Source organism: Vicia villosa, linkage group LG1 (genome assembly GCF_029867415.1).
Source record: "Vicia villosa cultivar HV-30 ecotype Madison, WI linkage group LG1, Vvil1.0, whole genome shotgun sequence".
Lineage (NCBI taxonomy): Eukaryota > Viridiplantae > Streptophyta > Magnoliopsida > Fabales > Fabaceae > Vicia > Vicia villosa.
Genome location: NC_081180.1, coordinates 250941170 through 251013258, shown reverse-complemented (window position 1 = coordinate 251013258; position 72089 = coordinate 250941170). Strand labels below are relative to the sequence as shown.

Genomic DNA, 72089 nt, shown 5'->3' with positions numbered 1-72089 from the left:
AGCAATGACTACTGATGCCACTTTGAGTGTAGCAGAAAGTTTGAATGGAGCCTTGGTAGAGATTTTGAATGGTAAGCTGGAGATCACTGAGACGTCTTCCATTCTTATCCCGTTGGCAAAGACTTTGCCCAACATGTCCATAGAAGGGAGCCTCTCAAACATAATGATACGGCGATCCATGTGTTTTTGAATTCCCATCTTTAAATTTTCACAACCATTGGGTTGGCGTGAGCAATAAAAGCAGTCGGGATCACAACCTGGAAAGTAACCAGCTTGGATGAACTTTCTTTTGACTTCGAGGAGTGGAACTGATACTTCGTTCACATCATAAATGTAAACTGTGTCTATGATAGCATTAACAGTTTTGTCATGCTTTGGCATAGGTGCTGTGATGACATTTGGAGTTTCTGGAGGATCGAACTCAATTTCTCCAGCATCTATCATGTCTTGGATTTTATTTTTCAGGGCCCAGCAGTGATCTGCGTCATGTCCTGGACAGTTTGAATGATAGGCACATGTTGCATCAGGGCGATAATTCAGAGAAGAAGTATTGACATTCTTCGGAGGACCCCTTAATGTGATCAGATCCGCTTTAAGCAAGTGCTGCAATGCCTGAGAGATTGGCATGTTGATTTTGGTGAAAGTTCTTCTTGGTGCATCTGGTCGATGCGTATATTTTGGCTGTTGATCTTTTTGAGGTGCAGATGCGGAGATCATAACTGCCCCTACAGATTGATGCTGATCACTTTTGTGACTTGTCTGAATTTGCGCTGTATTGACCTCATTTCTGATGGGCCTTTTTGTAGTACCAGAGGAGGATCCTACTTGAATTTTTCCATTTCGAATGCCACTTTCGACACGTTCTCCGGTCAGTATTAGGTCAGTGAAACCTGATGATGAACTTCCCAGCAAATGGCTATAGAATGGGCCAGTTAAAGTGCCCATGAACATGTCGACTAGTTCGCGATCAGATAAGGGTGGTTGAACCCTTCCAGCCATATCTCTCCACTTTTGTGCATACTCTTTGAAACTTTCTTTTGGTCCCATAGACATGCCTCGCAATTGAGTACGAGTGGGTGTAAGATCAGCATTGTATTGGTACTGTTTGTAAAAAGCAGCAGCTAATTCTTCCCAAGTATGAACCTTGGTATTTTCTAGCTGGTAGTACCATTCGAGTTGTGTACCTGACAGACTTTCTTGGAAAAAGTGAATCCACAATTTGTTATCTGTTGTATGAGGTTGTATCTTCCTCACATAAGATCTCAAATGTAGTTTTGGACAAGAAACTCCATCATACTTTGCAAAGGTTGGAACTTTGAATTTTGGAGGGATGACAACATCCGACACGAGTCCCAGATCATTGAAATCTAAGCCAGGTATTTTTTGTATTTCCATAGCTTTCATACGATCCTCCAACTGTTGGTATTTGTCATCATCCTGTTCGTCTCCAGAATGATCTTCTTCTTCATTTGAAGAGAGAGAGGGTTTAGCAGAACCCTGGTTGCTTTGATTATCTTCTTGTTCACCATCACCGACTATTTCAGGGATTGGTGGCTTTTTGATCTTTTTGACAGGGATCTTGATCTTCCTTCTCAGGTAACTCAAGCCTGCAGATTCTTTGGGCTTCTTCTTCTTCTTGAGTATCAGGGCTTTCAGCTCTTGTTGCCCCTTTGCCAGTTCCAGAATTGCCACTTGAACTTGGGCATTCTGTACTTCGAGATTCTTGATGCTTGCCTCAGATTCCATCTCTTCTGACTGAAATAAACAGCGAAGAGATGAGAAACCCGTCATGAGAACCTGTTATGAAATGTGTATGACTGGATGCCATGTATGCAATGTGTATGCAATGTATATGAATGCAATGTATGAAATGCAATGTATGAAATGCAATGTGTATGCAATGCATGTGAATGCATGTGTGCAATGTTTTCAAGGATCATAGAGTCTAGATTTGTTAAAGAAGCAACAAACGTTAGTTAATCAATTTATTCTTTTTTCTTTGCCTCATTTGGGCTTACAAGACAGAAAATAAAATAAATGATCTTTCAGGTCTCCCGTGGGCGCTTTTTCTTTGTCCCCAGGAATGCGTTGATTCTTTGTTCTTCTTGAAGCTGTCTGGTGAGCTCGAATAGCCTTCTCTCATAGTCCTGACAGTGTTCTTTGAAGGTGTCTCTTTCCTCTTTGAGTTGAACCCAGGATTTTTGCAACTCTTCCAAGTCAGTTGGCATATCCGGGTGTAGAATAACTTGAGGTTCGTAACCTTCGACTTCTGATTCGATAGTCACAGGTAGAACAGCGGGATAGGGCATCATGAGTTTTTGAGCATGAGTACGCACCCATCTGAGGTAAAGTTCCATAGGAATAGAATTCCATTGCCCCAGAGTTTTGCTTTCTATTCTATAGACACTGTCCCAAGCCTGTATGAATCTTCGTCGGTGTCTGTGAGAATCATTCTCGTAATCAAACACAATGCCACGGATAATCATGTCATGAGGACCGTTGCTTCTTGCATATCCGAATTGGCGTAGAGCTAGAGAGGGATTGTAAGTGATACCTCCTTTAATGCCAAGGAGTGGCACATTAGGGTATTCTCCACAATGATCAATGATAGTAATGTCTCTTTGAAAGAAGTTGTTCCATCGGATATCTGAATGAGATAAAGACATGATTCTGTAAGACCATTGTGCTCTTTGTTCATTTCTCAGTACTGATCGGGGAAGATGACATGTAAACCACCTAGCCAGCAGTGGTATACAGCACATGAGAGTTCCTCGCTTCTTCGTGGTACGAGTGTGTAGAGAGTGTAGGATGTCTCCCAGCAATGTTGGTACCGGGTTGCGAATTAGGAAAAGGTTGATGATGTGTACACTTATGAACTGGTCGGAATTAGGGAACAAAACCAACCCATAGATCAAAAGAGCCATAACTTCTTCAAAAGCTGGATAACTTTTGTTTTCTAGCAGTAGTCGAGCCTTTTCCAGTAAGAATTTGGCAAGCAAACCCTCAACTCCACTCTTTGTTTCCCAATTGGATTTGATTTCTGACTTTTGCAGATGTAAAGCAGCAGCAATGACTTCAGGTTTTGGTTTTCTTTCTAAACCAGTGAAAGGTAATTGATCTCGGATTGGTAATCCAATTAATTCAGAGAATTCTTCCAAAGTGGGTACCAACTGGTAATCAGGAAATGTGAAGCAATGATGTTCAGGGTCGAAGAACTGGAACAGGACCCGTATCATGTCTTCTTCAAACTTTGAGGTAACCAAATGGAGTAGGTGACCATGCTTTTCAGTGAATTGAGCATTCCTGGGGAATTCTGCTACCAAGACTTTGAGTTCAGATGGCACCGTTGAGATATTGATTCGGATGTAATCTCTGGTGGCGGGAGCCATTACCTGCAAAAACAAAAGTAAACTCTTTGATCCTTGAAATGTGTAGTGAAAAATGATGTGTTTATGATGCAAACATGTGGCACACAAAAACAAATCAAACAATAGCCTTAGGTTTAAAGGCTTGCATGAGGTTGATAGGTGATACCCTCCCCTCTGAAGTTGAGTTGGTTGAAAACCTGTCCTAGAATAGTATTCGGGTTCTATGATCCTTGGAGACAACATCTCAATACGGCGCTCGGACGGCCGATCAAGAATATTCCTCGAGGATAACTAGCTTCGATCAATTTCAAAGCTAGCCACTTAATAGGCCACAAGTCAAGTTCAACTAAAAGGTTCTAAGACAAATTAGTGTTAATGACACTTCGGAAGCCTAATATACTCCTTGATCGCTTTCAAGGGACATCAGTATAAACCAAAGTATCACACTAACGATGACTACCAGATCAACCGTATCGGTACATGCCGTACAGTTTCCTTGGTCTATTGTCATATACTTAAGGTATCTCGAGATTCGGGTTAGAATCTTTCACACAAGCAAAGTACCCAAGCAAACCTGTGAAAAGTAAAGCAATCAGATCAAACAATTGAAAACATCGAAATGATCTATACTCTAAAGGTAACCCCTTTTGAAAACATTTTGAATTTGTATTCCCCAGCAGAGTCGCCAGTTCTGTGGACCGTCCTTTCGGGCCATACCCCTCCGTGGGTGGGATACGTGAACTGACTCTTTTTTGTCGATCGGACGCTTTCGCGTCACTTTTGAAAAAGTTTACAGAGTCGCCACCGACCTTTTATTTTATCCAATGAAGGAAAGGTTTATAAAAGAAACAGAAAAAAGACCTTTGAGAGATTCTGGGTAAGGGGGTAGGTTATACAAAGGGAAGGTGTTAGCACCCTTTGTATCCATGGTTATCCATGGGCTCTTTAGTTTGCTTAGCTCATTTGCTTTACTTTTCAATTGATTCGGAATGCTTTACCTGTGTTTTTGAAATACCTTTGCAAATAGAATTTGTAATGATCCTTGTGCGGATATATACAAATGCTTGTTTATCTTTCGAAAGATGTTTTGAAAAGATCGTTAATTTTGTAATGATCCGTGTTTGGATGTATACAAAATATTGTCTTTTGGAAAATTCGTTTTAAAAAAAACAACAGTGTATGAGAATTTTGTTTGTTTTGATTTTGAGCAAGCAAACTAGGAGGTCTACCCTGAGTTAGGAGGTCTTTATCCTTGTTCCCTTTAAAAATCTATCCATTCGTCGGATATAAACAAAAGGTTCGATTTTGTACTCGAAACAGTAGAAATGTAACTTTGATTTTGAAAAGAGTGAAAAGGGGTTACCCTAGGAGGTGCAAATGTGATTGTGATTGAATTCAGATATTTATCTTTGAAGTTAGTGATCTGACGGTTCAGTTTTATCTTTGACATACACGCAGTTTATATGGGTGCTGGAAATTAAAATGCGGAAATGTAAAGTGCAGAAAGTAAATCTACGCTATTACATCGATTGTGCGGGAAATGTAAACTAGCCTATTTACATGAATTTGACATCCTATACATTTATCTAGGAATTTTAAATTGCAAGAAATAAAAGGCATATTTTTGTATTTTTGTGATTTATTTTAAATATAATTAATGCATTATTAATTAATTTAAAATAAAGAAAAGATGGAAATATGATTAAACCTAGCAAATAAGTTTAAAAATATGTACAAAATGTTTGTTAATTGATTTTAGAACAAAACTAATTTTTTTGGAATTTTTGAAATTTGTTTTTGGATATTTTAAGTTAATCAAAACATAATTATGCAAATAATTACACAAATAATTAAAACTTAAAGAGAAAATTATCCTAAATATGTACAAAATTAGTTTATGATATATAAACAATATTTAACACAAAGAACAATTTTTTTTATGATTTTTTGACTAATTAAAATAATTAATAAGCAAATATACAAATACATACTAATTAATTATGAAAAATATTGAAATTTTGAAGAAAAATAAAATATTTTTGTTTCATAAAATAATATATTATTTTAGAAGTTTAAAATATTTTTTGTGGAATTTTTGGAAGTTTTTAACTATTTTTAATTAATTTATCAAAGAAACTAAAATAAAAATAGAAAATAAAATTAAAAATATAAGGATACTGATCTGGTGTGGCAATTAATGAAGGAGCATGGTGAGCTTGCATGTGTGAGGCGTTGGATTGGCTTTGAGATTGATCCAAGGGCACAGATTTGTAGGTGCATGGTATGATGGTGTACACTGAATCCAAGGGGATTCAAAGTCTTTGCAGGGGCCCACGCTGGATTGACCAGCGAATAAGATTTGAGGGAAGGGCCACCTTGGCGCGCTGAAAAGTCAGACGAACCACGCTTGGACGCGTGGTCGTCTTCAACCTCCAGAAGTGAGGTTTTCAGCTTCAAATAGCGGGGGTTTTTAACCTCCCCTATTTGGACGTTAAAATTCCAGTTTTTTAACAACCTATGAACCTGCAAAAAATACGAGTTAGCAATAGAAACAAGTGACCCAGATCCACTAATTAGAGTGTCCTGAATCCAAATATGTCATTTGTTTTAAGGTTTGAAGCTCCTAGCTATGGATACGAAGAAGATGAAGCTTAAACACTCATGGACTCGTTTTAATGGTGGAGCCTGATCCTCACGTTGGAACACTCATGCTAAGGCTCAGATCACACATATAGGTCCCCATAAGGATGTTAGGGTGGTTAGTTTGCAGTGAAATTAGTTGCATATACAAAAACGAAAATAAAACTCATATGTACATGAAGAGCTTTAAGTGCTTTATACGACTCTCATATGTCTATATTTAGAGCTCAATCTTACTCTATGATGTTTGAGGAGATGATTAGAAGTGTTTATTGGTATTGATATTGATTGGAAATTTGAATTTGAAAATTACAAAGTATATGCAAATTTTGAGAATTTTTGTGATATTTCTTGCTATATCCTTGCCCTATTTCGTGTGTCCCCTTTTTGCTGAAGTATGATGCTTCTTTTATAGCCCAAAGTTGCTTGGAACTCAAGCTAAGAAGCTTTGTTGTCTTTGTTGAAAGTTTGATTTTTAAAATATTAAAAATCTTTGAATTGTTGACCAAGCTTGACTCCATTCAATGCTCTTGTCTTGCTCTTCAATTCTTGCAGAAAAAATGAAGATTCCTTGAAGTGAGTCATACTTGGAGGCCAAGCAACCATTATCCATGCATTTTCCTTTTAATTTTAATCTTAAAGTAAGATAAAATTATGCAAAAAATGGCCAATAAAGATGTGGGCTTTGTCTTGGTCGTGGGAGGCCCATAGTAACATGGCAAAGATGTTTGGACCATAAAAACTTGGCATCTTTTGGAAAAAAAACATTTTTGAGCAATGTTGATTTCATGCATTTTCCCAAAATTTAGCCAACTTCAACAAGGTGTAAATCCTTCAATTTTTGTCATATGAAGGAGATCTTGCACTTTTTGGAAACCTCAAAGAGTCCTCTAACCAATGTCTTTGGTCTCATATCAAAATGATTTTTGGTTCTCCTTGTGTGTCCATTTGAAAAAAGTGTCTTTTTGTTGACTTTGAAAATGACCTGTAATGTCTTTGGCCATATTTTTCAAATGGTGAATGCTATGACCATGGGATCAATTGCATTTGAAAGATAATTGAATTTCCTTCAAAATGAGCTTTGGTTGACATTTTTTGGATGAAGGATGAGAGAGTTATGATCAGTCAAAGTTGAGTTGACTTTTCAGGCAAAAACCCTAATTTTGAATCTTAGGGTTTTGTTGATTTTTGATCTTTCCTTGATGAATTGTGATCATCCAATGATCAAATGTTGAATCCTTTGACAAAATATGGACTTTGACAAAAAATTTCATTTTTGACTGTCAGTTGACTTTTTTGGTCAAACGGGTCGTCTGTTGACTGTTTGAGCTGCTGACGGTGCGTCTGAGTGAATTGAAGTTTGAAAATTTGAATGATGGTACTTTGAGATGTATGGATGTATTTGAAATCCATTTGAGCTCTCAAAACTTGTTGCTCCTGTTAAAACAAGAAAAACCCTGATTAGGGACTGTCTGTATAGGAGGCAGTTAAGCGTACCTGATTTTTGTGCAGTGTTGAGTTTCTGCTAATCATGTGATATTCAGAAGACTTCTAACACAAAAATCTTGGAAATTTGACTTGTGAATGATTGATTTGATTGATTGTACAAATCACTGTGAATTGTACTGTCTGCAGCTTGTCTGTCAACCGACTGTTCGTGTACAGTACAGTGTGAGTTTCCTGCTTTTGCGCCTGCAAAAAGATTTAACCCTGCATGAACTGTGTTAGTACTATTTATCTGTAAAATAAATAAATAGTATTTGTGAAGTAAAGAACAGTATTTGGCGTTTGCGTAAGAATAAATTCCACTGTAAGCCAAGTTACTGTGTAAGAAAAATTCTGAAAACCAAGTTCTTCATATGTCAGGATATTTTGAAAAAATCCATGTTTATATGAGACTCTTAATTTTCATATTGAAACTTTCCTGAAAAAAGAAGTGGGCAAATTTTGGGGTATAACAGCAGACATCATAGATTCAAACATAGAGATCAAACATCATACAATTGACCCAATCCCTAAACCTATCATATGACTCAATCGACCCGAATTCCACATCTATTCAGTATTATCAACCCCTAACCCGATAATAGATGATAATCAGATAAGTCCCCCCTTACCTTAGACAAATTTCTTGATTCTTGGTCTCTCCCTCTACCGTTTTCCTTCACGTTCCACGTTCCTCAGACTTCTGTTCTTTCACGTTCTTTCTTTCTTCCCAATTCCAATTATTTTGTGAAAATAATAATAATATTAGTAAAGGGCCTTCCTATATCACACCCCCTCTTTTACTATTTCTCACATGGCCCAAATGCCATAAACCATTATTTATTTATTATTTTCACAAAATCCTTAATAATTCTAATTATTAATTCAATATTCTTGATTAAATTAATATTAAAATTATACGGGTGTTACAATCTTTGTGTGCTATACTACATAAAATTCATGAAGTTTATTAAACTTGCAAATTTTGGTATTTTGGAAGATTTTTGTGTGCTATACTACATAAAAGTCACGAAGTTCGTGAAACTTACAAATTCTTGTATTTTGAAAGATTTTCGTGTGCTATACTACATAAAAGTCACGAAGTTTTTTAAACTTTTAAAATTTGGTCTTTTGGAAGAATTTCGTGTGATATAGTACATAAAAGTCACGAAGTTCGTTAAACTTGGAAATTTTAATATTTTGGAAGATTTCCGTGTACTATATACTACATAAAAGAAAAGGAAGGATCGGGGTCTTGATCGGTGAGGATCATTGACATTGACTTGGTTCTACTTGAATCAAGGGAAGGAAAGAATTGTATTCAATTTTACTGCATGTGTGTAGTTGGTGATTGGTAAACTCTTTCCTTGTTAAACATTTTGCAATCAAATAAAACTTTCCTAATTTCATTTAAAATTAGGGGCAGACGTACTTCTGCGAGGACGATAGAGGAACTGCCTAAACAAATATGGTGTTCTATATCGTCTTTAGTTTTATCTTTTCAATATTCGTTTTTGGTAAAAATTCATAGTTTAGCAAAAATTGAAGCTTGGTGAAAATCGCTCACCAAGTGTTTGATAAAATTCCATATTCAATTTTTGGTCAATTTTTGTGTGAAACAGTTTATTGTGAGTAAGTATCGTATAGTGTGTATACTAGAAAATTGATAATTTCGCTGAAACGAGTAATTCAAATTCACCATTTTCATCTGGTTCGTTAATTGGACATATCTGGTCCCCGATAACTTGATCGTTCAAGACGATAAGTTTGATTCCGGGGAATCATGTTTTCAAACGCTAAAATTTTCTTAAGTCTAAAAAAGGTGGTCTATTCACCCCCCCCCCTCTAGACCATCCCTATCGTCTAACAATATCGTCTCACAAATAAATTTATGGATGAGGGGGAGAAATACATATGTTTTGCACTCTTTTTCCCTTCACCATGGTTTTGTCCCACTGAGTTTTCCTAGTAAGGTTTTTAACGAGGCAATTCATATTCAAAGGATATTGTACTCTTTTTCCTTCGCTAGAATTTTTCCCACAGGATTTTTTAGTAAGGTTTTAACGATACATATCCTCAATGGACATCCAAGGGGGAGTGTTATGAATAAATATTATTGTGGATGTCCATATGTATTATAATCTTTCATCTTCATATTCCCTATTAAATGGTATAGTAAGATTATGATTGTTCACCTTCCTAATGTCCTATAAATAAGGTCCACTTTGCAATGTAAATAATACTTTTTGAAGAAAATAATAGAATATCACTTTCTCTCTTACTTTCTCTACTTCATCTCTATATTATTTTTGTTAATTTCATAACATATTTTACTATTTTGGTCAACTCACGAAATCAATACTCCTATTAATTTTTTAAATAGTTTTAATTTTTTATGTTTATTTTTCATTCAAAAAATGATGAACATTTTACCATTTTAAGCGAGATTGAACATTTTAGCATTTTCTAAAAAACGGAGAAGATAAATGAACAAACTTAAAGAAAAAAAAAAGAAGAAAAAGATAATCGGAGAAAATGAGTGAAGAAAGAGTACATCATAAAAAATATAATGAATAATTAACTTTTTTTATATTAAATCAAGGAAAAATGGGTGATGCACTGACAGTGTAAAAAAATTTTAGACTGTCAACCAATCACGACCATGTATCTTACCAAGTCATACTGTTATTTTTAAATTACTGAGATGACATGGCAGAATGATATATTTTCATTGGATGATAGTGTAAAACTTTTTTACACTGTCAGTGCATCACCATTAAACTCTTAAATCAAATCAATAAAAATATGTCACATGTTTAAGAAATAGTACACATTAGAATTTATAGTAAACATTTTCTTTTTTACGAATGATCCGGTGACACTTTATTTAAAATGTTTACTATATTTTAAAGTAAACTTGATATTTCCTTAATTATTGAACTAGATATATGGCAATATACTCACTTTTCATTGTTATCACATTACTTTTTTAAATATTTAATTATTTAATTATCTAACTATTATTCTAGAACTATTATTTTTAATTATAAGACTAAATTATATTTTGGTCCTCTATTTTGACAAACTCATAAAATGGTTTCCCTATGCATTTTTCTAAAGAGTTTTGTATATGTCACATAATTTTCAAGCGAAGAGAACATAGAGAAAATTTTATAGAGAACAAAGAAAACGAATGAACAAATTGAAAGAGAAAAATATGAAGATGTCAGAGAAGATGATTGGAAAAAAAACATTGTCGAAAATGTAATGAATAATTAATTTTTCGTATGTAAGATAATAAAAGTATCTTACATATCTAAAAAATAGCACACATCGGTATTTTTAGGACGAAAAATGAACATGAAGAACTAAAATATTTTAAAAAATAAATAATAAAGAGATTGATTTTGTGAGTTGACCAAAATTAAAATTTAGCCCAATTATAAATCACAGATTCTTATTAAAAATGTGTGCTTATCAAACATAATTCTAAAATCTATTATTTTTAATTATTTAATTATTTTTTATTATTTAATTTATTATTCTAGAATCTATTAATATAATTATAAATCACATATTCTATTTTTCCTTTTATATATATATATATATATATATATATATATATATATATATATATATATATATATATATATATATATATATATATATATATATATATATATATATATATATATCAGAGGGTTAATAATGTTTTTGATCTCTATAAATATTTAAAAAAATGTCATATTTTAGTCCTTATAAATTATTTTTGTATGACATTTTAGTCCTTCTACCGGAATTAAAACTACATGCATAAATAATTTTGTAGGGATTAGAATTTATATTTTCTATAAAGACTAAAAGTCAAATTTAGTAATTTTGTAGGGACTAAAAACATATTTAACCTTATATCAAATAATTTAAAAGTCAAATTATGTTTCAATTTTCAAAAGTCGAAGTGATTAGAAAATTTTAGTTTTATAAATATTGTGTAAGATTGTTCCAAAAATTTAAATCTTTTAATTCTTTGTTATCTATTTAATCAAGTTAAAATTAATATTAGTATTGCTAAAATTTTAATATTATTGTAAAATTAAACAATGTATCTTTTTATATATGAAAAATACATAAAACTACATATAACAATGTGTTTTATTTTATCATAAAATTTTATAATAAATCAGTTTTACAATAATATTTTAATATATAATTATAAAATATAAATATTTTTTAAAATTTATATTTAAAAAATTTAAAGATTTTTTAAAGATAGATAAAGTTATTTGACCAAAAATGTTTAAGAAAATTTGAAAAAAAACAATAAAATTGTTAACTTTTGGTTTTATATTGAACTTTTAAAATTTTCATTTAAAAAGAAATTATTAAAAGAGCTATCAAAGACAGATAAAGTTATTTGACCAAAATGGTTTTAGAAAACTTGAAAAAAATATGGATAAAATTGTTAGCTTTTAGTTTTATAATGAGTTTTAATATTTGTATAAAAAAACACTTGGTATTATTAATTAACCCTTATTGCCTTTTTGTCTTGTTGCTACTTCACTGTTTTTGAGAATAATAATAATAATAATAATAATAATAATAATAATAATAATAATAATAATAATAATAATAATAATGTATATGTTTGTTGGTAGGAGTGTAAGTGGATCAGAAAAAATTAATTAAATCGATAATTTAAATAAAGTTAAATTGAAATAAAATTGATTTGTTTTAGGTTTGGTTATAAAATTGAACCGAGCCAGTAAAAATCGATGTGGTTTGGTTTGGTTCTTGATTTTAGTTTTTAGGAACCACCAAACTAATGAATTAAACCAATAAAAATAATTACGCTAAAATATTTTATTCTACTTATCATTAAGTCAAAATTTTATAATGGTGCAACTATTCTCCATATTTATTTTCACTTTCTTCCTTTCACCAAAACACACATCTAGAACAAAACTATAAACATAAAAATTGAAAATCATAAGTCACAAAACTTGTTTTTACTAAACTATTTCTCTAGTTGTCTGCCTCAATTCAACTTGTCCTCGTTACCTTCTTTCTATCCTCGTTACCTTCATTGTGATATGTTATGGTCTCATTCTTCGTGTTATAGTTTTCTTCGTTAATTTTCAATTTTTTTACACTTTTTTATTTTTTCTTCTTCAACAAAATTATTTTTAATTTTGTTATAAAATAGTTTTGATGTGTATTTGAGGTATGAAATATGTTAATTGGTGCGTGTTTTGTTGTGTTCTATTTGTTAAGTTTTCAATTTTCTTTCCAACCTTCAGATGCCAAATGTCAACTTTCGTATTTAATAGTGAATTTATTCCATAATGCAATGAAAATCATTTCACTGTCACATATATTAATAGCAAATTGTAAGTTGTTTGTAAAAGTAGAGTATGAAATAAATGACAAGAAATATATTAGTTTAAAAAATAATAGCATAAAATACACCCAAAAAACACGATAGTGGAGAAGACATTGACGATTACTGTGTTTGAAAAACAACATTGAAAACCGATCAATCGAACCAAACCATTTGAACAAAACCGGTTAGTTTGGTTTAGTTCCAGTTTTAAAAAATATCTTAAAAATTGAATCAAACTTAACCAATATAGATATCATTGATTCAGACATTTTTTTGACCATAAATAAATTCAAACCTATCATATTACACCCCTACTTATTAGTTTCGTGTTTTAAAATGTTATAATATCTACAACATTAATTAAATATAAAAATATGACATTTATAATTTATAAAGCTCAACCTCCAAAATAAGGAGCCCCCTCTTTTTCAGGCTATGTACAATGGAATCATTAATATATTTTTACTTGTGTAGTGGAAGCACTTGATTGAAAGAATGTTGAGAAGTGGTTGATACACTTGGATTGGATGGAATAGAAAATTTTGGGCAGTGACTTGAGAAATTGTGAATTTGGGAGAATTAGAGAAGTAGCTTAGAAAGTAATTTGATATGTTTTACTATAAACGAGAAAACTGGGAGAACCAACATGTATTAAACTAAAAACTCATCTAGAGATATATTTTTGCATTTTCTTATCGAGATGCATCTCTATACTATTTTTTGTTAACATGAGACTATGGCTCACTTACGAATGAATATGGTGTGGATGGAGTGCGTTTGTAAATGCATACCCATATTCTAGGAACATTAATTTTTGTTTTTCACAAGGGTGCAATAAGCAATCTTCAATTGTATAGCATAGTGAAAAAATGAGTTATCATGTAAATTTTAATTGACGTTGAAAATACCTCAACAAGATTCCACTTTCACCATATACCAAATCTTGTTTTCCTTATCTTCATATGTTTACTGAAATCCAAGAACATTCTCCTCACCTGCTTGCTTACTAACAATTCATATGTTTACAGAAATGATTGCCATGCAACACAGTCTTAATAAATAAATAAATGTGTTAACATCGATAATCCAATCAGTAGTTAATAACAAAATATGAATGTAGGAGAAAAGGAGAAAAATGACTCGAGTAATGAGTTATACAGTGATAGTAGTATTCATAAGCAAGCAAGTCGATAGTTTTAAGGTAAGTGGTTTTAGCAAAGGTCTTAACTTGAAGTTGCTCAGAGTCGCCTAGCAAAGGCGCATCGATTTTATATTGACTTAACTATTAAACAAGACATTTGTTCAAAAATGCTTTATAGGTAAAACAAAGAATTGGATAAAATTTTCACTTTGCTCATTATTCGCAGAGTCAACCCATTGAGGAAAATGTTGACAGTGCATTTGCGTGATCTGATGAGAGGGCGCTTAGAAGTGGTCGCATTTGTTGGCCGTATAATGAAATTAGATGACAAAAAGCTCTGCCTACAAGAGCTTTGACTTCAGATGTTTCAATAGGTGATGTCACCACTTGAGCAAAAATATTAACTATGTCAGGGATAAGTAAAACGATCTGCATTGCATTTAAAAATGGAGAAGCATAGTTAGTTAGGACAATATTACTGCTTAAGGAACACCAAAACAAAGAAAGAATCTCAATTTCTAACAGGAAACAATTACCAGTGGATTTGATGAGAATATAAGGGCGGAGAGACAACTATAGACAGCCATGGACTCCTCGTGGTCTTCTTTCAAAGGAAGAACACTCAAGAAAACAGGAAGAACCTAGAACCGAGACATGCGTAGACAACATCCAATAAGAAAACATTTACCGAGTACAAACAACAAAATTAGAGGTGCAACATGCTATAAGTTGATAAATTCATATTTAATTGAGCGGAAAGTAATACAGATAAAGCAGGAAACCACCTGATTTAAAGGAACAGACTCAGGGTGCACCATAATCATCTTTGCCACAGCAGCGGCTGCATTATCCCTCACTGCATGATCAGGCTCAGACTCATCAAACAAGGGGCGAAGCCCACGTAATATGTTGTCGAAGTATCTAGTATTGGATTAAAGAAAATGCAAGGTATACAAGATTTAACCATAAAAACAGGATATGTCACTAAAATTGATTGACATAAATAATCATGTAAGCCAACCCTCATAAGCTAACCTAAAATAATAGAAAGATTAGTGTATATCAGTCAAAAGGGTAGCATGAACAGGATACTTCAAAGCTGAATCGCCACCATTTTTGCACAACTCCCCAACACAATATGCGGCGTTCCATCTATTTGCCACATCAGATGATGCTAATTCTGTAAGCACCGTAGGCATTACTCGCTGAGAAAATAATATCACATTTTACAAAACAAACAATTCTCAGAATGCTAAAATTTATAAAATTAAATTAAAAATCCAAAAAAGGCAACAGAATTACATCCACATAGTCTGCAATAGGAAAACCCATGTTCTCAGCAACTTCAGCAAGGACCCCAACAACCCTGTTCCTATCTCGAGGGGGACGGGAAGCTTTCTGCATTTCAAAGTGAGAACATTAGTTTATGATTTAATTCTACATTCTAAGTGTACAACTTTTTGGTTGCAAACTCACTGCAAATTTCATCAAATGATCAAATAGATTTACAAAAATGGGAGCAAATTGAGCACCCATGGCCTTTGCAAATGCAGGAATAAGATCAGAAACTGCATCCATAAGAATTTCATCATGTGACCTATCTTCGTCATCAATTTCACTGTCTAACTCTATCTGCTGACAAGAAGATTGCTCCTGGAGCAACAGTGAAATTGCATGTACAAGCTTGGGCAAGTCTGGTATAAAAAAATCTCACATTAGCCTTAGCTCAGCAAAATAACATTAGGCGATAGGTAACTCAATGCTTACATGGCTCAAGAGTTGCATAGCCATAATCTCTAATGATGTCAGTCACGTTAGTGCAAGCTTGAGCAACCACTTCCTTGTATTCATCCTCAACCATAGTCTTGATGAAAGTATTCATCACAGTATCTGTGGAATCAATAAGACAAAATATTTAAAATCAACAGCTTATGATGACAATAACACAATTTTAAAAAATTGCTTTTCCAGACCCCAATTAATGTTCTCACCAAGAATTTCTTTTGCTTTGGCAGACCTCTCCTGAAAAGTAAGGGTAGTGTCATTTTGATGTAAGAAAAATGCTTAGAACAAAAGAGCGAGCATTTAAATTCAGAGAAAACACATTTTGTCACATACTATGTGGTGGCCCTCTCATGATAATCATGAAAAGCAAAACAATGGCTGACTAACCAAAATGGATACTCACACTGATAGTGAGTTAGAAAGAAGTATGTTTATGAGAAACGTGTCAAACTTTTGGTCTAGACTTCTAGTAGAGCATTTAGCTGGTACAGTTGTCTAGATGCTTTAAGAAGCTTATTTAGTTCCTAGTTAGCAATTCTGGTATAGTTAGTTAGCATTAGTTAATTATTAGCACTTATCTACTAGAATCGACAATTTTAGATCAAGTTTACAGCCAGCAACTCTTAGATTCTGTCTAAACTTTTCTCTCACATTCTATCTTTCCTTTACTTTCCCCCGTGTGGCATTTGTAATATAACGGTAAAAGTTAAAACTCAACTTAAGTATATGGTAAACATAAAAAGTTAAATTTTGAAAAAGGAAATGGTGAAATGAGAAAAGAAGCAAGGGAGCATTGATTTACATTTTGGCTTTGGAATATTGCATGGGCTGCAGTTAAAGTATCTGCAGTTAAAATCAAATATACATCAGTATTCAATGATTATAATATATACATAGTCAATAAATAAAACTGAGATATTTGAGAGCACATATAACATAGGCATAAGTGCATATATGAATCCTTGTGAGTAAAAAAGGTAAAATATCATGAAAAACTGTCAGCTTACTTCCACTGATTATTTCTTTATGGTTTGAGTGCTAGGTTTAATGTATCGGCATGGGATTATTGGGTCTGAGTTATTAAGAACAATTTTAAACACATTTTTATGCTGAAACAACCAGAAACAATTACTTAAGAAAAGTATAAGACTCCTGTCATGCATTAACAGCACGAAACAAACTGCAGAAAACAAGAGTAGTCAAAACAAATAAACACAGTTAAAATAAAAGGAAAGTAATTTCCACCTACGTTTTAAACCAGTGATTGCCTGAAGTCTAACATCATCATGAAAATGACAGGAGTGTTTAACCAAGATTCTTAGTGTCTCCTCCAAATAGCTTATCATGATTTAAGAAATCAAATATTAACTTTTAGTGTTTATTTCTGTCATAAAGGAACAACTATAGAAAAGAAAGTAAAAAGTAATCCAGCCAAAGGATACGGAGCATAAGAGATGGCTGTATGCTGTGCAAATAAACCAAGGGCCTGGGATGCAGCTACCTTTTCATCCAATACTCCAGTTTGAATACTTATATTACGAACCCTTAGCTCGTCACGGGCTTCATCATCAGATGAAACTCCTTCAAATCCATTGGCAACTTCATCGTTGCAATCATCAGTGTCAATAGCAGAGTCATCATTAAGATTGCAGGAAGTAAATGCAAGAGGCACAACAAGAGGGAGATACTGTTTACCAATACAAAATTTCACCAGTAAGAGTGAGCATGATATAGGAATTACATTAAGTTAATATAAATGCAAGAGGCACAACATGAGAAAGATCCTGTTTACAAATACAAATTTTCACTAGTAAGAGCAAGCATGATATAGGAATTACATTAAGTCAATATAAACAGACCTGTGCGAAACTGTCACCCAAAATCTCAGCAATATTGCTGAAGAATCCGTGAGTGTACTCCCGAAGCTCACTATACTCCAAACCAAACCCCTAAAAATAACAAAAGAAATCATATTATTCCAGTAAGAAGGTAAAATGCAAAATCAGCAACAGTGTTAAGTTTAAAGGTAATTACAGAAATTGCAGCTTCTATATAAGGAGGTAATATTGGTTCCATTCTCGTTTTCCCTAGAGACATTGCAACCATTCCAACTAGTTTTGTTGCTCTTGCACGTGAACGGAGATCCTCATCATTAGTTAGCACAATGAAGTTTTTCATCAACTCTAATACCCTTTCAGCATAAGGAAAGAAAGCTTGCTTTGCAGCAGAAGCAATAGAAACAATAGCAGACTGCAAGGGTGTCAAGGAGGAAAGTAAAGATTTAAATATCATAATAAGTACTTAAAAGATGTTTCATCGTAATTATAGCAATCTTTGCAGCAAACAGAATCCTCCCCATACCATGCATGTTTCTTTTAAAATGCGAGAACTGTTTTGGAGAGATGCTAAAAGCCTTGCCATTAACGAATCTAGAAAGGGAAGGATTTCATGACCAATGTTCTCACAAAAAGCAGCCAAAGCATAGTATGACTTTTCCTGCATAAATTAAATGCAATGCTCTTAAGTGCAAACATTTTGTTTGGTAGTAGCAGATCATCTATTATTCTATTATATTGATAAACCATTCCCATCTCCAAATGTATACCTTCACTTCAACAGATGCATCATCAAGAGCGTTTAAAATGCAGGGAAGGACACTCTCATAATGGGACACGATTTCAGGCTGTAAGTACTCAGCAAATTGACCCAAAGCAAAAGAAGCTGCTACTCTGACCATTTGTTCGGGATCCCTGAGAGCTGCCAGGACAATATGGAGAACAGGCTCCAGATTATGTTTCAAGAGTTCCAAACAACCTTCAGAAATGACACCCAATGCAGTAACGGCTGCTTCTCGAAACTTTGGGTTTGCATTTTGATAGGTTACAGAAGCAAATTCAAGAACAGGTGGGAAAACATGCACTGGGATGTTCAAAGCCATTGTATCAATAACTTTTGCAGCAGCTCGATCAGGTGCAAGATCATCATCTTCATCTTCATGAGTTGATTCAGCAAGCAAAGGGCATAAAACATGTAAGATAGGGATGATCAGCTTATGCTTTTCCAAAATATTGGACTTGTACTTTGCCAACCAAGAAATAATCTGAATTGCCTGTTAAATAAAGCCAGTAACATAGTTAGTGAGCAAAACAATTTTGAAAGCAAGAGTATAAAAACTAAAAAGTCATGGAGATATGCTCTATGAATCAGACCAACCTGATGGCGTGTGTTAGACTCCAAAGTTTGAGTTGAGCAAACCTCAAGCGAGAACTGTACTATGGATTTGACTGAATCTCCAAGAAGAGGTGCAGGAGATTTAAGCAACCCATCGAAAATTTCAAAAGCAAATATGGCAACATCTTCTTCTCCAGAGGCAAGTGACTGTCTTGATACATGTAAGATGCTTGGAATAAACTCACGAAACCTAATCTGTATATGATAAAATTGAAGTAAGCAAAACTTGAAGTAAACACAACAATATAAGAAACAATACACTGAACTGAAAAGTTGATTACAAGCCTCTATCTGATTTCATTGTAGCTTGAATGCAATGGATAATAAAGCATCACTGTTGAGTTACTAATACCACCTATGATGTCTAACATCATGAGAAAAAATTATTGCTGGGTGAGAAGTTATTTCAGATAACACATGCTGTGTTTTATTTTAAAAATTACTACAGCTCATGCTGGTGCAAAATATTGAACAGTGAGCACAACAATTTTTCATTGAGAGACCCTATAAGTTAAGTTAAATTCCTAAAATGCTGATTGTCTAAGAAACAATTCATAACATTGTCATTAACACCAACAAAGTAAATTAAATACCTAAAAATGCTGATTGTCTAAGAAGCCATTCATAATAAATAAAACTCCTAATATCCTTCCTGTGTCAACATACTTCTTGGGGTCCTTACGACAATTCCTTGACTAGCATAAGCTCAACAAAAAAAACTTTTACAAGTCCTATGATATATCAAAGAGTATTTGATACTTCAAATTTAATGCATATTTTCCTGGAAGAGTTGACATTGTTAAGCATTGTTTGTTCTTCTTATTCTCCTTCATTTTACCTTTTTTCTAATGGTTCTTGTTAGTTAGAATATACAGATATGTACTTATATTCTAACAGTTCTATAACGCGAGTTGATTGCAATAAAGAGATTTAATTCAATTCTATCAATGTGTCACTTTTAGGATGTATCATTATGATAGATTCGGATAAAACAAGGACAGTTGTTTTTTCTGTTAGCTAGCCGATTAGTAGATCAGTTAGAGGTGGTTGATTAGTATTAATTTCTGAATTTAAAACAAAAATCCTTCAACAAATACTGGCTGGCAATGAAATGCACATAGCTTACTAACAAGAAGAAAAAAAATACAAAAATTTAACAGAAACAATAAACATTTCAATCACATGAACAACACAGACATACATACCACTTCATCCCCATCATGAGTGACTTCCATAAAAGATCGCACTGCCCTGGCAAAATTTAGCGCAGTTTTTCATAAGCAAAAACAGAAAACTCTAATAAATCATTTCTTTCAAGTTCGCACGCATATACACTTACTTGAGAGCAGCAACTCGAACCCGGTTGCTAGTCTCATCCTGCAAACACTTAAGTAAAAGAGCTTGCAGATCCGCCAAATGCGGCCGAAAAGCATTCCCAACCGTTTCAGTTAACGAGCTAAACAGAATCAATGCCACCTAACAACATTCCAAAATCAACAAAACTAGATCAAATTCTATTACAGATTTCACATAGCAACATCAAATAATGAAATATTCAAGTAAAATCAAACATACATAGTTGTTCTAATCTCACTACAATACATCTACATGTACACTTACCTCACGTTGATTCTCTTGAGGACTCTGACTACTATGAATGAGAAACGGAAATAACTCCGGCCACTCGCCGGACGGAACGGCGTACTTCGCAACAATGCTAACAACATTCGCACTCGCTTTCTTAACCAGAGGACTGTAATTAACAAGATTAATTGATTAATTAAGTGATTAATTGATTGATTAGGTAATTAATTGATTGATTAGGTAATTAATTGATTGATTAAGTGATTAATTGATGATTTAGAACCTGTGTTCGAGGGTAATGCTTTGGATGAGTGAATCTTTGACGAGTTGTTTATCGTGAGGAGAGAGTTTGGACCAATGACCGGTGAGTTTTTTACGGAGGAGAACGGCGGCGAGTTGGCGGACGTTAGGGGTTTTGGCGGTGCGTAAGTGGAGAATGAGAGCGGGAACGACTTGAGGATCTTTGGCGAGGCGTTTGATTTGGTCTTCGGCTTGACGGCGAGCGTCGTTGTCCGGCGTCAGAAACTGAATCAGCAAAAGCTCCAGAGACTGCGCCATCGCTGAGTATATCGCCTCTGTGTGAGGGTTTTGCTTTGAAGCGGAGTAGAGAGGAATACAAGGTAAAATGAATGACTTTCGAAATTTCGGCTATTTATACCATCTCACACACTTTTGGTGTGAAATTCCGAAAAAGCTTTCCGTTTTTAGAACGAGTCATTCTATTTTATTTAATTTCATAATTGAATATAAATTCTATGAGAAAAGGGGTGATGCACTGACAGTGTAAAATATTTTTACACTGTCAACCAATCACCACCCATGTATCCAATTAAATCATTTTTTTATTTAAAAAAAACTTAATGACATGGCACATTTATGATTTTCTATTGGATGACAGTGTAAAACTATTTTACTGCACTACCTTTTAACTCAAATTCTATTTTCTTTTTAAAATTAATATTTCCAGATATGTATTTATGTAAAATGTCTTGTTGTGTTTTTTTATTTAATATTAAGTGTATATGAATAGGAAGTTATAATATTCGTGCATCAACAATACAACAAATAGGTAAATATCAATAATATTTCTATGGAAAAAAATAATTGAAAATAGAAAAACGATTAAAGTAAAAAATTTGAATATACAATTAAAAATCAAATTAAGTCTAAAAAGTTTAGATTTTTTCAAAAATATGAAAACAAAAAATAAATGAAATAAAATAGAAAATCAAAGAATTTAGAGTTTTGATCCGGTGAAATTTCTATTCAGAGTTATTTTTTTAGAAAACCGAGTTTTTTACGCTAGGTCGCGTAAAGGCCAAATACACATGAATGCAAAGGGCAGAACACGAAGATACAGTTCCTATGATTCTAATATTGGATAAAATCGACACAAAGTCACCATCAACGACATCAGTTTCAATGAAAAACGTGTAGTAAATGGGATCAGAGGTATTTTCCAAAATACATCTCCGAATTCACCATAAAATTTCTGAGATGCATCTTCATACCAATTTTTGGCAAAAATGAGGTAGTTGCTTGATTTATGAAGGATGAGATGATTTAAGGTGCGTTTGAAAATGTATCTCTAAAAAATTTTGAGAGTAATTTCGGATTTGCAGAGGTGTGAACCACGCCATAAGAGTGAAAAAAGAAATTGCCAAAATTTGTGATACAAGACCAAAGAAGTTGGTTCCACACAAAAAAAAAAAAAAAAGAACAAAAACAGAGGTGAAGAGCCAAAAATTTCTACAACTTTATTTGGAAGTTTGGAGGGAAGGGGGATTAAAAAAATAACTTTTTAAAATAATATAGAACATTTTTTAATATTTTTTGAAAAATAAAATTTGTTTAGAATGATAAAATATATTTAGTTTTTGAAATTGTTTTTGTAATTCTATAACATTAGAGTTATAATTGAATAATTTGTCTAAACGCACCAAAACTATCATTCTACAAATTTTAAGTTCCCAAATTTACAGGATTTTTGGTGATACAAAAAAAAACAAAACCCTCCAAAACTCATCCAACAAAAATCTTTCTATTCTTCTCACCTAATCCTTACTTTTTAAAATTCTCTTATTTCTTCTTCACCAAACTCCCAAACATAGCCTAAGAAAAGAAGAATATCTTGACTATAAGAAAATTTTAAAAATGGAAAAGGAAGACCTATTTTTCCATATACCCTATAGAATACAAAGAAAATTAAATGATATGAAATAGAATGGAATATCCATCAATTATTCTCAAATTCAAACAATAGAATTTTACATTTATTATTCAATGAATCTATAAATTAATTATGTTTTATAAATAGGACCCTATAAATTAAGCAGAAATATACTGCAAGAAAGCAAAAAGGTCATGAATCATTTATGTCTTTTGAATAGTTGATTTAGTTGTTTCTAAATATAGGATTTACGAATATCATTGTTTCAATTTTTCCGCCTTATGGTATGCATGTTAGGTTAATTTAATTATTTGTTTTTTAATATGTTTAAAAGACTTAGTCTTTACTGGTGTTGTCAGTGTTGTTAGTTTGTTTAGTGGGTAGCTAATTTTTAGGAATTTTAAGTCTGTGGCTTTGTTGAATTGTTCTGCTGTACTGCCTATTTATAAGGCTATCTATTTTCAATAAAATCTATCTCTCCAATTCAGTTAACAATATCTGTCAGTGGTATCAAGAGCGTGGTTACGTGAGAGGGAGTGCACTGTGAGAGAAACACTGGGAGGGAGAGAACCAAGAAATTGCAGAGTTGTTTTTTCTTTTAGCACACATGGCTTCCGACAATAGCTTTGTGCAAGCTGTTATTCCCCGCTTTGATGGTCACTATGACTATTGGAGCATGCTCATGGAAAAAATGTTGAGATCCAAGGAGTATTGGCAGGTTGTGGAATCTGGATTACCAGAGATAGGAGATGAAGCTGCATTGACTAATGCACAAAAAACATAAAGAGAAGATTTGAAGTTAAAGGATTTGAAGGCAAAGAATTACCTCTTTCAAGCCATCGATCGAGCAACCTTGGAGACGATTCTTTGAAAAGACTCCTCCAAGCAGATTTGGGACTCTATGAAAAGAAGGTATATAGGAAATGCAAGGGCAAAGCGTGTGCAACTGCAGGCACTTCAAACAGAATTCGAAACTTTGCGAATGAAAACAGGGGAACATGTCGCTGATTATTTATGTAGAACCATGGTAGTGGCTAATAAATTGAGAGTTCATGGAGAAAAATGGAGGACGTGAAGTTTGTTGAGAAGATTCTTCGGTCAATGACGCCCAAAATCAATTTTGTTGTCTGCTCCATTGAAGAATCAAAAAACATTGATGAACTGACACTTGATGAGTTGCAAAGTTCCTTGTCGGTTCATGAGCAGAAAATCATCCAGCAGGACACTGAGGAACAAGCTTTGAAGGCTTCAACCTTTAAAAGTTTCGATAGAGGAAAAGGGAAGTGGAAAGACAAGAATCCATATCACAAATCAGATGAGGATTATGCATCAGATACGCGAAAAGGTAACAACTACCGTCAATTCAGAGGCAACAAGATGAATATTGACAAGTCCAAAGTTGAATGTTTTCGATGTCACAAATATGGTCACTACAAGTCTGAGTGTAGAACTAAATTGCATCATGATCGTGGTCAGAAGTCTAACTATGCGGAAGGAAAGGAAGAAGGTATTTCTCTCTTGATGGCATGTCACATGTAACACCCTTCTAAACCCCGCGGAAAATTAACATTAAAATCAGAGTAAAACATGAAGAAGAGTATTACAACGCCAACAAAATAAACAATATTCATGTCATGCCATAAAGGAACGATAAACCAAAAATTATTCAGGTAGCATGTTAACACAGCGGAATATTCTTAACAACTGAATAATCAAACATCTGGAGTCGAAGACTCATAATTCAACCATAAACCATAAACAAAACAGAAGTCTATCAGCCAATTCTAAAATAACGTTCCCGGTGTTACACGACCAGAGCATGACACTGACCCAACTGACCCTAACGAACTACTTGACGAGCTAATCCTCACCAAGTACGCAAGCTACTCCTCAATCTGAAAAATAACAACAGTAAGGGTGAGTTTCATTCGCATTAACAAATGTTATAGGTATATAAACAATACGACTTTATCCATATATTATTCACCCAAATCAATTATGTTCAGATAATATAGCAACATTCATACCAAAATACACACAAATCATAACATTGGACAACTTCCATTCATGTTACAATTATACACAACAACCTAATGCAATGCAACTAAATGCATGTGGTACCAAACATGGGATAACCCATCTCACCGATCCACCACCATAAAGATTCGGCTACTTCTCTCACCAATTCCACACAATGGGAATTAGCTACCGCTGTCCCACCACCATAAGGATACAGCCCACAACATGATTATGAAATGCATGCATCACATACCGCATGCTAATCATCAACACCAAACAACTGAACAATCATAATCATCAACCAATGCAATAACAATATACACCACCACAACCAATTAAATCAAGTGTTTAAATTAAATTCGAGTCACAACTCAAACACTATTTTATTGCATATATCACTGAATTAGCCTCACTATGTTCGAACGACACATCAAACAGACTAACGGTTAAAAAGTGATACATCGTTAAACTTTAACAAAAATCCCAAACAGCACAGCACGCGGCGCCAACATCCACACGCGGCGCGAAGCGAGGAAAAAGTTACGCCTTCGCGGCGCCAACACAGGTACGCGGCGCGACCTGTGCGTATCAAAACATCTTGCCATTCAGTCCACCTGTTCGCGGCGCCACCCTGTGCACGCGGCGCGAACCGGTGATTTCAGAAATCCCAACCTGCAGAAAACAGCATTCTATGCCTCCCAAATACTCTCAAATCATACCAGCACGAATTTCAGCAGAATAAACCACACATACGACATAAAATGCACGTTTACACATACTTCTAATCATGTTTAACATCATTGTTCATCACCAATCATCATTCACAACCTAAATTGAATCAAAGTTCTATAAACCCCAAAACCCCAACCCGACATATAATCCAATTCGAAATCCTAACATACAAATTCCATCGAATCATTCATACAACCCATAATAGAGGTTAATGAGAAGAATCCCCCCTTACCTCGATGTCGAATTCTTGAATGCTCTTCCTCTTCGCACTTGCTCTTCTCCCAATTTCACGTTCAATCTCCTCTGCTCCCTTTTGGTTCTTTTTTCACAAAAATACTCCTCTTTTCTATTTTTATGAAAATATAACTTTATTTTAGAAAAAGGGCTTTGCAACTGATACACCCCCCAACTGCTACTTACAACACTGGCCCATTAGCCTTATTTCATCCCTATTCCCAAATAATTCCACTTAATCCTAATATTTAATAAAAAAATTAATTAAATTAAATAAAGAATTTTATGGGGTGTTACAACTCTCCCCCACTAGAAAAGTTTTCGTCCTCGAAAACATACCTTAGGCAAAGAGTTCTGGGTAGGAGTCCTTCATCTGGCTCTCCAATTCCCATGTAACATTTCCACCGGCTGGTCCTCCCCAAGCTACTCTGACCAACGCTATCTCCTTGCCACGCAATTGTTTCACCTTCCGATCTTCAATCCTCGTAGGCAAAGCTTCAACTGTCAGATTATCCTTTACCTGTACATCATCCACTTGGATAACATGTGACGGATCGGCAATGTATTTCCTCAACTGCGACACATGGAATACATCATGCAGATTCGCAAGTGTCGGTGGTAACGCAATGCGATACGCCACCTCTCCCACTCTTTCTGAAATCTGAAACGGACCAATAAAACGCGGAGTTAATTTCCTTGACTTTAGAGCTCGTCCGATACCAGTCATCGGTGTAACTCTCATAAACACGTGATCTCCTTCTTGAAACTCAAGAGTTCTCCGTCTCTTGTCATGATAACTCTTCTGACGACTCTGAGAAGCCTTCATCTTCTCCTGAATCATCTTAATCTTTTCTGTCGTTTCTTGAACAATCTCTGGTCCAATCACCGCACTTTCGCCAGATTCATACCAACATAAAGGCGTTCTACATCTCCGACCATACAAAGCTTCAAACGGAGCCATACCAATGCTCGAGTGAAAACTATTATTGTAGGTAAATTCGATCAAGGGTAGATAACTATCCCAAGTACCACCTCTTTCCAACACACAAGCACGCAATAAATCCTCTAGCGATTGGATAGTTCTTTCTGTCTGTCCGTCCGTTTGCGGATGATAAGCAGAACTCAATCTCAGCTTAGTACCCAAAGCCTTCTGCAACCCTTCCCAAAATTTGGATGTAAACCTTGGACCTCTATCTGACACGATACTCGAAGGAATACCATGTAAACTCACTATCTTCTCAATGTACAATTGAGCCAGCTTCTCCATTGAGTAATCCATTCTCATTGGTATAAAGTGAGCAGACTTAGTCAACCTATCCACTATGACCCAAATGGCTTCATAGTTCTTCACCGTTCTCGGCAATCCAGAAACAAAATCCATAGATATACTATCCCACTTCCATTCCGGAATAAATAACGGTTGCATAGCTCCATATGGTTTCTGATGCTCAACCTTCGACTTCTGACAAGTTAAACAAGCATAGACGAATTCAGCTATTTCTTTCTTCATTCCAGGCCACCAAAACAGCTTCTTCAAATCATGATACATCTTGGTCGCACCAGGATGTATACTCAATCCACTACGATGTCCTTCCTCGAGAATACTCTTCCTCAATTCAGAAACATTAGGAACACAAACACGATTACCAAACCTTATAATACCATTCTCGTCGATTCTGAATTCACCTCCCTTGCCTTGGTTAATTAGAGTCAATTTATCCACTAACTCTACATCAACTTTCTGACCCTCTCGAATCTCTTCCAGAATGCCACTAGTCAACTTCAGCATGCCCAACTTAACACTGACAAGAGTGTCTTCGCATACTAAACTCAAATCTCGGAATTGTTCAATTAAATCCAATTCTCTCGCCATAAGCATAGACATATGCAAGGACTTCCTACTCAAAGCATCGGCAACCACGTTTGCTTTACCCGGATGGTAATTCAGCCCAAAATCATAATCCTTGAGGAACTCTAACCATCTCCTTTGCCTCATATTCAGCTCTTTTTGATCAAATAGATACTTCAGGCTCTTGTGGTCACTAAACACTTCAAATCTTGAACCATATAGGTAATGCCTCCACAACTTCAACACAAATACCACTGCTGCCAACTCCAAGTCATGAGTCGGATAGTTTCTCTCATGCACCTTGAGTTGTCTCGACGCATAAGCGACTACCTGTTGATTCTGCATCAGTACACCTCCTAATCCTGACAACGAAGCATCACAATAAACAACAAAAGATTCCCCCGGATTCGGCAAAATCAAGATCGGTGCACTAGTCAATCTCCTTTTCAACTCTTGAAATCCTTCTTCACATTTCGAATCCCAGATGAATGCTTGACCCTTCCTAGTCAACTTAGTTAACGGTAACGCTAACTTCGAGAAACCTTCAATGAACTTTCTATAGTAACCCGCAAGACCAAGGAAACTACGGATTTCGGAAACTGACTTCGGAGCTTCCCATTGAGACACTGCTTCTACTTTCGTTGGGTCAACGGCAATACCATCTTTAGAAATTACATGCCCAAGAAAGCTCACTTCACTTAGCCAGAACTCACACTTTGACAGTTTCGCATAAAGTTTCTTTTCCTTCAGTAGTTCTAATACCACTCTCAGATGCTCTGCATGTTCTTCTTCACTCTTAGAATATATTAGAATATCATCGATAAATACCACCACAAACTGATCCAGGTAAGGGTGAAAGATCCTATTCATATATTCCATGAAAACTCCCGGTGCATTAGTTACTCCAAATGGCATCACTGTATATTCGTAATGACCATACCTTGTTCTAAATGCTGTTTTCTGAATATCGTCCGTCTTCACCCGAATCTGATGATATCCCGACCTCAAGTCAATTTTGCTAAACACACTCGCACCGACCAGTTGATCCATTAAATCATCAATCCTCGGTAATGGATACCGATTCTTGATAGTAACTTTATTCAGCTGTCTATAATCCACACACAGTCTCATAGAGCCTTCTTTCTTCTTTACCAACAACACCGGCGCACCCCACGGCGACACACTAGGACGAATGAATTCTTTTTCTAGTAACTCTTCCAGTTGACTCTTCAATTCTGCTAATTCAGATGCCGACATACGATACGGCGCCATCGACACCGGACTAGTCCCAGGGACTAACTCAATAGCAAATTCTACCTCCCTCTCTGGCGGTAACTCTCTTACATCTTCTGGAAAAACTTCTGGAAATTCACATACTACTGGTAAATCACTACTCACCGCTTTCTTCTTCACTTCCATGGATGCAACCAACATAAACACGGCGGCCCCGTCCTTCATGGCTTCATCCACTTGTCTAGCAGTCATTGCTAAATCCTCGACTCTGACATCTTCAGGAAAAATAACTGTCTTCGTGAAACAGTTGATATGAACCCGATTAAATTGCAACCAATTCATACCCAGGATGACATCAAGTTGTTCCAACGGAAGGCATACTAAGTCCATTCCGAACTCTCTACCAAAAATATCAATTGGACAGTTCAAACAGGCAAACGAAGTAGTCACTGAACCCGACGCAGGAGTGTCAATGATCATACTTCCACGAATATCAGATATTTCCAAGTTCAAACGTTTAGCACAATCCAATGAAATAAACGAGTGAGTTGCTCCAGTATCTATTATTGCAATTAAAGGAGTGCCATGGATAAAACACGTACCTTTAATCAATCGATCTTCCGGAGTAGTCTCTGAACCTGATAAAGCGAAAACTTTACCCCCAGTTTGATTCTTCTTTGGCTTAGGACACTGTGGACTGATATGGCCCTCTTCACCACAGTTATAACAAGTCACAGTCCTTCCCTTGCAGTCAACAGCAATGTGGCCTGCTTTACCACACCGGTAGCACTTCTTCTCCTCACTTTTGCACTCGTGAACACGATGTCCAGGCTCCCCACACTTAAAGCACTTAACAGGAGCACTAGAGTCTCCCCCACTAGGCTTCTTCCAACTTCCAGCTTTATAATTACCTCTACCATATGGTTTACCACGGTCCATAGGCTTCTTCCCTTTCTTGTCAACTAACTCACGGGAGTGAGATGACTTCAGCTTCAGGTTGTCCTCTTCGTAGATTCTACTACAATCTACCAGATCAGCAAACCGACGAATCCTTTGGTACCTGATTCCCTGCTTAATTTCATCACGGAGACCATTCTCGAACTTAACACACTTCGAAAATTCGCTCGCTTCATCATTGTTATAGTGAACATAGTATTTGGCCAGCTCAACAAATTTTGAAGCATACTCCGGTACCGTCATATTACCTTGTGTCAGCTCCAAAAACTCAACTTCTTTCCTGCCCCGAATATCCTCAGGAAAGTACCTCCTCAGGAATTCTCGCCTGAATACCGCCCAAGTGATCGCTACACCTGCAGATTCAAGTTCATCTCTACTAGCCATCCACCAATCATCAGCTTCTTCAGACAGCATGTGAGTCCCATACCTCACCTTCAGATTTTCAGCACAATCGATCACTCTGAAGATCCTTTCGATTTCCTTCAGCCACTTCTGAGCACCTTCGGGATCGTGCGTGCCTTTGAACAAAGGAGGATTGTTCCTCTGAAAGCTATTCAGCTGCCTGTCAGCACCAATACCAGCTCCATTGGCATTCCCTCCCAACACACCAGCAATCATGCCCAGAGCCTCAGCGATCGCGTCGTCATTTCTTCCCCCTCTTCCGGCCATTGTTCTGCTAAATATCAGACAATATTCATTAGAACAAGAAGTATCGACAGTGTCAATTTTACACTAATCGTATACGAAGGATTAACCGACACTAAGACTCTGCCTCAAACAACCGACTATGCTCTGATACCACTATTGTAACACCCTTCTAAACCCCGCGGAAAATTAACATTAAAATCAGAGTAAAACATGAAGAAGAGTATTACAACGCCAACAAAATAAACAATATTCATGTCATGCCATAAAGGAACGATAAACCAAAAATTATTCAGGTAGCATGTTAACACAGCGGAATATTCTTAACAACTGAATAATCAAACATCTGGAGTCGAAGACTCATAATTCAACCATAAACCATAAACAAAACAGAAGTCTATCAGCCAATTCTAAAATAACGTTCCCGGTGTTACACGACCAGAGCATGACACTGACCCAACTGACCCTAACGAACTACTTGACGAGCTAATCCTCACCAAGTACGCAAGCTACTCCTCAATCTGAAAAATAACAACAGTAAGGGTGAGTTTCATTCGCATTAACAAATGTTATAGGTATATAAACAATACGACTTTATCCATATATTATTCACCCAAATCAATTATGTTCAGATAATATAGCAACATTCATACCAAAATACACACAAATCATAACATTGGACAACTTCCATTCATGTTACAATTATACACAACAACCTAATGCAATGCAACTAAATGCATGTGGTACCAAACATGGGATAACCCATCTCACCGATCCACCACCATAAAGATTCGGCTACTTCTCTCACCAATTCCACACAATGGGAATTAGCTACCGCTGTCCCACCACCATAAGGATACAGCCCACAACATGATTATGAAATGCATGCATCACATACCGCATGCTAATCATCAACACCAAACAACTGAACAATCATAATCATCAACCAATGCAATAACAATATACACCACCACAACCAATTAAATCAAGTGTTTAAATTAAATTCGAGTCACAACTCAAACACTATTTTATTGCATATATCACTGAATTAGCCTCACTATGTTCGAACGACACATCAAACAGACTAACGGTTAAAAAGTGATACATCGTTAAACTTTAACAAAAATCCCAAACAGCACAGCACGCGGCGCCAACATCCACACGCGGCGCGAAGCGAGGAAAAAGTTACGCCTTCGCGGCGCCAACACAGGTACGCGGCGCGACCTGTGCGTATCAAAACATCTTGCCATTCAGTCCACCTGTTCGCGGCGCCACCCTGTGCACGCGGCGCGAACCGGTGATTTCAGAAATCCCAACCTGCAGAAAACAGCATTCTATGCCTCCCAAATACTCTCAAATCATACCAGCACGAATTTCAGCAGAATAAACCACACATACGACATAAAATGCACGTTTACACATACTTCTAATCATGTTTAACATCATTGTTCATCACCAATCATCATTCACAACCTAAATTGAATCAAAGTTCTATAAACCCCAAAACCCCAACCCGACATATAATCCAATTCGAAATCCTAACATACAAATTCCATCGAATCATTCATACAACCCATAATAGAGGTTAATGAGAAGAATCCCCCCTTACCTCGATGTCGAATTCTTGAATGCTCTTCCTCTTCGCACTTGCTCTTCTCCCAATTTCACGTTCAATCTCCTCTGCTCCCTTTTGGTTCTTTTTTCACAAAAATACTCCTCTTTTCTATTTTTATGAAAATATAACTTTATTTTAGAAAAAGGGCTTTGCAACTGATACACCCCCCAACTGCTACTTACAACACTGGCCCATTAGCCTTATTTCATCCCTATTCCCAAATAATTCCACTTAATCCTAATATTTAATAAAAAAATTAATTAAATTAAATAAAGAATTTTATGGGGTGTTACATCACAAGGAGAAGAAAATGCATGGAAGTATGTGGTACTTAGACACAGGCTGCAGCAACCACATGTGCGGGGATAAATCGTTGTTTTCAGACTTGGATGAATCATTCCGAAGCACTATAAAGTTTGGAGATAACTCTACAGTTTCAATCATTGGCAAAGGAAATGTCAAAATCTATACAAAAGACAACACAGAACATTGTATTGGTAACGTTTACTTTGCCCCTGATTTGAAAACTAATCTTCTTAGTGTTGGACAACTACAGGAGAAGGGATTTGAGATTAATATCAAAGATGGGGTGTGTTGTATCCAGAATAAAGAAAAGGGTTTGGTTGCTGAAATAAACATGACATCAAATTGCATGTTTCCACTACATTTCAAAAACACTTCCCAAATTAGTCTTTCAGCGGAATTGAAAGATGAGTCATGGCTATGGCATTTTCGCTATGGTCATTTGAGCTTTGGAGGATTGCAAACTCTCCAACAGAAGAATATGGTGAAAGGTATGCCACAGTTTCAAAGACCATCCCAGGTTTGTGAAGAATGTGTTGTTGGAAAGCAACATCGAGAAACTTTTCCAGCAGGAAAATCACGGAGAGCAAAACAAGTCTTGGAGTTGATTCATTCTGACATCTGCGGTCCAATCACTCCAACCTCAAATAGCGGTAAACGTTACTTCATAACGTTTATTGATGATTTTAATCAAAAACATGGGTTTATCTTTTGCACGAAAAATCTGAAGCTTTATCTGTCTTCAAACAATTCAAGGCGCTTGCTGAAAATGAAGCGGAGATGTCAATTAAAATCCTACGCAGCGATCGTGGTGGTGAATACAACTCACGAGAATTTGTAGATTTTTGTGAGACACATGGAATCCGGAAGCAGCTTACAACAGCTTATACACCACAACAAAATGGCGTCTCAGAAAGGAAGAATAGAACAATAATGAATATGGTTCGAACAATGTTGAAGATGAGCGGGATGCCAAAAAGTTTTTGGCCAGAGGCTGTAACCTGGAGCATTCACTTGCTGAACAGAAGTCCCACATTTGCTGTCAAGAATATGACACCCGAAGAAGCATGGAATGGACACAAGCCAAGTATTAAGCATTTCAAAAAAATTGGTTGTATCGCATATGCTCATGTCCCGGACCAGAAACGAATAAAGCTTGATGACAAGGGAGAAAAATGCACATTTCTTGGTGTAAGTAACCAATCAAAAGCCTATAAGTTGTACAATCCATCCACCAAGAAAATTATCATCAGTCGAGATGTGAATTTTGACGAAAGCAAGTTCTGGCCATGGAGTGATGACAACATTGAGCAGAAAGTCCAAGTTGATTTTGATGGAGAAGGAGGAAAAAGTGAGCAACCAAGTCAGATTACTTCCACTGATTCTCCAAATTCTGATGTGAGTGCAGATTGTGAAATTGAAGAAACTAAGAGGCGAGCTCAACGTAATAGAAGAAGGCTTGCATGGATATCCGACTTTGAGGTAACTGGCATCACCGAGGATTCACAAGTTCATTTTTCATTATTTGCAGATTTTGATCCTGTAGATTTTGAAGATGCCGTCAAAGAGCCTAAATGGCAAAAAGCTATGGATGTTGAAATTGAGTATATTGAAAGAAATAATACTTGGGAGTTGACAGAACTTCCAAGAGGACAAAAAACCATTGGTGTTAAGTGGGTTTTTAAAACAAAGCTAAAAGGAAGTGGCGAAGTCGATAAATACAAGGCATGATTGGTCGCAAAAGGTTACAAGCAAGAGTATGGTGTCGATTATAAAGAGGTTTTCGCTCCTGTTGCACGACATGATACAATCAGGTTGGTGATCTCTTTGGTCACTCAACATTCATGGCCTATTTACCAATTGGATGTAAAATCTGCGTTTCTCCACGGCAAGCTAGAAGAGCAGGTATTTATTGATGAACCTCCTGGATATGTAAAATTTGGAAGTGAGCACAAAGTTTACAAATTAAAAAAGGCACTATATGGACTAAAACAAGCTCCAAGAGCTTGGTATAGTCATATTGATGCTTATTTTTCAAAGGAAGGTTTTAAAAAATGTCCATATGAACATACTTTGTTTTCAAAGTTTGGAGATGGGGCAAAGATGATTATTGCCTGCTTATATGTGGATGATTTAATTTATACTGAAAATGATAGTGCCATGGTTGAAAATTTCAAGCAATCCATGATGTGTGAGTTTGAAATGTCTGATCTTGGAATGATGCACTACTTTTTGGGTATTGAAGCGCTTCAATACGATGCTGGAATATTTATATGTCAAAAGAAATATGTGCAGGATGTCTTGGACAGGTTCCAGATGGAGCATTGCAATGCTGTCAACACACCAATTGAGGTTGGTTTGAAATTGGCAAAAGATTCCGGAGGAAAAGAGGTGGACAACACTCTTTACAAAAGAATCGTGGGCAGTTTAATGTACTAGACAGCCACACGATCGGATATAATGTATGTTGTTTCTTTAATCAGTAGATATATGGAACGTCCAAGGGAGACACATCTTCTTGCTGCTAAAAGAATTCTCAGGTACCTTCAAGGTACTAAGAATTTTGGTTTGTTCTATAAGAAAGGAGAAAGGACAGATCTGTGTGGGTTTAGTGACAGTGATTATGCAAGAGATGTGGATGATCAAAAGAGTACTACGGGATATGTATTATGTTTGGTTCTGCTGTTGTTTCATGGTCTTCTAAGAAGCAACCAATCGTCACTTTGTCAACAACTGAAGCTGAATTTGTAGCTCAGACAGCATGTGCTTGCCAAGCCATATGGCTCAAGAGAGTTCTTGAAGAACTGCACTATAAGCAAGATGGGGCAGTAGTGATTTATTGTGATAATGATTCTACCATCAAACTCTCTAAAAATCCTGTTTTATATGGAAGAACCAAGCACATAGATGTGAGGTTTCATTTTCTAAGGGATTACACAAAGGAAGGTATAATCGATATCTTCTACCGCGGGAGTGAAGATCAGATTGCAGATATAATGACCAAGCCACTGAAACTGCCTACTTTTTTGAAGCTCAGGAGTGAGACTTAGGGTGTGTTTGGATTGGCGGTAGACAGAATTGATTCTAGTAGAATTGAGTTTGGTAGAATTGATTATAGCAGAATTGAGTTTAACATAATTGATTTATGTTTGGATACATTTTTGTAAAAGTGAGTTGAATAATAAATTACAGTGTAAAAATCATCCAGAATCAATTCTGGAGGCAGAAGCTACAAATTCTAGCTTCAAGTAGAATCAATTCTGGAGACATAATCAATTCTACTTTTGTTAAATCAAACATCTTAAAATCACCCAGAATTGATTCTACACCTCTAGAATTGCTTTTGACCTTTTCAAAAGCCAAACCAAACATACACTTAGTGAACTGAAGCAGAAGGGTTTCAGTTCAAGGGAGGGATTGTTGGGTTAATTTAATTATTTGTTTTTTAATATGTTTAAAAGACTTAGTCTTTACTGGTGTTGTTAGTGCTGTTAGTTTGTTTAGTGGATAGCTAATTTTTAGGAATTTTAAGTTCGTGGCTTTGTTGAATTGTTCAGCTGTCCTGCCTATTTATAAGGCTATCTATTTTCAATTAAATCTATCTCTCCAATTCAGTTATCTCCCCAATTCAGTTAACAATATCTGTCAATGCAAGCTGCGGCACAAGAAAATGTTTCAAACCTCAAATACTTTACAGTCAATTATGGTGAATCAAGTTTCGAAACAAGGCAATAGCATGCACAAAACCTGAGAATATATAACTTATAACTTTGTTAATTCGTTCACATTCTCAAACATAAACAAGACATCCTCACATTCTCAAGGACACGACTTTCACCCCTCTAAACCGGTGAAAGCAAAGACAACATCAAAATTTCATCATGCGGAGGAAAAGAAAATGAATATAACTTGAAAAAAAACAAAAAGAAATAAATAAAATAAAAAAGAAGAAAATTTACGACTAAAAAATAACAACCGAATAGACAATGTAAGGAACAGCAGCAACCTGCAAGAATAAAAGTAGTAACCATTATTATATCAGTGAATAAATATAGTAGCCATTATATATAAGTTTGTTTGATTGAAGACAAGTAAATTTGCCATTTGTTGAGACTAACATTAGAAATTGGTACACTACAACATTCAGGACTATAGGGACAGAGATATGTTTATGGTGTTTAGTAGAAAACCATTTATTGTCGAATAGTTTTAATATTTCTCAGAGGAAGCATACCTGATAAAGTCGGAGATAATCAACCTTGATAAACAGCTCCACTCAACTAATAAACAAGACATTTGTTCAAAAAATACTTTATGGGTAAAACAAAGAATTGGGTAGAATTTTCAATTTGCCCATTGTTGGGGTCAACTCATTGTGGAAAATGTTGACAGTGCATTAGCGTGATCTGGTGAGAGGGCGCTTAGAAGTGGTTGCATTTGTTGGCCGTATAATGAAATTAGATGACAAAAAGCTCTGCCTACAAGAGCTTTGACTTCAGATGTTTCAATGGGTGATGCCGCCACTTGAGCAAAAACATTAACTATTTCAGGGATAAGGGAAAGGATCTGCATTGCATTTAAAAATGGACAAGCATAGTTAGGTAGGACAATATTACTGCTAAGGAACACCAAAACAAAGAAAGAATCTCAATTTCTAACAGGAAACAATTACCAGTGGATTTGATGAGAATATAAGGGCGGAGACACAACTATAGACAGCCATGGACTCCTCTTGGTCTTCTTTCAAAGGAAGAACTCTCATGAAAACAGGAAGAACCTGTAAAATAGAACCGAGACGTGCGTAGACAACATCCAATAAGAAAACATTTACCAAGTACAAACAACAAAATTAGAGGTGCAACATGCTACAAGTTTATAAATTCATATTGAATTGAGGGAGAAGTGATACAAATAATGCAGGAAACTACCTGATTTAAAGGAACAGACTCAGGGTGCACCATAATCATCTTTGCCACAGCACCAGCTGCATTATCCCTCACTGCATGATCAGGCTCAGACTCACCAAACAAGGGGTGAAGCCCGCGTAATATGTTGTCAAAGTATCTAGTATTGGATTAAAGAAAATGCAAGGTATACGGAATTCGACCATAAAAACTGAATAAATCACTAATATTGATTTACATAAATAATCATATAAGCATATACCCCCATAAGCTAACCTAAAATAATAGAAAGATTAGAGTATATCAATCAAATGGGTAGGGTAGCATGAACAGGATACTTCAAAGCTGAATCGCCACCATTTTTGCACAACTCCCCAACACAAAATGCGGCGTTCCTTCTATTTGTCGCATCAGATGAAGATAATTCTTTAAGCACCGTAGGCATTACTCGCTGAGAAAATAATATCACATTTTACTAAACAAAAACAATTCTCAGAATGCTAACACTTATAAAATAAAATTTAAAAAAAAAAAAATTTAAAGAAATACAGAATTACATCCACATAGTCTGCAATAGGAAAACCCATGTTCTGAGCAACTTCAGCAAGGACTGCAACAACCATGGTCCTATCTTGAGGGGGGCGGAAAGCTTTCTGCATTTCAAAGTGAGAACATTAGTTTATGATTTAATTCTACATTCTAACTGTACAACTTTTTGGTTGCTAACTCACCGCAAATTTCATCAAATGATCAAATAGATTTACAAAAATGGGAGCAAATTGAGCACCCATGGCCTTCGCAAAGGCAGGAAGAAGATCAGAAACTGCGTCCATAAGAACTTCATCGTGTGAACTATCTTCGTCGTCAATTTCACTGTCTGACTCTATCTGCTGACAAGCAGATTGCTCCTGGAGCAACAGTGAAGTTGCATGTACAAGCTTGGGCAAGTCTGGTAACAGAAAATCTCACATTAGCATTAGCTCAGCAAAATAACATTAGCCGATAGGTAACTAGATGCTTACATGGCTCTAGAGTTGCATAACCGTAATCTCTAATGATGTCAGCCACGTTAGTGCAAGCTTGAGCAACCACTTCCTTGTCATCATCTTCAACCATAGTCTTGATGAAAGTATTCATCACAGTATCTGTAGAATCAATCAGACACAAGAGATAAATTAACAACTCGTGATGACAATAACACAATTTAAAAAATTGCTTTTCCAGACACCAATTGATGTTCTCACCAAGAATTTCTTTTGCTTTGGCAGCCCCTTCCTGAAAAGTAAGGGTAGTGTCATTTTGACGTTAGAAAAATGCTTAAAACAAAAGAACAAACATATAAATTCAGAGAAAACACATTTTGTCACATATTATGTGGTAGCCCTCACCACATGATAATCATGAAAAGCAAAACAATGGTTGACTAACCAAAATGGCAACTCTCACTGATAGTGTGTTAGAAAAAACTATGTTTATGAGAAACGTGTCAAACTTTTGGTCTAGACTTCTAGTAGAGCATTCAGCTGGTACAATTGTCTAGATGCTTTGAGAAGACTCTACACTACCTAGTTAGCTATTCTGGTATAGTTAGTTAGCATTAGTTAATTATTTGCATTTATCTATTAGATTCGACAATTTTAGATCAAGTTTACGGCAAGCAACTCTTAGATTCTGTCTAAACTTTTCTCTCACTTTCTATCTTTCCGTTACTTTCCCCCGCATGCGATATTTGTAATATAATGGTAAAAGTTAAAACCCTATTAAAGTATGGTAAACATAAAAAATAAAAAATAAAAAAAGGACCGTGAACAGAATGGTAATTAAACAAATGTTGAATTTTGAAAAAGGAAATGCTGAAATGAGAAAAAAAGGAAAGGAGCGTGGATTTACATTTTGGCTTTGGAATATTGCATGGGCCGCAGTTAAAGTATCTGCAGTTAAAACCAAATACACGTCAGTATTCTATGATTATAATATATACATAGTCAATAAATAAAACTGAGATATTTGAGAGCACATATAACATAGACATATGTGCATATATGAATCCTTGCAAGTAAAAAAGGTAAAATATCAAGAAGAACGGTCAGTTTACTTCCACTGATTATTTTTTTATGGTTCGAGTGCTAGGTTTTATGTATCGGCATGGGATTCTTGGGTCTGCATTATTAAGAACAATTTTAGACATGATAAAACACATTTTTTATGCTGAAACAACCAAAAACAATTACATAAGTACAAGAATCCTGTCATGCATTAACAACATGAAACAAACTGCAGAAAACAATAGTCAAAACATAATTAAAAAAAGATCGGATAGAAATTTCCACTTACGTTTTAAACCAGTGATTGCCTGAAGTCTAACATCTTCGTGAAAATAACTGGAGTGTTTAAGCAAGATTCTTAGTGTCTCCTCCAAATATCTTAGCATGATTTAAGAAATCAAATATAACTGTGTTGATTTCTGTCATAGAGGAACAACTAGAAAAGAAAGCAAAAAGTAATCCAGCCAAAGGATACGGAGCATATGAGATGGTTGTATACTGTGCAAATAAACCAAGGGCCTGGGTTGCAGCTGCCTTTTCATCCAATACTCCAGTTCTAATACTTATATTACGAACCCTTGGTTCGTCATGGGCTTCATCGTCAGATGAAACTCCTTCAAATCCATTGGCAACTTCATCATCGCAATCATCAATGTCAATAGCAGAGCCATCATCAAGATTGCAGGAGGAAAATGCAAGAGGCACGACATGAGGAAGATACTGTTTACAATTAAAAAATTTCACTAGTCAGAGTAAGCATGATATAGGAATTACATTAAGTCAATATAAATGTAAGAGGCACAACATGAGGAAGATTCTGTTTACAAATACAAATTTCACTAGTAAGAGTAAGCATGATATAAGAAATACATTAGTCAATATAAACAGACCTGTGCGAAACTGTCGCCCAAAATCTCAGCAATATTGCTGAAGAATCCATGAGTGTACTCCCGAAGCTCACTATACTCCAAACCAAACCCCTAAAAATAACAAGAAATCAAATTATTCCAGTAAGAAGGTCAAATGCAAAATCAGCAAGTGTTAAGTGTAAAGGTAATTACAGAAATTGCAGCTTCTATATAAGGAGGTAATATTGGTTCCATTCTCGTTTTCCCGATAGACATTGCAACCATTCCAACTAGTTCTGTTGCTCTTGCACGTGAACGGAGATCCTCATCATTAGTTAGCACCATGAAGTTTTTCATCAACTCTAAAACCCTTTCAGCATAAGGAAAGAAAGCTTGCTCTGCAGCAGAAGCAATAGAACCAATAGCAGACTGCAAGGGTGTCCAGGAGGAAAGTATAGATTTAAATATCATAATAAGTACTTAAAAGATGTTTCATCGTAATTATAGAAATCTTTACAGCAAACAGAATCCTCCCCATACCATGCATGTTTCTTTTAAAATGCGAGAACTGTTTTGGAGAGATGCTAAAAGCCTTGCCATTAACGAATCTAGAAAGGGAAGGATTTCATGACCCATGTTCTCACAAAAAGCAGCCAAAGCATAGTATGACTTTTCCTGCACAAATTAAATGCAATGCTCTTTAAGTGCAAACATTTGTTTTGGTAGTAGCAGATCATCTATTATTCAATTATATTGATAAACCATTCCCATCTTCAAATGTATACCTTCACTTCATCAGATGCATCATCAAGAGCATTTAAAATGCAGGGAAGGACACTCTCATAATGGGACACGATTTCAGGCTGTAAGTACTCGGCAAATTGACCCAAAGCAAAGGAAGCTGCTCCTCTGACCATTTGTTCAGGATCCCGCAGAGCTGTAAGGACAATATGTAGAATAGGCTCCAGATTTTGTTTCATGAGTTCCAAACAACCTTCAGAAATGACACCCAATGCAGTAACGGCTGCTTCTCGAAACTTTGGGTTTGCATTTTGATAGCTTACAGAAGCAAATTCAAGAACAGGTGGGAAAACATGCTTTGGGATGTTCAAAGCCATTGTATCAATAACTTCTGCAGCAGCTCGATCAGGTGCAAGATCATCATCTTCGTCTTCATTGGTTGATTCAGCAAGCAAAGGACATAAAACATGTAAGATAGGGATGATCAGCTTATGCTTTTTCAAAATATTGGACTTGTACTTTGCCAACCAAGAAATAATCTGAATTGCCTGTTAGATAAAGCCAGTAACATTAAGTTAGTGAGCAAAACAATTTTGAAAGCAAGAGTATAAAAAGCCATGGCCATATGCTTTATGATCCAAACCAACCTGATGGCGTGTGTTAGACTCCAAAGTTTGAGTTGAGCAAACCTCAAGCGAGAACTGTACTATGGATTTGACTGAATCTCCAAGAAGAGGTGCAGGAGATTCAATCAACTCATCAAAAATTTCAAAAGCAATTATGGCAACATCTTCTTCTCCAGCGGCAAGGCACTGTCTTGATACATGTAAGATGCTTGGAATAAATTCACGAAACCTAATCTGTATGTGATAAAATTTAAGTAAGCAAAACTTGAATTAAACACAACAATATAAGAAGCAATATGCTTAACTGAAAAGTTGATTACAAGCCTCTAACTGATTTCATTGTAGTTTGAATGCAATGGATAATAAAGCATCACTGTTGACTTACTAATACCACCTATGATATTTAACATCATGAAAAAAAATTATTGCTGGGTGAGAAGTTATTTCAGATAGCACATGCTGTGTTTTATTTAAAAAATTACTAAAGATCAAGCTGGTGCAAAATATTGAACAGTGAGCACAACAATTTGTCACTGAGACCCTGTAAGTTAAGTTAAATTCCTAAAAATGCTGATTGTCTAAGAAACGAATAACGATTCATAGGTAAGAAACCCGAGGTAGAGAGGGAAGTGAAAAGATTTTTATTACCAGTAACATGATTAGACGCACCAGAATCAAGAACCCAAGGTCCAAGAGAAGATGATTAAGAGAGGCAAGCGGATGAGTTACCAGTGTGTGCAACCGAAGCAGTAGAATCCGAGTTCTGATAATTTTGATACCACCTGAGAAAATCATTGTAGTTTGGCGTAAAGTTCTGAGGAGTAGCCATGAGTATCAGATCTGAAACAGTTGCACGGAGGCGAGTGCGGCGATGGAAAAATCGTCGAGATCGGCTGGATCGGAGGAGGCGTTTCTGCCGGTAGGGTTAGTTTGCCGGAAGGTCGCCAGAAACAATAGCGGCAACAGCGTATGGCGGCAGCAGTCCGATGGTGACCGGAGATATTCGAAAACGGATGCCGGAATGAGTCACAGCAGTGTATGGAAGGCAAACCGGAGTTATGACATGATTAGCCAAAAACTTCTCACCAGAAGACAGTGGGTCAACTGGGTAAAGCACGGTAAAGAGTTGTCTCTCAATAGACTCTAGATACCATGTTGAAATACGAGAGACTAAGAGACATTTGAATAAACCGTGTTTTATTTATAAAGCACTACGGAGACTTTATTATATATAGAGAGAGATTACAGCTAAGTGCATGATATAGTCGATGTGGGACTATTCTATATACAAATATTATTAACACTATATATTTACAAATATCAACACATAACATTGTCACTAACACCAACAAAGTAAATTAAATTCCTAAAAATGCTGATTGTCAAAGAAGCCGCTCATAATAAAGAAAACTCCTAATAAACATCATGTATCAACATACTTCTCGAGGTCCTATGACAATTCCTTGATTAGCAAGGAGTTTTTGATATTTCAAATTTAATACAAATTTTCCTGGAAGAGTTGAATTTGTTAAGCATTGTTCGCTCTTCTTATTCTCCTTCCTTTTACCTTTTTTCTAATGGTTCTTATTAGTTGTTAGAGTATACAGATATATTCTTATATTCTAAGAGTTCTATAAAGCGAGTTGATTGCAATAAATAAATTAATTCAATTCTACCAATGTGTCACTATGATAGCTTCAGATAAAACAAGGACTATTGTTCTTTCTGTTAGCTAGCCCATTAGTAGAACAGTTAGAGGTGGTTGGTTAGATATAAAAAAGGGGGAAACCGGACAAGGGAGAGTCATCCAGTACATTTGACAACTTTAAAGTGAAAGAAGAGATCTTTTGTGAAGGGAAAACCCTTGTTGGACATTCATTTGCATTTTTTATTGAGATTTCAATAACACAACTCTAACATTTTGGCTCTTCCTATCATTTTCTATCTCTTTTTTTTTTTAGTTCCTAATAGTTGCATATTGAAATTTCTGAATTGTGAACTTAAGATAGCTAAAATCAAAATCCTTCACCAAATACCAGCTGGCAATGAAATGCACATAGCTTACTACCAAGAAGAAAAAAATACGATACATTTAACAGAAACAAGAAATATTTCTATCGCATGAACAACACTGACACACTTACCACTTCATCCCCATCATGAGTGAATTCCATAAAAGATCCCACTGCCCTGGCAAAATTTAGCACAGTTTTCCATAAGCAAAAAGAAAAAACTCTAATAAATCATTTCTTTCAAGTTCGTACGCATATACACTTACTTGAGAGCAGCAACTCGAACCCGGTTGCTAGTCTCATCCTGCAAACACTTAAGTAATAAAGCTTGCAGATCCGCGAAATGCGGCCGAAAAGCATTCCCAATTGTTTCCGTTAACGAGCTAAACAGAATCAATGCCACCTAACAACATTCCAAAATCAACAAAACTAGGTCAAATTATATTCCAGATTTCACATAGCAACATCAAATAATGAAATATTCGAGTAAAATCAAACCTACATAGTTGTTCTAATCTAACTACAATACATCTACAATTAAGTGAATTTGAAGATTGTAACTTACTTCACGTTGATCCTCTTGAGGACTCTGACTACTATGAAAGAGAAACGGAAATAACTCCGGCCACTCACCGGACGGAACGGCGTACTTCGCAACAATGCTGACAACATTCGCGCTCGCTTTTCGAACAGGAGGACTGCAATTAACAAGATTAATTAATTAATTAATTAAGTGATTAATTGATTGATTAAGTGAAATTGTGTGAAATTAAGTGATTAAGAGATGTTGTAGTTGAGGAATGAAGCAATGAACCTGTGTTCTAGCGTGATGCTTTGAATGAGTGAATCTTTGACGAGTTGTTTATCGTGAGGAGAGAGTTTGGACCAATGACCGGTGATTTTTTTACGGAGGAGAACGGCGGCGAGTTGGCGGACGTTAGGGGTTTTGGCGGTGCGTAAGTGGAGAATGAGAGCGGGAACGACTTGAGGATCTTTAGCGAGGCGTTTGATTTGGTCTTCGGCTTGACGGCGAGCGTCGTTGTCCGGCATCAGAAACTGAATCAGCAGAAGCTCCAGAGACTGCGCCATCGTATGTCTCTGTGTGAGGGTTTTGCTTTGAATACACACTAGGAAGAGTTTGGTGGTAGAGTAAGGTTTTATACTCGGTTGATTATACTGTTGCCGCAAAACAGGGTTTTGGTTTTGGTAAAGTTTTGTATTAATATACTGTTATTACTACTCTCTCGTGCCGTTGGTGTATCTACTTTTAATATAACAAAGTACATGACATATGAAATTCTTTCAATATCCCTATAATCACCAATTTGAAGGTGATATTCGGGGACATAGCGGTAATTGTATCTCCTTTAATACTTTCATTAATGAATAAATTTTTTCATCATTTAATAACCTTTCAATTGTCCATTTTCTTTTACATCATTAATACTGTCGCGATAGCTTTGTATTGGAATTGTGGAAAACTTTCTTGAATACAGTAAAACCTCTTCCACGCTTTTTAACTTTGGTTTCTGAAAAACCCTGTAACTTTCTGTCAATGATTTCTATATATTATGGCTTTTGATTTCAACCTGCAAACCCTAAATTACAACCCATTACAGTCTCTTCAAATTCTTTCTCTCCATCTATAAATTTATTCTCTTCAACAAAGTTGTCTATCATTCTCTTCAACGGTTCCTTCCAATATTCCAAGCATTTGAAATATCACGAATTTGAACCACAACTCTTTCCAATTCCTTTCCTCCATCTTTAAATTCATTCTCTTAATCAAATATATCTAACTCTCTTTTATATCAAACAGAGGGTTTCTTTTCATCTTCCTTTACCTCATTATTTTTTCATCTCTAGCTTTTTTTTATCAATAATCTGCTTTTTTTTATTGATTTTTCATAATAATGAATTCTTGGTATTTTATTTTTTAGAAGTTGCTCAGTCTACATCAACTGCCGCCGTCTACAACCGTGTCGCACATCCCTTCCGCCGCTCAGATCCGCAGGTCCAACATTGTCGCCATTTAAAGTCGCCGATGAAGGTTTCTGTTCTTCCCCTTTTCATTTTTTTTATTACTGATTCAAGCTTTAAATTTCTGGGTTTGATTTCATAAAAAAATGGAGAATGTAACCGTGATGATTGGTTTTTGATTTTGCAGAAATTTATTTTTTCATTGCGTTATTTTGGGATGAGAAAGGAAGCTTTGGGAGTTTTTGAGGAAAAACAAATAAATTAGCGTAAGAGAAAGCAAATAAACACCATTTTTCCGATATTCTTTTTGGTTTAAAAAATTAGAAGCAAAAACTTTGTCTATGTTGTTGTGTAATGATAGAAGAAGTGTACTTTAACCATCTAAATGAATATAATCAGGCACACTATAATCTAAAATGGCACCAATGCTACTTTTTTTTTTCCATTAATTTAATTTTTTTATTGTATAATTACATTTTATTTAATTATAGTATGTTTTATTTTCTAATCTTTTTATAAAAGATCTTCATTATTTTCACTCATTTAACATGTCAATTTTTTATTATTGTTTTTTTACAGGTATTAATATACAGTAATATACAGGTGGAATGGAAGATGGAAGATTTTGAAAGAAGAGGAATTATTTGTTTTCACATAAATGAGAGCATGTTATTAGTTTATACTTTTTTTATTAAGATATTATTTCTGATTATTTTAAGTGATTTTTAATAGAGATTTCATAAAAACATAAATAAATAAAAGAATGGTATTTTGTGAAAATATGTAGTATTGCTTATTCTTATACTTTTTGTATTTATTTTTGTAATATAAATGTAATTTCATGTGATTAATATTGCGCGATTATGTAATTATCACAACATTAATTTTCTTAATTCAAATTGATTTAAATTTTGGAATATTTTTAATATTTTCTTTAACATGTTTTTTCCGAAACAAATAATAGATAGTATTTATCAAGTTCCAAAAAAAAATATTTCATTTGCAAATTTTACATTGGTAAGCGATTCCTTACCTCAGAATTCAAAATTAACTGTAATTATTGATATCAAGATTCTTTGCATTTTCTAATGTAAATGGATTATTATTATTATTAATAGTATTTAATTTTGGAGTTTTTAAAATTGATACATATATTTAAGGGATGATAGTAGTGCCGTGTCTTCCTAAGTAGCATAATTGGCATATTTTCACTACCTTTAAAGGTTGTAAATAGCATTAAATTTTTTTATAAACTATTAATTATTATGATTTTTTAGTAATCATTACCATTTTTGATTTTTTTTAAATATTAATAAAATACAAAAATAATAAACAAATAACTTATAAAATGAAAAACGATAATAATAAATTATTTAAAAAGAAATCTATGCTTTTTAAATAGGTGAATTTAGATGGTAACATTTATACTAAAAGTTGATATAATATTTGTTTCAACCAAAAACATGAGACAATTATGATGTATCGAAAACACAATTTATTAATGAAAAACTCAAATTTATTTTTATTTGATTTATTTTAGTATGCACTAAATACTTATAAGAAAATAGATGCATAATATATTTTTGCATATATAATTTCATAATTAAATAATTTAAAAATAGAATTTTTATTTATATTAATATAAGAATTTTTATTACTATTATTATTATTACATTTATTTCTATTATATATTTCAAGTGAATAATATATATTAATATTAATCAATATTGCACAATTATGTAATTATTGCAACAATAATATTCTTAATTCAAATTGAGTTGAATCTTGGAGTAAGTGTTCTCCTGGAGTAATTTGAATTAGTATTAATGTGAGTTTAATAATATATGTATGAAATATCACCCTATTTAAGCTATTTGATTTTAATTAATAATTTGATTTATTTCTACTTTATCGTTTCCAATACATATATATTATTTTATTTTAAATTAACATTTTTTATAAGATTTTTGAGTTCCAAAATAACTTATATTTTTCAAAATTGATTGTTACCCGTATGTTTTTCCTCTGTAGACATTGTTTAAAAAAGTTATGGTTTTTTTTAAGGAAAGAGTTGGACTTTATATAGTGGTGTTTGCTAAAGGTTTGATTATTTTTTTTGACAGAAAATAGTTTTTGAATCAGGAGGGGAGCATTGTGGTTTTTGTTTATATCACTCCAGATTGTTTTTCAATTAATCTGTTTGATATACACACAAGTAGAATGATTTAATTGTTTATTTATTTTTTTGGTGAGATATATGATTTTCACTACTATGTCATTCTATCTTTGTTTCTCTTTTTTATCTTATAATTTTTTGTATTGAAAATATTAGATTATTTAAGTTTTTTTGCATTTCTAATTTAATAAAGTCCTAATTTCCTGTTAATTCCCTCCCTTTCTCAGTTCCAGCAGTTCCAATTCATTCTAAATAATTATATTGATATGTTGCTTACAAAGTTGGTTAAAGATATTTTGTTGATTTGGTATTACATTGAGATCTATGCAGTAATGCTATGGTATGGCTAGCCTAGGAAAAACGTGTCAGCCGTTTCTTTTGCATGCACTATTATTACTATTCATATGAAACAACTATTGCTTACAATTTCCAACACACATGCGTTATCCTTTAATCTACATATAACACTTAAGCCAAAAGATCTTGGTAAGAATAATTTCATAATTTCATCTATAATGCTATAAGTTCATTGAAAACTGCATGTAGTTTTGACTTTCATAATTGGATATGCATTACCTATAATACTTAATAATTTTAATTTACTTTATTAATTTATTAATTAATAATACTTTAATAATTTTAATTAATAATTATTTTTTTATACAATTGATTAATTTCTTACTATTCAATTCAATTTTGTCTTGAGTAGTTTTCACTATTATTTATTTTCTTATTTTATTTTGAAGTTTATAATTTGTCTATGTGAAAACATGTAGAATTTGTTATTATCTAGAAGTTGTATTTAGTTGATTATAGATAATTATTCTTAATTTTAATTATTATATTTCCCATTAGTAGTTTTAAATAATTAAACTAAAATAATCAAAATAATAAAATACAATAACTATTGATAATTGAGAAGTTTGAAATATCACATTTAATGAGGGCAATTACAATTGATACACTCATTGTTGTTATTCACGTGAAAAAAATATTAGTAAAAAAATATTGAACTATTCCACTTCCAATGCGTTTTTGGCGGCTCACCCTCACGTTTCATGTGCATAAACCAATTCCAACGCCATTTTGCAATCATTCTCTTAGGGTGTGTTTGGTTCGAGGTAGAGCGAGGGGAGGGGAGGGAATATTTAAAATGAAATGTGTTTGGTTCAATTTTTAGGAGGGGAGGGGAGGGGAGGGGAGCAAAATCCCTCCAAATGACACTTTTTGCGTTCCCCCGAATCGGAGGGATTTGGAGGGGAGGGGATGGGATCTGAGTTTTAATATTAATTAAATTAATATATTTACTAAAATATCCTCAATTTTATTTTATTATTTAAAAATATTATTTTCTTTCATGTTCCTACTTTTCTTTTTGTGATTTTTTCTCTATTGGTCCATCAACTTATTATAATTATTCTTCACCTTCAAATTATTTTTTATTTTTTTATCTAATAAAATTATAACTACTATAATTTTTTTTATTATAATTTATTTTATGTATTCAAAAGTTGTTATCAACGCATAGTTTATTTTGTGTCAAGAGTTATAATACGAATCAAGTGTACTCAATTTTTTTAATATTATGCGATAAGTTATGACTTTTTAATCACTCAGTTATACAAATATTATTTTCAAAAAAATATTTATGAAATTTTTACAATTGAATATCATATCACTTATATAAAATTATAAGGATAAAATTGTAAATTATTATTAAAATCTCTGCCCTCCCCTCGTGAACCAAACATATTTTTAAACCGAATCCCTTCCCTCCCCTCCCCTCTTTTGAACCAAACATATTTATAATTACAAAAAATCCCTCGCCTCCCCTCCCCTTCCCTCCCCTCCATTAAAATCCCTCCCCTCCCCTCCCCCTCATCTGAACCAAACAAACCCTTACATTCACAACCCTTCAAATTATTATTATCTTTATTTTATTTTTTATTTATTATGGCTATATTGTGATAGGAAGACTAAATATATTTAAGTTAATATGTTTTCAACACAACTCTCTAAATTACAAAACAACCAAATTTTGAGACCATGGTATAATCAAATCGATCATCATCAATAATAATAATAACTAATGAATTATAAAATAATATTTGTAATTTGACATAATAACTTAATACTATATATATGCAAATTAAAATCTGAACTTTTAGTAATTGTAATTATAATTGTAATTATAATATTTATTTAAGAAAAGAAAATATATTTATTTTTAACTATCACATAACCTATGATACTCACAAAAAATGAGAGCATTTATAATAAATCTATTAATTGGTTGCTATAATAAATCAATTCATGCCCTTCAAAGAACCCAATAGAAGTAGGTATTAGTTGTAGGTGATAATAATTAATCGTCTTTTTTAATTAGTTGTGATTGAGTTTAGGTGATAATAATTCATTTTATAGGTAATTGTAGGTAATTATTAGTTGTATCAACAAGGCTAAATTCATTTTATAGAAAATTGTAAGAAAATATCATTGTGAATATGTAGTTTTAGGTGATAATAATTAATCAGTCTTTTTTAATATTTGCAATTGTTACTGTTTTTTAAGAAATTATTCATCTACTATTATAATAACTACTATTATAATATTATTTACCTATGTGATATGGGGCCAATAATAATATAGTTATTTTGTATTAAATAGAGTGAGATTCTTTTGTGTCATATCTTTTTATTCTATTTGTCAGTATAGTTTTTTTGTTTAATACTAATTATAAAATTATATTAGTCTACTTTTAATATGGGTAATGGTAAATATACTTATTATAATAAATATATTTATTGTAATAAATTCATTATACCCATAATAAATTTATGAGTAATGGTAAATGAGACCTAAATAAACAAAATTTATCTTTAAAAAAATGATAAAACAATCTATTTATGAAATAACCATCTTATTTTTAAAAAAAAATATTCTAAAATATATATGAAGAGAGAGTCCATTTTTTAAAAACTTACTCTTTATTATAAAATAACTATCTTATTTGTAAAAAAATTAAGAGAAATAATTATTTAATATAATATTAAATAATTTTTTTAATTATAATATTCATTTCAATTACATAAATTTTATTTTTTTCCCAAATTCAATTACAAATAAAAATATACTATGTCATTGTCAACTAATATGTTACAGGTAAAATATATAAAAAGCATATAATATAAAATTTCTTAAATTTTAAGATAGTATATTTATTTTCGAAGTAATCATTAAGAGGTAGTACCATAATTACCTATTATAAGTTTTACTAAAAAAACCTATTATACCTTTTACTAAAAAGCCTATTTTAATAATTTTATTTATGGCAAACCATTCATTAACGTATTGATAAAACCAAATTCATTATGAGCTGCCTCCACAACTTCTTGGGAAATACTACACACCTCTTTTTACCGTAAAATCTTCAAATTCCAAGATGCTTCAACGATTTTCAATCCAATTGGATTGTGTTATGTTACAATTTTTTTAATTTTCCTATTTACAATATTTCACTATTCTCTTTCATTGTGGTTCTATATATGCAATCATATTAATCACCTTCCCTTCATTTGTTATTCAAAAATTGCTATACTCTTGCTTATCAAGCATCCATTCAGATATCAACGGATTATTGTTTCGTTTGGCCTACATTTATTTATTCACTACAGTTTGTTAGCTTCGTCCAATATTAATCATTTAATTTTATTATTTTATCATAATCATTGTTGTTGTTTAATTTTTTTTATTTGAAGTTATATCAATGAAATGAATATTTTTAATATTTATTTATTAACAAAATAACTAATTTTTTTCAATAAAATATTAATCATCTTTTTTAATTAGAATATATTTATCTCTACCTTCCATACAGTACCTTAGTACCTTGAAGTACCTTAGTACCTTGAGATAATTGGAGACCTAGAAAATTATATAATCAAAATTATAGAATGAATAAATTTTTAACGACCAATATAATCATTTAATTTTATTATTTATTATAATCAATGTTGTTGTTTAATTTTTTTTATTTGAATGAATTATTTATTGATCAATAAATCAAATAATTAAATAATTACCAAATAATTATATATTTTAATGAATTATTTATTGATCAATAAATAAAATAATTAACTTATTGTCAGAATTGCTTCATTAATCTAAACTACTAATAATACTATATAATAATATTAAATATAGTTTTATCTATGAACATTATTTATTTTTTTATGTTATTTTTAAAAATATATATAATATATTAATTATAATTAAATATACTATTAAAGTATAATAAAAGATATTAAAAACTTCAATTATCAAAAAAATGTTAGCAATTTTTTATGATAAATTTAATATTTATACTAAAAAAAATTGCTATTAATATTTTTTATTTACAAAAAAAACATGATACAATTATGATGTATAAATACATAAATTTCTTATGAAAAACATACATTTTTCGATTGACCGAAACTACTTATAAAATTACATTTAACATCAGACAATTATGATTGATGAATACATAATTTCTTATATAAAAAAATTGTTATTCTTTTTGTATTTTATATACATTTTTAACCATCGCTATATTATATTAATTTACTATTTATAATAACATTGTATGAACCGTGTGAACGCACGGGTAAATGATTTCTTAATTATTTTCTTTATTTTTCTTTATTTTTCGACGGGACAAAGCTACGGGACAAAGCTACTTAATGTGTATATATTTTATTTACATTTTTAACCATCATTATATTATATTTATTTACAACTGTGATAGATAAATACTTAATTATTTCCTTTATTTTTTATATGTACATATTAACCTATAACTGATATTTTTGAAAAAATAAATCTATTAAATATATTGAAATTTTTATTTAAAATAAGTAAAAAGATTTCAAATGCTTATATTAAGATAGGGGTATGAGTGACAATAAACAAAATTTGGACAAAAAGTTTGGTACCTGTTACCAAATCAAATAAATATAATCACATATATTATATTTATTTATTATTTATAATATTGTGCAATATGTGCGAACGCACGGGTAGATGACTACTCACGATAGATTATAACTATATTGTATGATGTGTGCAAACGCACGGGTAGATGACTACTTAATTATTTTATTTATTTTTTCTACTAAAGTATATATTTCTAACTAGATTAAATTAATATTTATTTGACAATTATAATTTCAAATGTTTTTTATTTTTAATTTGTGTATCTTTTATATATATTTATTAACCATCATTATATATTTATTTATTGTTTAAATCGACTTTGCGTGACCCGTGCGAATGCACGGGTCCTTTACTAGTACACTACTAAACTAGTACAATACATGTGGCACAAAAATGGCATAAATCTTACTTATTTAAGTCTTTTGATTATTTTGTCTAGAGAAACATATATGGTTGGGGGAAAAATCAATTTCAGCAATTGTATCGGGGGATATTTTGGTATAGAAAAAAAATTGTTTAAATATATTAAGCCCTTGTCTTTATAGCGAGTTTTAATTTGAACTTTCTAGAAAAAAAATTTACTAAAGGCCTCTTATAAAACACAAATTTTAGATTTACCACACTCCAATACCACAGATGCTGACTGGGTATTATAGTAGTGGCCACGATGGCATTTTTTTTATGACTGGGACAAGTTATTAACAAGCTGAAACAAAAAATTTCAATTCATCTTCAGAATCTAACAATCTCCACAACCTCACCTCTTCATCTCCAGAATTCTTCAATCTCAATCACTATCAATTCATCACCAACCTCTTTCATAATTAAGCCCCAAATCCGCATAAACAATCTGAAACAGAAAATTTCACTCCATCTCTCTCTCCGAATTAGGCTTCAACATCATTGAGCTTCAACATGATTCAATCATCATTCTCAATCGCATCACCTCAACTTCAACCCCAGCATCACCGTAACAACAACTTCCTCACACCAGTTGTCATCCAAATCTCCATCTGCAAATAACAAAAACAACGCATCAAAAATACAGAAACGCAAAAGGAGAATATCAAATCGAAAACGGAGAAAACGAAAACAAGAACGAACAAGTGGAAATTACCGCTTCTTGAACACCTTCTCCGGTCTTCTTAACATCTCCGTCAAAACCGAAGTACCAGACGTTTTTCCCGTCGGTGAGCCATTCTTCCCCTTCACCATTTACGACTTATGCTTCGTGGTGGTTGAGCAAGAGATCAAAAGTGAAATTGTTATGAGATTAGGATCGTAGAACTCGTCAGAGAACCGAAAATGAGAGTTTAGAGAACCAGAGATGAGAGGGAACTAGTTTTGGTTTTTGTGTTTCGATTCTCAGTGGCCAGAGCGGTTATGGTGGAGGTCTGATCTGCAAATGAGATTGAGACGAGGAAAATTACGTCGGAGAAGAGAGAACATGAGCTCTCCGTTGCCGCCGAGTAGTTTGAAGAGGGAGAAAAATTTTAGAGGTGAATAGCCACTTTGTGAACCCTAATTGTTTCCCTCTTTTAATTTCTAAATTAGTATTAATTTGGTCTGTTAATAACCATGAAATCTGATTAATGGATTAAGATTATTGTTAATGAATGAGGATTATTTTCCAGAAAAGATGCCAAGAAGAAAAAACCATAGAATCGTATTTGAAGAAGATATATGCTTCTTATACAACATCGTGCCACATCATCAATTTGGTCAAAGCCCAGTCAGCAAATAGGATAAAAGAGTGTGGTAAATCTAGGATTTATGTTTTATAAGGGGCCTTTAGTAAAAAAAATAAAAAATAAACTTAAGGGGGCCCAAACCAAAACTCGCTATAATGACAAGGGGCTTAATATATTTAAACCCTACGAAAATTAATGGAATTCAAAATATTTACTCCAACCTGACCAAACCATCTCTCTCGTTTTTAAAGGTATCAAACTAGTTTTATTTAATCAGAATTGGAAATTTGTAATGTAATCTGGATTTGATGCTTTTATTAGAAATAAGACGTGAGATTTTGTTTCTCGTCCACATGATGCTAATATTATATGATCTATGTGAATTTTATGCATAAGAAAAATTCGGATGGCTCCTTTGAGAGTTATAAGGCTCGTCTTGTAGTTAATGGAAGGTCAAAGGTTGTAGGTGTGGATTGTGATGAAACTTTAAGCCTCGTGGTGAAACCAACTATTCGCACAATGTTCACCGTTGCTCTTTCAGAATCTTGGCTCATTCATCAACTGAATGTACATAATACATTTTTACATGACGATCTCCACGAGACTGTCTACATGCATCAGTAATTGGGTTTCCACGATCCTCGTCATTTAGATTATGTCTATCGTCTGAATAAGTCATTTCACGGTCTCATGCAAACACCCAGAGCATGATACCAACATTTTTGCTGCTTATGTCTCTGCCATTGATTTCCACCATAGCACATCAAACCAGTTACTGATGTAGCAAAGTTCTGATATGGCCCACATTCTTTTTATGTGGACGACTCTATCCATGCCCTTCGCAAATCAATTATTTCATTCTTAGCATATGAGTTTGCAATGAAGGATTTGAGTCCCTCGAGTTATTTTTTAGGTATTGTTGTTTCTCTTCATCCTAGTGGCATCTTTCTAAATCAAAGCACTTATGCCTCAAAGATCGTTGAACGTGCTGGCATGGAATCTTGAAAACCATTTGCCACTCTTGTTAACACCAATAAGAAATTTAGCACCTCATATGACATGCCTCATGATGATCCATCTCTGTATTAGAGTCTTGCAGGGGCTTTACAATATGTCACATTTACTCGACCTGACATATCATATGTAGTTTAATAAGTTTGTTTTCACATGCATGCACCTCAGATAGAACAAATGCTTGCTCTCAATCACATTTTACGCTATGGACGGGGTACAATATAATTTGGATTACATTTATCACCAACCCCTATCACACAACTTATCTCCTACACTTACTTTGATTGGAGTGGATGTCCAAACACCACACGCTCCACATCTGGCTACAATGTTTTTTTAACCGATAACCTCATCTCTTGGTATTTCAAAAGGCAACCCACTATCTCTCGTTCTAGTGCTGAACATGAATTTAGAGGTGTTGCTAATTTTGTATATGAGTCAAGTTGGATTCACAATCTTCTTATGGAGTTATATTTTCCTATTCCTCACGCCACTTTGGTGTATTGTGACAATATTAGTGTTGTTTATCTCTTTTGTAATCATGTGCAACATCAGCGTACCAAGCATATTGAGATGGACATTCATTTTGTTCGAGAAAAATTAGCTTGTGGTCAAACACGAGTTCTTCGTGTCCCATCCCGACATCAGATTGCTGACATTTTCACCAAAGAGCTTACTCACATTCTCCTTGATAATTTATGGACAAGTCTAAACATACATAAATCTTTTGCTTCGACTGCAGGGGTGTGATAGAATATAATATTTTGTAATAATTTATCATTATTACTTTCCGATAATTATGTTGTATCATAATTATATTGTTGACCATACGTTTCATATGACATGTCTTATGAGAATGTGAGAATGAATCTGAACCGTTAGATTTAAAAAAAATGGTTGAGATTATATGTCATAGTTTTTTTCTCTCTCCATAATTTATTTTAATTATGGAGGAGAGAAAAAAAATTGACAAAATCTCTACCATTTATTTTAAAATTCAATGGTTCAGATTCATTCTCATATAAAAATATCATTCTTATATGATACGTCGTATATATATATATATATATATATATATATATATATATATATATATATATATATATATGATGTAAATGAGAAAGACATGTATTACATTATCTTACATCAACCTCGTCCACATTGTGGCTTCTAGGGCCTAAATTTGGATGTTATGGGATCAAATATTGAGAGACGGTGAGATATATGGTATGGAACCTAATTTTGATAGAGCTTTGGAGGATCTTAGTGTTGTGATTTCATATTTTGACTTAAGCAGTTTTACTATAAAGGACATCGTCCCTCTTAAAGCACAACATGTTTTGACAAGTGTCGTTTTTAGTAAAAGTGTTCAAAACATGGTTGTAAAGTTTGAGATGACCAGAAGGCAAAAAAACATTTTTTGATTGTTTACAAGCAGCACTTGCTCAAGATTTTCTCCTTTCCATCCCTATTGATGGTCTGGGCCAACATATGTCTCGAATAGAGTATCGTACCATCCTTAAATATTGTCTTATGATTCTCTGTGATGAAGTTTTCTCTATTCGTCGCAAGGCATGCTGGGATACATTTGGGAACACATTATTCATTACAAGGAGTTTATGGGATTCAAATGCCGACATGCCTTGGTTAGAGATGTCCTATTTGTTATATTTAAGCATGTTGGGTATTTGTGAAGAAAAAGACGCTTGTTAATTTCTTGATTAACCAAGACTAGGGAAGATCGACTCTTAGGACAATATATGTTCTCAAAGTCGCTTCAAGTAAAGTGGCCAAGCATGAGAAAACATTTTGTGACAATCAATTTCTCTGACACTTGATTTTTTAGCTCTAGAAATAGTGGATCTTTTACAGATAGTGCAAATACTCACGCATAATAATGTTGTGTCTCCTAAAGCTATGAATGTAAGTTTTAAGATGATCAGTTTAATTGTCCAAATAAGGATAGTGACACAATTTGTTACTCGTTTGCATGTTATTTATGTACAATATTAATTATACATAATCTCAATGTTATTACATATATTATGAATAATGAAAATAATAGTTAATCTACTATCTAACAATAACAAATCAATTGCATTCATTTTCAAATTTTCCCTTTCTAATCAAATTTTGTACACTTGTAGTAGATGAAGAAGGCCCCTCAACTGGAACGGATAGAGAAGGCCCCTCGACTGGAACAGATGGAGAAGGCCCTACAGGAACAGATGGAGAAGGCCCTACAGGAACGGGTGTAGCAGGTACATCTCTTGGAACAATAGCTTCATCAGTCACCTGTGATACTACATGCATCTGTTCACGCCGCACAGATGCATGTTGTGTAGTCCTCCCATGTATAATGCGGCCTAGATGGTCGGCCATAATGTCTGGATTGTGATACAAATAAAACCGAGTTAGATACTCTGTAGTTATAAAAAGAAAAGAAAAAATATTTGCTCTTCCGTAGATGCATCTACAGAAGCACCTTACGTTTCAAAAACTAGGTTTCTTCCATAGGTGCATCTACGGAATGACCCAACGTTTCATTCTTCTGTAGATGAATCTACGTAAGATTCTGAAACTTCAAAAACGCAACAATGTCGTCTGGTCACTGATGCAGAGGATTAAAAACCCCATTTTAGTGGCTTGATCGTCTGTTTTACACATCAAACCGCACACACATTGTTTCTAAATTATATTTCTAAAACTATCCAATTATTTCTACACCTAAAAATTGAATTATAACTCTATTACAAAGACTCTAAAATAACTTGAAAAATAAAAAACTTATCGACTAAAATAGCTTGAAAAATAAAAAACTTACCGATTAAATTAAGTTTTGAAGTTGTTAGAATGTGTTGATAGTTGATGCTGACGTTATCGGCTGAACTCGAGAGAAAGAAAACAAATTTTGTGAAAGTTTGATTTTTGAGGTTTGGAGAGTTTGAGTGTTTGAAAATGAGAAAAGTGAAAAATGAGAGGCATAATCCAAATAATCCAAATATATTTACCCGTGGGAGGAATGCTATCTTACTAGTTAAGTAATGAAGTGGTTGAATTCAACTCTCAAATATACAAACCGCCACGGCACCTTACCGCACTATCCACGCCCATTCCATCTCCCCTCATAGTTCCCATCATCATTTTCACTCGTCTCTGATCTGATCTTCTTCACTTTCCTCTCCAACTTTATCAATCAAACAAAAATGAGAAAACGCACCGCTTACACCTTGGGTATAGCTCTCATTTGCTTCACAGTACTCATGATTGTAACCCCAACCATTCCCCAGTCCCAAGATTACCACAATTTCGCCGATCAACGCACCTTTTTCGGTAACCACTAACCCTAATTTCATTTCTATTGATTGAACTTAGCTTGATTAGGTTTACTGTGTATGATTTTAGATCAGTTTAGCTATAGAGTAGTAATATCTTTCATGATTTTCAGTTAATTGTTTTTTGATTTGATTTTTAGGTATTCCCAATGCACTTGATGTGATATCCAATTTTCCTTTTCTCATTATTGGTCTCATTGGACTTGTACTTTGTCATCATGGAAATTATTTTAAGCTCAGGTACACTCATTTTTCACTGTCTCTTTGTGTCTGAGTCGAACACATGCACCGGCACCTGTTATTATATTTAATTTATAATTTTTTTAAAATTATTACTGGTGTAACTGTGTCAGTGTCGGGGTTGTGTTTGGGGTGTATGTGCTTGATAGGTTATTATGTTGTTTTGATCTTGTTATTATGGATGATGTTGACGAATTTTCATGCCATAAAGTTTGCAAGGTGAACTTTGGGGCTGGACATGTTTCTATGTTGGTGTGGCTGCTGTTGCAGTTGGATCTTCGTATTATCATCTCAAGCCGGATGATGCTAGACTTGTGTGGGATAGGTTACCTGTGAGTTTTTTTTTCTTCTATAGTTGAAGTTATAGAAGCAATTTCACCTTGCTAAATTAATCGTCTGCCTTCTATTTCTGAATGAACTTTATTATATATGAATCAATAATCAAAACGCATTGTTTATGACGTTAAATTAATACCCTTTTCCCTTTTTTTGTTCTCTGTGAATTTTAATTCCTAATCTGTTTATTTTTCAGATGACCGTTGCTTTTACGTCGATCGTTGCGATTTTCATCATTGAGAGGATTGACGAGAGGAAAGGAATGATTTCAATTATACCTCTTGTTTTGGCTGGTGTAGTTAGCATTGCGTATTGGAGGCAAGCTCACTGTCTTTTATTTGTTTATTTTTGTTTTGTGCATAATATTTCATTGGTTTATCTTATATTGTTATTCGAAGTTCGGTTATTGATAAAAAGCCTATTTGTTTTTAATTTTTTAACCTCTCGATTGGCTCATTTCCTTCTTTTACAACAATAAGTGAAGACTTTTATTCTCTCTATATATAAGCATAAAACTCACTGAAATCTGCAAATTTATTTTCCATTTATAGTTTAGAGAATCAGAAGGCCAGAAGTTAGAATAGTCCTTTAACCTTTTTAATGATAGGAAAGTGTGAAAGAGTGTCCTTAGGGCACTTGTTAAGGAAACACATAAATATTATGTTGAAAATTGTTCTTTCCAATACGAAACTTCTACATTTTGCTTTCTTAACTAGTGCCTTTAGAACACTTGTTAGCATGACCCTTAATGTTATTATTCATTTATGTGGTATTCATCTAGGGTTAAATGTAAGTACTCGATCATTCAACTGAATTTTAACTCATGAAATAATTACCCTTTTCTTGTATTTACTCCAGATTCTTTGATGACCTCCGTCCGTATGCTTTGGTCCAATTTGTACCAATCATTGCAATTCCAGTCATGGCTATTTTGATGCCGCCAATGTACACTCACTCAACTTATTGGCTATGGGCTGCAGGTTTGTATTTGTATTACGGTATTATTTCATCTTGAAATTAACTAAAAACATCCATCAGTCTTATTCTTAGATTTTCTGTGAATTCTTTGCAGGATTTTATCTTCTAGCTAAGGTGTTAGAGGCTACTGATGACGTTGTCTACAAATGGACTAATCATATTGTCAGCGGTCATACACTCAAGCACTTGTTTGCAGCAATGGTTCCCGTATTCTTGACATTAATGCTTGCAAAGAGGAGCGAGGAACCAGAGAGGTATATCCCTGTCCCCAGCAGTAAACTGCATATGATTGATGGACATATTTATAACTGAGTATGAATAGTGTGCAACAATACTTCCAAATTATGGGAATATGTAAGTTAACTCAGAATGAGTTGGCTTCAGGCTTAGGCCCTATGTGATTTATAAAAAGTTGGGTTAGATATGTTTTTAGTCCTTGCATAAATTTTGTTTAACTTTAGTCCTTATTTTGTTTTTTACATGGACTAAATATAGAGACTAAAAACACTCATTATTTTTGTAAAGAATAATGAAAAAAGGGACTAAAATTTCATAAAATTTATCTAGAGAGTAAACTGAAAAATTTAAAATTTTATAGGGACTAAAAACTTATTAAACCCTAAAAACTCCAGCTTGGATATTAGCATTAATAAACTCAAGAACGAGAATGTAGTTGCTGAAAATTTTTCCTATTTCTCCGTCTATTTGGTTTATTATCACAAGATCATAGTTTGACTACTGTCTTATTGTCTTATGATCACTGTGGTCTATGCAGGCGAAGTTTGTATACAATATGGAAGATTTCCTGGACAAAGGCCAAAGACGGAGACTCAAATGTCGAGAGCTACGCTTACTCAAGGGTGCAAGTTGAAGAGCCACAACAATGACTGTCTACTTTCCCATCAAACACCGAAGAAATGCTTATACCAGATTATCACATAATATCTGTAACTCTTGATCATTGACCAAGTAAAACAAACCACAGTAAGCTAACTTTCATACAACATTAACTGTAATTAGCTTATAGTTTGTATATGTCCTAATCCATATCATATGTCAAAGATCATTTTAGATCTGAAAGTGTTGTCTAGTTCAATAATTATATTTGTCATCCTGCTTCATACACTTGAAATGTTTGTTGGCACGAGAAGTTGTCCCAACTATTTAATTGATATGTTAGACTGTGTTTACAGAACTTACGAGCTTTGCTAAGGTATAGATGTTGGGATATTCCTGATATCTTTTTGTGCTTATCACACTAACTCGAAGTTGATATGAGGTTAATATTAAAAGTAATCAAAATGATAGAAGAAGGGGCGAAGTTGTATAATAAAAAGATAGAATTGTTAGAGTATCATTATTTAAAATGAAAGCAAAACAGAGTTTTGAAAAAATCAACAAGTGGGGTTCTTACAAGCTAAGGATACACATTCTTAAAAGTGGTTGGATAGTGTAAATTACCTACTACTATTGTAAATATAGTCACTCAATTTGAAAAACATTTGAATTAGGGTAAAATATCTTCTTAGATAAAGCTAAAGAAACAGTTTTGGGTTTTACTCTTCTGAGTTCCAAGTAATATAACTTGTGTTTGAAAAAGTTGAGTTCTACGTCGAGAACGAGAGTAAAGCTGCCACTCCAGCTTTTAAACTAACACTGAAACATGCTTTGGGGTGAGATTGGCCATTAGCCCATTACGGCCTGGTTCCAAACACACCGCCAGTGAGTTGGATATGATTATCGTTGGTGAGTTCGTTTCATTGCCTGTAAATTTTAGTTTATACATTTATTAAAATCTTATTTATTCTGTTTTTTTGGAACTATGTCCACTGCTTCCAATCCAAGATTATTAGACATAGCTTTTGTATTGGAGTGCATTTCACTTGGAAAACATTTCCAAGCACTTGCTTAGAACTTCATAGTAATAGACAATATTTATAGAATTATTGTCATTCATACGACATAACTTAGTTATGCACACTTTGGATTATTATTAGATATTATTAAGATTTGTGTATTGAATTTGATTATTAATGAAATTTTATGTATGAAGTGTTTGACCTGAATTTACTTTTTAGTCCCTTCGATGGCCATTCGGGTGTTTATGAAATCTTTATGTGAATAAGCAATTATGAAGACTTGTATTTCTGTTGACACCGTAGCGGCTGGTAGTGGATTCTCTTTATGTGCAATTTTCACTTAAGAGAATATGTTGTGATCTATCACCATTCACCAATAAGTGAGAGAAAAGCATAAGAAGATTTACATGAAGTGAGCTCGAGTGTAAGAGATCGCCTTTTTGTGGGCATATGATTAACATTTTGAAGTTTTCAAGAAATAGGATTACAGTTTAGATTGTTGATTAGTCAGTCAGTTTGTTATTCTATTAAGCTCAACATAAATAGAGCTTTTGGTGTCAATTTAAAATGATATCATTTGACAAACTCTATAAATAATGCTTTGTCTGTCACATTTTACCTTATTTTATTGAAATGACTTCATCTTTTCATGATTGATCTATTAGCCACCACTGTTTTGCTTTCCACGCTCCTGTTTTTCCATGCGAAACAACAACCATCCAAAACCGAGGTTGCAACAGTTGCAGCTTCTGATATCCAGTGTCTGTGATGTTTCTATCGCACTTTTAACATTATTCATCTTGGACTCCCTGTCCTCCATGTAGTTTCTTGACAAACTGTTGATAAATTTAATTGCGTGCATTTCTCTTTGCCTGTGTGTTTCACAGCATCACTGCATAACTTTGCTTTGTCCCTCTCTAGTAGATGATTGGACTCACTGTGAATATTTGACATGGGTTGCACCAATGGGGTATGATGTGATTTTGGCTGATTGGTTGGGCGAAATGCATACGATTTTGAGACAAAAACAAATTAAAGAAATTGTGATTTTTTATGTTAGTAAAATGTGTATAATATGAATTACAATATAGGAAAAGCCATCGGGTAATCCCAATGTAATCCAAATTCAAGGTAAATCATGTTAAGATTCCCTAATCCTGAGTTTATGGGGTTCTAATGCTATTAGGAGAATAAAAGTCGGTTATATCATTAGCTTGTTAGTTTTTTCTAATATGATTTGATTATCTTTTGTGCGCAATAAAAACTACCGAGACTAATTTTTCGAACTAGATAGAACCATAACTAACTATAAAACACTTGTTTCACTCTTCTTCCTTCTCCTTATCCCCAAACTTCTTTGATTTCCAACAAAAGCACTAGTAGTATTGGACAAGCAAGTAGAAATTTGGTGAATGAATTCCCCCTAGGTTCTTGGCTCTCCGTTATACCGAGAAGGCATCATTTATTATTTCTTTCCATATCTTATTCTACAGTAGTCATAGATTCTCTATTCATGGTCCAATTTCACAAATAGAACAAAATAAAAGCACCATGTCCACAAATTGATAACTATAGTGGAATTCATATGCCCTTAGTCAACACCCTAATTCATGGATTTCCGTACTCAAATTCTATTCAACACTATCTGAATATTTTAATTATCTCTTTATCTTTTTTTCTCCTATCATAGAAAATATGCTACACATTATTTATATGGCAACGTCTAATCACATAGAAAATATGCTACAAGTACTCATCCCCCACATTTATTTGGAAGTTGGAAGAAGGTCCCAAAAGATGTGGACAAGGTCAAATATGTTGTCATTGTTATGGTTGTATTCTTGTAAGATTTCAAGGACCAATACTTGCGTGACAATCTTTTATTCATTTTTATTAAAGATGAAAAGCCACATCAAACTGTCCTTTTTTGTTTTACCTTGATAGTGAGTGGTGTGTTACCATGCTGTCTCCTACTACAGAACCATGTACTATACATTATAATAAGTTAAAAATTCACCTAAGTGCAATAATTCTATCAGCTAATGTTTTGTGGTTTGAAAAGATTCTTGTTTCTCAACTTTTCATAAATTTTCCTATCAAAGTAAACTTTTCATAGATTCTTTCACTTGGATAAACAATCACAAATTATAGATTTTTCCCATTAATGTGGAGCAATTAAAGTTAATCTTTTACTAACCTTAAATTTTCCATTTTATAAAAAAATTATGATATAATTTATCATATGCATTACTACTTAGTTTATTTTGTTTCACTCACCCACCATAGTTATAGGTTATGCTTGTCAAGTTCACTTGAATTTATAATTATAATTTATATCTTATAAGTTCATTTTTAAATATTTTTTAGATAGTCACTTTTTGTCACGAATTTATAATTTATTTTATAAATTTATATTATATTAGCTATTTTAAATATTTTTTTTTCTTTACTACCAGTATCCGATTTATCAGACCATCTAATCTAGTTCAGAAGTTAGCTTATTTAAATATATTTATTTTATGTTATTTTACAGGTATGAGTTAGTTTACTAAATTAATTCAATCTTAATTTTACTAAACACCCAAAGAAGTAATTTATATTTTATTCCTTATTTTTGAATAAATAGAATTATATTTTTTGAATGAAAATATTTCAAATTTAACATTGATTAGACGTAGAGCTTTTAAAGAGTTTATATAAAGTGATACCTCTTATTTTATAACTCGATTTTGTGAGAATGAGTTAGATAAAAAATTAGAGTTTATCAGTCGAATCATGACCATTCAATATTTATATTTACACATCAAGTTCAAAAAATGTAGGGCATGTCAGGAAGATTTCAAAAGAATGTATACAACATCTAAAGAATTTTATAGAATAATATTTTTCACATTACAAATCTAAAGAATTTCTATAGAATGATACTTCTCATTTTATAAATCCGTTTTGTAAAAGTAAAATAGAATAAAATTAGTTTAAATTTGTGCATCAATTAAAAGAATAATCATTGAAATCAACAACTACTCATATATATAAATGATAGATCAAACTGAAACAGGTACTTTTCCACAAAGCTTCAATAAAACCAACACCACTCTCATTCCGAAAGGGAATATCCAAACCACTATGAAAGATTGACGTAATGTTCTTTACAAAGTTAAAACAAAAGTTCTTGCTAATTGTCTCAAGAAGATCTTAGGTAAATGCATATCAGAGAATCAATCAGCTTTTGTTCCCGAAAGATCTATCCTGGACAATGTTATGGCTGCTATAAAAGTGATTCATCATATGAAGATCAAAACTAGAGGCAAAGTCAGGGAGATAGCTCTTAAGCTTGATATAAGTAAGGCTTATGACAGAATTGATTGGGACTATTTGAAAGACGTTCTTATCACTATGGGTTTTTGCCAAAAATGGGTTGGTTGGATTATGCTATGTGTTGGAACGGTGGAGTATTTAGTAAGCATGGATGGAAACATGGTCGGACCGATAGTTCCCGGGCGTGGGCTGAGACAGGGAGACCCTTTATCTCCGTACTTATTTATTCTTTGTGCGGAAGGTCTTACTGCTCTTATTAGGAAAGCAGAAAATAGAGGTGATATCCATGGTGCTAAAATTTGTAGAAATGCTCCCATAATATCTCATTTATTGTTCGCCGATGATTGTTTTCTCTTCTTCAGAGCTAATATGGAAGAAACTAATGTTATGAAGGATATTCTAGCCACTTATCAGGAAGCATCCGGAGAAGCTATTAATTTCCAAAAATCTGAATTTTATTGCAGTAGAAATGTTAATCCTGATACTCGTCTAGAGTTGGCTACGTGTTTAGGGGTTCGATAGGTTCTGGGCACTGGAAATTATCTCGGTATTCCTTCTATGATTGGTAGAAGTAAGAAATCGGCGCTTAATTTCATTAAAGACATAATTTGGTGGAAAATTAATTCTTGGAGTAGTAGAAGCTTGTCGCAAGCAGGGAGAGAAACTATGATTAAATCTGTTTTGCAATCTATTCCGACTTATATCATGAGTATTTTCCTTCTTCCTTCTCCCTTGATTGATGAGATTGAGAAGTTGATGAACTCGTTCTAGTGGGGCCATAAAAAGAGATAGAGCCAAAGGTATTCATTGGCTCTCTTGGGATCGTTTATCTATGCCTAAAGGTGAAGGAGGTATGGGTTTCAAGAATCTAAATGCTTTCATTCTGGCCATGTTAAGTAAGCAAGCATGGAGGCTTGCGACCAATACATATTCTCTTGTATCCCGACTATACAAAGCCAGGTATTTTCCGAATCGCGATTATCTAAGCTCAAATATTGGTCATAATCCTAGCTATGTATGGCATAGTATCTGGAGCTCAAAATTTGTGATTAAGGGAGGATTGAAATGGAGCATAGGTCCAGGAGAGAATATTTCGGTTTGGGATGAGTATTGGTTGGCTGATGGTACTTCTCTGACTAATCCTTGGCCTAATAATTCAGTGGTGAGTAATCTAAAAGTCCCGGACTTGATGACTCTTAATGGTAAAGAGTGGAACTATAATTTGATTTATGCGCTTGTAGGAGTAGAAACAACTCAAAAGATTCAAAATACTCCTCTTTTTACAGCGGTTCATAATGATAAATTATTTTGGAAGCATGAATCTAATGGAAAGTTCTCAGTTCGAAGCGCTTATAGATATTGTATCAATGATGCTATTGATACCTCCTATCTTAGAACTAATGGGTGCTGGAATTTGTTATGGAATATTAAGGTCCCTCCCAGAGTTAAGAATTTCATGTGGCGTTTGTGTAGAGACTGTGTGCCTACTAGAAGGAGATTATTGGATAAAGGTGTTAGTTGTACCCCCAATTGTATAGCATGTGGCGCAGGCGAAGAGAACAATTATCACCTTTTTCTCCAGTGTCCTAAAAGCATCGAGTGCTGGAAAAAAGTGGGATTATGGTCTATGTTACAACAACTCAGTGGTAATGGCGAGTCATTTGCGTCCGTTATTTTCTACATTTTGCAGGTATCCAATCAATACCAAAAAGCACTTTTCTCAGTCTCCTTATGGAGTATCTGGAAAGGGAGAAATAATCATATCTGGAATCAGGTGGAAGACTCTCCGATGCATATATGCCAGCGGACTTATCAGTTATTGGCCGATTGGAGAGAGGCCCAGCAACAGCGTCCCAACAATGGGATTATTAATTCCCCGTCAGTTAATATCAGATGGGAAAAACCTCAGAGGGGAAGATTCAAGTGCAATATTGATGCGGCTTTTTCACAAAATAAGGTTGGTTTGGGTGCTTGCATTAGAGATGATACGGGTAAATTCATTATAGCCCGAACATAATGGTTTACGCCTTGTACCAATGTTGTTATTGAAGAAACCCTAAGTCTTTTGAAAGCTTTAATTTGGGTCTATGGTTTGGGATACGACAATATGAATTTTGAGTTAGATGCCAAGCGAGTGGTGGATAACGTGACCATTCCGAGACCAGATGACTCGGATCTTGGAGCTATTACTGGAGAATGTAACCGGTTGATGACTCTTTTCTTTAGGAACTCTCATGTTAAGTTCGTCAGAAGACAAGCTAATGAGGTTGCTCATGCTCTTGCACGAGTGGCTCCATCTCTTGCTAGTTTTCATAAATTCTTTGATATTCCAGCATGTATTCAGAATATTATTATTAATGAAATGAGTTAATCTTTTTCTGTAAAAAAAATGATAGATCAAACTCAATCTTTTACCAATGAAATTAATCTTACCAATGAAATATATGTTACCGACTATCTTTTAATACTAGTATTTATACCTTCTGTCTCCAGAATTGATGATTTTTATACTGTATTTTATTATTCAACTCACTTTTACATAAATACATCCAAACATAAATCAATTTTGCTATATTTAATTTTGATAAAATCAATTCTACCAAACTCAATTCTGCTAGAATCAATTATGTCAACCGTCAATCCAAACACACCTTATATCTTTCTCTAAATTAACCACCTATTCACTAAATAACTTATTTTAATTATTCTTTTATCCCTCAATTACACTAAAACTGCTAAGTTACCAAATCACCATTATTTCAAAATCACTTGAGCCAAATCCATTTCTTAACATCATGAAAAATACTGTTTTTATCCTTTGATAGAGACATACAACTAATTGTTGAAAACATATGTAAATTACACTGCCTATACACGGAGCCATCATGGATTTCCATTTGAAAGATTACAAGTTCAAATCTCATCATACTTGGTGGCATGGTATGAGGTGACCATAGGCATATAAGCATGAAAAGACATTTAACCATACCATACACCACACCAAGTGAGTATTAATGTTATCCTGCACAAATTCCATTAGCCTTATCAAACGCTATATCATTCTTTTTTATACTATTTATTTAGTGGCGAATAATCCTTTATCCATTTTGTTCTTGTTGCCAAAATTAAAATTTTGTTGACTATGAACTCATGTCGACAATTGTAAATAGGCCAAGTCAAAATCAACCATAAAAATTGATGTTTTTTTAATGAAGAAATTAGTCATTAACAATTACGAATATGTCGAAGAAACATAAGAATTCAATTTAAAAAAAAAAACAAGATGAGACATGTTTTTTATAGTAAATATATATATATATATATATATATATATATATATATATATATATATATATATATATATATATATATATATATATATATATATATATATATATATATTGAGGAGAGTATAAGAAATACTCAATCCAATATAAAGATGATGTTACCTGGATCAGAATGTAAGTGTGACCGACGGACGTCGTGGACTTGATAAAATTAACGAAGGGGGGGTGTACTTGCAGACACTCCGAAGCTCAAGTAAGAACGAATGGAGAGGTAGAAAGTAGGGTTTTAGAATAGGATTAAAATATCTAGCCCTCATGCAGAGGATGACATTTATAGTGAGCCCTCAACGCTGGGCCAATGGTCTCCGTTATGGGCTGAAAGTCCAAGCCCATGACGGATGACTGCCAACATTTCCACGTGAGTAGTGATGAGCAGCATGTGCCCATCATCCTGGGTCAATTGCCCTGCGATTCCCGGATTGTGGGTGGACTTGCCCGCTATGGAGGGCAAGACGGTTTCTTCATCCATGCGAAGAGCGAGAAGCAGTTGATGACGTGTCCCCAGGTGAGGAGCACGTGGGGAAAACTCCATTTACTGGCCCCAATGGATTGGGTCAACATTTTGGGTCGTCCTTGACGTAGGTTTGGATTGGACTGTGTTCGACGTTGGGACAGCCACAAGCTTAGTCCAGAACAAAGAGAAAGGAGAAAATCGAACAAACCAACATTAACCCACAAATACAATGCTAATACACAATAACGGATTGTCAAGCCAATCTAACAAAGTAGGCTGAAAAGAACTGTTATTTTATGATTTTGAAAAATTTGCCACCGAAAAAATTATCGGGCCGAGTCACGGACTAGGTTGCTCTAATTAAGACGTTTCATGATACTGCCTAAAATTATGCAAAACAATCGAACTACCGCGCCGCCTCCAAGATACAACAACCCAATTCTATGTTGTACGATTACTACTTGTACGATAGATAATCGGTCAAGAAATACACTCTTTGATGGTACAAAAACCATTCGAATATGGTATAAATACCACCGTAGTACCTGGTATAAAGACCAATCGCAATAATTTTTCCAACCAAGAGAAGTTTCAATAATTCTCGAAAGAGAATTCGACAATGGTCATTTGACCATTCAAAAGGATTTCTTAAACAAAGAGAAATTCAAATATTTCTCTAAAGAGAGTCCAAAAGTTATAGTTGATATTTTTTCAACTCAAACGAGGAGAAATTGACATTATTCTCTAAAGAAATTCAAGAAAGTACTAGAAAATTCAACGAGTAAAAAGAAAGGGGGAAAAGTTGGCGCTTCGACAATTCGAAAGACGCGTGTTTTGAGAGTGAGGAAGAAAAAACTAATAAGTAGTTTTTTGGAATGAAACAATTGATTTACTTATATAATAAAGTAAGAGTAATGCTAACTTGTGCCCCAAGGGCACAAGTTAAGAGCTAGATATAAAAAATATTACTCGAAAATTGTGTATTTTTCATTAAAAACTTATAATTAATGTTTTTGATTGTTTTTTTTAATAAAAACTTTCTATTTATGAGTTTCTTAACATGTGCCCTAATGACACAAGTTAGCATTACCCATAAAGTAAAGTAACCAAGATTTTCTAATCTAAGCAATGTGAGACTAAGGAGTTTTTTCAACTAACACACAATGTGGGGCTTAACTTAAGGAAAAATTTCAATTCATCTCCCTATATTGGAATCTTGACATAATGTTCCAACAATCCTCCACTTGAATTTAAAAAGTATTTTAGAAATAACGGCAAACGTTTCTAAGATTGTGCATAAACAAATGAGTACTTCTGCTGAAACTTCCAAAATGCTGAGAGAACAGAACCTGCTGTGGCTGTATAGGCCATAGCTCATGTGCAAAACACTCATTCAAATCAAGAAGAGGTCCAAGTTGTTGAAAGCTGTTATGGCTGTCCCGAACCTTTAAGACCCAGGAGAACTCTCAAGAAGAGGAGATCAAGAAGAAGGGTAAAAATGTCAGTATCATCAATTCTGATGATGATGAAGCATATTATACTTGGTCAAACTTTATCTCAGCCAGAGCATTTAGATATGATTAATAAAAAAATGACTGACCTTTTTGTAAGTTTTCAGCTTAAGGTTTATTTAATGAAAGTTTTATTCAAGGAATTCTATAAACGTTCCTTATCTGTCAGCTTAAGGTTACAACTAATCTATCAGCTTATTTTGACGTACACACTAATCTAGGGCTTTCATTCTATGGTTTCAAGAAATTCAAGAACTCCTTTCTCATACACAATAATCCATCAACTTTCATCCTATGATTATATGCTACAAAATCTGAATAAAACAAAAACTCAGTTGCAGCAAAATGAAAATAAAGGAAATGTGAATGTCACAAAATCTAAAACATGAACAATACACATTCATAAGAACATAAACAGATACGATAATCGTAAACATTCATAAGCGTTCGAGAGAAAGAATGATGATGCACCATAAATGATATTCGAAGAGGATGGTGAAGATTTCACTTCCATAAATGATCTTCGAATAGGATAGTGAAGATTTCGCTTCCAAAAATGATATTCGAAGAAGATGGTGAATATTTTGCTATCGTTGCCGTCTCGTTCGCTAGGGAACCCCTATGTGTTATGAACAAAATAAAGTACTGTTAGACGCTGGCCTTAGGATCTAGAGGGGGGGGTGAATAGATCTTACACAGTTTTGCGGAATTAATTGAACTTTAAGCGGAAGTGATTCTGAATCGACTCGCGTCTATTCCGAACCACTATTGAAACGATTGTATATGTGTTAAAACCACTAACCAGCTTGAGATAAACGATAAGAGAATACACTATAGAATCAATACGTCGCTCTATTGAAAATCAATTAACTTCTTATATGATGAACGACATTTGCAATGCAGTAATAGTGAAAGAAGCAAAAACACAAACACTTGGTGATAATGATCAAATTGATGGTGATTCAATGTGTGATGGATTGTGATGTTTATATAAGTTCTTAATTCACAATCTTAACACTCGAATCGTTGATCAGTTTGCTATTATAACCAAATATGAACAGAACGTAAATGAAAAGGTAAAAGCGACAAGAACACGATATTTGTTTAGGCAGTTCGTTGATCGTCCTCGCTACGACTACGTCTGCCCCCAATTCCAAACTGAAATTGGGAAATCTTTCATTAATGTTGTAAGCAGTTTATACAAAGAAGATAACAAAGCGATAAACCATAAACCAATTATGTCAATCCTTTAAATCTTCTTCCCCCTTAATCTTGAGTCAGATCAAGGTGATCCAAGAGCTTCACTTGATCCCTTTTCTGCAGTGTCTT

The 72089-nt window shown here is 33.9% G+C and overlaps 3 protein-coding genes across 3 annotated transcripts; 1 reads left to right on the top strand and 2 right to left on the bottom strand.

Annotated features, from left to right (window-relative positions):
• Positions 1 to 13988: 13988 nt before the first annotated feature.
• Positions 13989 to 21248, bottom strand: LOC131645173 (uncharacterized). Its single transcript, XM_058915834.1, has 20 exons — positions 20898 to 21248; positions 20651 to 20783; positions 20370 to 20506; positions 20236 to 20281; positions 19013 to 19225; positions 18405 to 18908; positions 18161 to 18295; positions 17834 to 18049; positions 17659 to 17748; positions 17242 to 17486; positions 17049 to 17137; positions 16602 to 16642; positions 16006 to 16036; positions 15782 to 15904; positions 15491 to 15708; positions 15317 to 15412; positions 15107 to 15219; positions 14800 to 14935; positions 14551 to 14655; positions 13989 to 14443 (listed from the first exon to the last, which is right to left on the bottom strand). Exons 1-20 carry the CDS (start codon positions 21170 to 21172, stop codon positions 14243 to 14245), a joined length of 3147 nt encoding a protein of 1048 aa, XP_058771817.1. The 5' UTR covers positions 21173 to 21248; the 3' UTR covers positions 13989 to 14242.
• A 14860-nt stretch (positions 21249 to 36108) lies between these two features.
• LOC131645172 (uncharacterized) lies at positions 36109 to 44743 on the bottom strand. Its single transcript, XM_058915833.1, has 21 exons — positions 44362 to 44743; positions 44113 to 44245; positions 43814 to 43950; positions 43680 to 43725; positions 41557 to 41769; positions 40954 to 41457; positions 40709 to 40843; positions 40382 to 40597; positions 40211 to 40300; positions 39796 to 40040; positions 39610 to 39698; positions 39166 to 39206; positions 38520 to 38550; positions 38298 to 38420; positions 38007 to 38224; positions 37833 to 37928; positions 37614 to 37726; positions 37300 to 37435; positions 37044 to 37148; positions 36606 to 36937; positions 36109 to 36377 (listed from the first exon to the last, which is right to left on the bottom strand). Exons 1-20 carry the CDS (start codon positions 44634 to 44636, stop codon positions 36737 to 36739), a joined length of 3147 nt encoding a protein of 1048 aa, XP_058771816.1. The 5' UTR covers positions 44637 to 44743; the 3' UTR covers positions 36109 to 36377; positions 36606 to 36736.
• A 13686-nt stretch (positions 44744 to 58429) lies between these two features.
• Positions 58430 to 61466, top strand: LOC131645170 (uncharacterized). Its single transcript, XM_058915832.1, has 7 exons — positions 58430 to 58715; positions 58858 to 58957; positions 59169 to 59289; positions 59490 to 59611; positions 60152 to 60273; positions 60366 to 60525; positions 61047 to 61466. Exons 1-7 carry the CDS (start codon positions 58589 to 58591, stop codon positions 61156 to 61158), a joined length of 864 nt encoding a protein of 287 aa, XP_058771815.1. The 5' UTR covers positions 58430 to 58588; the 3' UTR covers positions 61159 to 61466.
• The last annotated feature ends 10623 nt before the right edge of the window (positions 61467 to 72089 follow it).

Coding starts and splice junctions, on each gene's coding strand:
- LOC131645173 (XM_058915834.1), bottom strand. CDS start 21,172: ATGGCGCAGTCTCTGGAGCTTTTGCTGATTCAGTTTCTGACGCCGGAC. Junction 18,050..18,160: donor TTTTAAAAGAAACATGCATG/GTATGGGGAGGA, acceptor ACACCCTTGCAG/TCTGCTATTGTTTCTATTGC. Junction 17,138..17,241: donor ACAGCCATCTCTTATGCTCC/GTATCCTTTGGC, acceptor AATCATGATAAG/CTATTTGGAGGAGACACTAA.
- LOC131645170 (XM_058915832.1), top strand. CDS start 58,589: ATGAGAAAACGCACCGCTTACACCTTGGGTATAGCTCTCATTTGCTTC. Junction 58,958..59,168: donor GGAAATTATTTTAAGCTCAG/GTACACTCATTT, acceptor CATGCCATAAAG/TTTGCAAGGTGAACTTTGGG. Junction 60,274..60,365: donor TTATTGGCTATGGGCTGCAG/GTTTGTATTTGT, acceptor AATTCTTTGCAG/GATTTTATCTTCTAGCTAAG.
- LOC131645172 (XM_058915833.1), bottom strand. CDS start 44,636: ATGGCGCAGTCTCTGGAGCTTCTGCTGATTCAGTTTCTGATGCCGGAC. Junction 40,844..40,953: donor ATGCATCTGATGAAGTGAAG/GTATACATTTGA, acceptor TAATTTGTGCAG/GAAAAGTCATACTATGCTTT. Junction 39,699..39,795: donor ACAACCATCTCATATGCTCC/GTATCCTTTGGC, acceptor AATCATGCTAAG/ATATTTGGAGGAGACACTAA.